Consider the following 72089-nt stretch of genomic DNA (forward strand, 5'->3'; position numbering starts at 1 on the left):
ACATATATTATGTATTTCACCGTGCGCTCCTGTCCCATATTACAACCTTAATGGAAGGAGCTCTTATTCCAGAGAGTAAATCGGAGCGCACGACAATCATATCTGTGTGCAATTAAAGCTCCACGACTGTTGTTCATTTTGGTTCTTTCAGAGTCCGGATGGGGGTAATCATTTTTTTTTAAAAGAGGAGGAGATCATATTGTTTCTGTACTTATGTACACATGTGTGTGTGTGTGTGTGTGTGTGTGTGTGTGTGTGCGTGCGTGCTGCCAGGGGCCAAGGCAGCAGCGGCAGCTGTGTTTAATAGTGACCGAGCCACCAAGGCCACAGCTGGACCGGAGCCACGGGTACAGAACTCTGCTCACGTGGGGATCGGGGGGAGGTCTGGTCTGGTCTGGCCCAGATTCGTCTGGTTTAGTCTGAGCCAGGCACACCCAGATTTCAAACCCAGAGCAGCTCTGTGAGCATGAGTTGGCCTCCGCAGGCTCTCTGAATAGCAGCCCATCAATGCATTCCACTGACTGAAGGACGACAAAGAAAAACACGAACAACTACGTGTAAGAAAAGGAATTTCCTCTCTTCCAGAGATGCGCCTTTACTGCTCTATTCACGTTAAAGAATTCATGTTCCGAGAGCTTTTTCGACACCGACCTCGTCTCTCGCCATTTGTTCGCCATTTCAACTGTTTACAAGCAACCGTCTGTGTATCTGTGTGTGAGAGGAGGAGGACAGAAGGAAGGGAGGAAAGGGTGAGAAGCAGAGGGCTTGTTGTGCAACACTTTTCTCTTTTCTGCGTCTGGTTTACATCGTGTTTTTTTGTTCTTCATTTGGAGGGGTACAAGTTCTCCATTCAGATGAGGACCGAGCACCGAGGCTCAGAGTACCAACGCTCACATGTAAATCGGTGTAAATCGTGTTCTTATTGCTCAATATTTATTCTATTAGGTTTATTCTATCACCCTCATTCCTGGTTCAAGTGCTGTGCTTTGAGCGGTTTTGAACGTGTTTGGTAACAGACAGAAACACGTCTCTCCCGGACATCGCATAGCCTCTTTGTTGCATGATTGACAGGTATCCCATTGAAATAGCTTGTTAGAGTTGAGAGGAGGAGACCTGCTGACCCCTCCAGGTAGTGTTGAACGGAGACACCTGCACATGTGAATAGATTGTCACCGTAGAACTATCAAAGAACTTATTCAAAGTGACAAGGCTTGGCAATACAAAAGAGTACAGGAAACAGCATGGCAGCTCATCCGTGTGGAATGTGGTGAGCAACACGTGCCTCTTTCGGAATATGTCCATATTTCTGAACATATTTCACGAGCCGGGGCATTCGGGCAGACATGTAATATTACAGAAAACAGATTGTTGGTACCGTTCACTCCCTGCCTCAAACACACACACACACACACACACACACACACACACACACACAGTGAAAACATTGTCGTTGTGTGGGTCTTTAAGGTAGTTTGCACAGTCTTGCTTTTATTTACATCTCATATAAACAAGCCAGAATACACTTTGATGCTTTTTAACTTGTGTTTTGTGTATTTTAAGATACATATCACACATATATAAATGCAATTCTCCTGTAGATCTGGGATGTCTTCCTCCCTGTGAATGGAGGGAGGAAGTGAATGTCTTTTTACGATATAATGTTAGCCAATCTCATACAGGTATTGTCTCTAAGAGGCGGGCCCGCGGTTCGGTTTCCGGACCCAGACACCGGACGCAACCGGACCTTTGCGGCACCAACAACCTTTACCAACAATAGACAGACTCGTATGTCTTCATTTTCCCTACAGGCAGTTCAAAACCAGTGTGTGTCATGTGTTCAGAGACCGGGAGGATTATTAAAAGCGCCAATGTGAAGCGGCACTACGAGACAGAGGAGAATAGAGTGGAAACAAGTCCCTGCTCACAAATGTCACTCATTAGAAGATGACAATAATATGGATAGCGTTGCTTTTTCGCGTGACATCACTTCACACCTGAATTTAAAGCTGCGAGATAATTCAGTTCAATTCGTTTTACTATAATGAAGTACTTTATTTGAATGTGCACATTTTTTAAAAGCTTTTATATGTAATTTATTCTTAAATGTAGCCCTTAATTTACTTGAAACGAGAGAACATTTATTCATTATTACATCATGTATTATTTATAATTCGTCCAAACTGGCCGTAAATATGGTTGAGATATTATTCATTTGAATTTTCTTTCAGTTGTTGACTACATGCAGACGTTGATACAACTGCGAGGCTACTTCAATGTATATGGGACTAAATCAACGGCTACACGTGTGTCAAATAAAAAAACATGTTTATTTGATAAAGATTCTCAGAATAAAATCCCAGTCAATAAACCTTTGTTTGAAATATGATCCCACACAGTGTCCTGCCGACTCGACCTGTGGGACACTATGTTTGTGATGCAGGGGGAAGCAGCTTTTGGAGGCCTCGCCTTCACGGTTCTCTGCATGCGAGGTCTGAGCGCCTCCCCCCAGTGGGATTCACCTGGTGGACCTGAAGTGCAGCTTCATGTTAAGAACACTTCTCTTCTGTGGTGTGTTTGATGGAAGCAAGAAAAAAAAGGTGGATGAAAAGAGGAAAAAGGAGCAAAACAGTCGAGAGAGAAAATAAGTCTTTCCTCACGAGAGCGATGTTTATATCTATGGGTGAATACATAAAGTTGGTTGAGCGTGAGAAAGAAGCTCGTGGTGAACGCAGCACACACTGGGAAAGCTGAGACAGACCTCGGGGCTCTCGGAAAGCTCAGAAATCAACGGAGGGTGGATAATCTACACACCAAGACTATTGTGGGAAAAGTGCCTTTGCTCCCTGTGTATTGAAGTGATAGAATGGGCAGTTATCTATGGTCCATTTGGGGGAAAGAAAATGAACTGCGGTGCAGGTGGGCCAAAAGCAAATTACAGAGACAATCGGCATTCTGCAACGTGGAGTCAGGGAACTGTAGCCTGAAGATAACACGAGTGGGAGGAAGTGTGCAGACCCTTCACCAATGCACGAGGCCTACATACGTGCACTCAGTAGTAGGGACTAAATAGATCAAAAAAGCACACCTAAAACGGGAATGCATACATGCAATCACACACACACACACACACACACGCACACACATGCAAATATGCATAGCAGCGGAAGTGGTGTATTGATTTGACTAATTTCAATGTGCTGAGTCGCTATGAAACACCTGCCCCGGACACAAGCGCAGCTGTTTGTCTTGGCAACAATGTTGCAACCCCGCGACCCCCCATGACCCCAATCCATCATCCGCACATGCACACATGCACACACGCACACATGCACACACGCACACATGCACACACGCACACATGCACACACGCACACATGCACACATGCACACATACACTTCCAGTGGACCCCTTTTTCCCGGAGCCCTTTTAGTGACGTATCAGATGAGCCGGGGAGGGGAGTCCCAGCGGGGAGGGGGGGGGGGGGGGGGGGTCAGGTCCTGACCTTCGTGACTACTGCGACAAAACACACAGAGAAAGCCACACACGGGAAGCCACACATGGAGAAAAACACACACACATACCGCACATTCGTAAACATAAAGGGCACGCGCACACACAGTATGAATGTAGACATACACGTAAATACACACAGCAGACTAGAGCTACACGTGGACGTCACACAGGGAGCTCATTCATCTTTGATCATGTCGTTCGGAGACGACATCAAATGACCTGCTGTCACGGCGGCTCGGAAAAGGGGGCGTGTCTTCACGTCGCGCTCCACTGGGATAGCAAAAAGGCCCCGACACAGATAAATCACAATCACACACGCGCGCACACACACTGTGTAGCATTGCATGCTCATTTATCTAGAAGACACATACTAACCATGTATTTATTGTCAAATTTATGGGCACACGACATCCACGTGGACATGCTGTCTAGACGCAACACTAATTTGATGCACTTTGGTTTTAGGCAATGGACAGCAGCCATGGGCAGCAGCTGCATGAATATGGTTGTTCTGCACAGGGGTTGGGGTATGTATTTTTTGTTAGCTTATGTAAATATTCATATTTATACTTTGTTACATTTGATTTGTTATCTTTTTTTTGTCTTTACTCTCTATATCCTGCATGACGTGTTTACTCGTGAGACACTGCTGCCTGCATACATGACACATGGCTTACTCCAGATGACAACAATTAGTTTCAACAAAGAAACTGTCCACGGCCAATTTTATCCACACACAACGATGCCTTTATGCGAAGAAAATTATATATGGGGACGACAATGGACTGTGTTGATTTGGCTGGATACTAGTGGGTGTGATGTTTTGTATTCATATGCATGTGTGAAAGCTGATTCCTGTCCTATCTGACAACTGTGTACTGCAACCCATTATTACTTGAAAAATGACAAATAAAAATATGACAAAACACCCTTGTCTGGATGTGTGTGCGTGCGTGTGTGTGTGTCGCATAACGGAGGAGATATGTTATCCTGGCTCACAGGGCAAGGCACTGACTCACAGGGAAGAACAAGATAGATTCTCAGCCACTGAGCATTTATCTCTATTACTTCCAGCAACACCGGGCATCTAAATTCTACTGATGGCAGCCCAGGGATTTTATACCGTCCACATGATCCTCTCGTATTAAACGTTAATGGCCCTCCTTGCTCAAAGTTGTTTATTTTTTCATCAGAATGAGCTGAAACGAGAGGATGGTCTTCCAAACGGCAGTGATGCGTGCTCAAGTCTCTCGACACCCGCTCCCAAAATGACCGAAACACCTGAACGCCTCAAACTGAAAGCCTTAAAATAACACCAAGAGAGTGGCTTTGAACTAGGCCTCGCTTAAACCCCTCTGAAGCCAATCTCTCCCGTCTGTTCTGTGACCTTTTGAAGGACTAAAAGTAACAGCTCTGCGTTTGGAATGTTAAAGAATGCTCACTGTCATGTAAAAAGGGCCCAAACACACAACATACAACACATTTACATATACAACAATATGCACAGCCGTTGCAGAGAGTTTGGTGTCTGACATACATATATGAGCACATTCACACACACGCACACACACACACACACACACACGCAACTTGCAGCGATATCATTATCCGCCATGTTTCATTTTGGGTAATTACACGTTGCCCTTGGCCTACTAAAAGCTCCTCGTCTAATGCGACGCATCCGCCCTGCTCTAGTAGGGAGTCATGCTTCACGCAGCAAACAGAGTTCATCACTGTGGCCATTCAAGAGAAAAACACCGGACACACTTGCTTACATACATGAACTCATGTCACAATATAACTTTGATTTTTTTCTCTCCGTAATGTTCATTATATGGTTACTGGTTTCACCCAACTTTGGACTAATATGTCGAAAATCAGCAGCACCCAGGAGGCAAACTGGCACCCCGGTGTCAGGAGAGGGCACCTTGAGACAGCAGCTTGAGTTGTGGACCCCACTAACAGAATTTTTCATTTGCAATGTCTCCACGTCCCATGCTGGTTTAGATACTGGGCGTGGTAGATTTAAAGCCCAACACCATTGCTTTGATCACAGAAGCGTGGACATGAGCTGAGACAACTCTTCCTAGTACTAATAATAGTACTGACACCGACCAGGCCATAAAGGTCACTGATCCCCACAGGGGAGGAAACAATTAGGAAACATAAAACAGAAGAAAAAAAAAAGCCATTGTCCTTTAAAGATAAACAGCACTGCTTGTTGTAATCATTGTGGCAGCTGGTGTTTCTCAACATCCAGGATGCCCGTGCCAACAAAGTGCAGAATCGGTAGGCAGCGGTGGAAGTTGCCCTGTACCTCCAGCAGGCAGCGGGTGACCTCTGACCCCTGGCGTCTGCCAAACCCCGGCAGGGCCTTCTGCTGAACCGTCTCCCAATGGGGCAGGCTGCTGCTGGCGGTCATGTTGCCAGGACAAAATGACATCCTGCATGACAAAGCAGTGATGGAGGGCCGGGTTAAAGATAAGGACAAGTATGAATAAGATGTTAAGTCCCGGCGCGGCTCTGCGGGGCATAATGTGATATCCTCCATGTAAAATAGCTGCAGATGAATCCTCGAGATGAAGTGGAAGGGAGGAGTAGAATAGATGTGAAAGGAATAAACACATATATTCTGTATGGAGAGTAAGTGTGTGGTATGCATGTATGCGATAAGGGCTGAGGAAATATGGTCTGAGGACTAAATTAATTCAAGGTCACATCCCATGGATTTGTAAAGGAGGATATCTGCATTCAAGGATATCTTCACTCAAAGTCTACAGGGAGGCTTGGTCAACAATAGCAGTGATAGTGGGGAGATGTGAAATACATGCATAGAATAGGAAAATATAATGGGGGGGGGATATGCAAACCAAAGGTTAAGCTACAGCGTGTTAAAGATCACAGACTCGCCAATTTGTGAGGACGGCGGTGAATGGAGCTGCATCATAACCCTGCAATAAAAATGTTTTTTGCACAGAGAAAACAAATTCATAATATAAGGAGATGAGAAAGAGACCTCGAGAGACGCCACGAAATCACGAGATGAGGTCGTGGACGTCGGTCATCTATCTCAACGGCAAGAGCCCGCGGGCGGTGAGGAAGTGGTGGCCGTGTGTGTGAGAGAGCCATTCACCTCGAGCTGGTCTCTGAACCTCCGAGAGGAGGCATCAAACCGGGACACAAAATGTTTTGTGCATGAAGGAGCCTTTGGAGAACGCCTGATGGAAACGCGGGCGATGGAGAGCAAGAGAAAGAGAGACAGATGGAGAGAGAAAAAAGAAGTGGGAGCAGAGAGAGCGATAAAGAAGTAATGAGAATGTTGCATTGACGGAGAGACACACACACACACACAAACACACAGAACAACAAAAGTAAACAACGGGGAAGGAGAAGGAGCTGCACAAGTCAAGCTGTCTCAAATAGATGTGCACCTCAGCATTTTTCAGAGCCAGGTCTCCAGCTGTCACAGAACTGTGAAAGTGCACCAAAACAAAAAGCAGACTGTCTCGGTATCCATACAGGCGGAGGGATAAAGGTCAGAAAATGATCTGTCATTGGCATAATTGCATCCGCTGAAGTCGTGTATCGGTGGCCGGGTGTTGCGCAGATTGCTTTTCACACTTCATTCTTCCCCTGATGGAAAGGTAATCCCGGAGACACCAAATGTTTATAGTTGCAGCTCACGGTGGAAATGGGGAGCTGAAAGAGGGAGAGATGCACCGGATCGCAGGAAGTCAAGGTGACACCAAGTAGTAGAGAACGAGCACGTGACCTCGGCAAGTTAATACACTTCCCTCGAAAACAACATCTAGAAGAAAAAAAGGAAAATGGGACAATTCTTTCCTGAGCTCACAGTAACTCGTGCAGGTAAACATGAGAGCACACTGTAATGGCAATGTAGCGGCTGACCTTTTGACCCCATGTGTGTTTTCTTCACATACCATGAAGTGCCTGTGTGGTTATTGCTGAAGGACATATTCTTGTTTTTACTGTATGTTCTGTCCAACCTGGAGGGGGGAGACTTACGTACAGGTCTAAACCTTTTTGTTTTGGTTCCCCCCCCCATTAGCTTTGTAGCTTGTCAGCAGCTATTTCGTGCAAGGAAAGTGTGCATTTCTTCACTTTATGTTATTGTTACACACAGGCAATACCACTACACAAAATATCACTTTCTAAGGCCGATACCAGGGAAGGATATCCTGTAACCTGACGGTACCTGCATGAATACAACACACACACACACACACACACACACACACACACACACACACACACACACACAAATGTACAGTACCGTACATCATGCATTGCATTTACATGATTGGATTACTAAGCAAGTGAATCAGGACATTGTCCCCACCTTCAATGGGATCCAAGAGCACCTAGTTTACCCTGTGTCAATTGGTTGGTGGTCATGTTATTCATTATAAATATATGCACGACTAAATAACTACTACTGAAATGGTAAGGATTGTGTACTTTAAATACATGCATATTGTACAAAGTCATGTGAGATTGTTGCACTAATACGGCGAAGCTTCTTTTGCAGCAGTGGATAAGAAAGTTTTCATACCTCAAAAACTAGAAAACTAGTGGAGCCAAAGTGATGATATTTAAACGAAAAATGAATCGAACAATAAAAAAACTGTTCCCAGACAAAGACGGAAGACTTTGAATACAACTATTGAAACGTTGTAAATACACCCAAGGCTAGTCCTATGAATAGGAGGCTCGTTATAGGTTGGTGAGGTGTGAAGGCCAAGGTGAGCATCCTGGTATCTCCCACCACACCGCTTAAAGGGGACTAACACCCACATTAGAAGTTCAATCCATATTTGGGAACATGAGCTACTCTCCTAAAGCCAGAAATAAGACAAGTGAGTCTCCAATTCTGGAGCTGCTCTTTAGACAGTGAATGTCTTTTGTATACATTCCTCAACATAACTAGTGTCAAACTGGTCTGGTCCCTTTGGCTGTTTACTGGTTCCCATTAACGAGCGTCCCCCTGACCGTCCATCGTCATCACAGTTTCCTGTCCCTCCGCTGTCGTCACGGGACATCTTCCTCTTCCCTTCTCACCCCATCGGTCATGTGGGCATTCCCTCCATGTCATCTGTTTACACTGCAGAGACGAAAACCGTTGCCATGGCCACCATCGTCGTCATTCCCGTTGAACTCTTTTATTATCCACCTCCGACGGTGGTCCTCTGGTCCGTCTCGCTGTTCTCATGGCTCGCTTTTGGCCCCCTTGTTTCCTTTTTCTTTCATGTCATTCCACAGCTGTAGTCAAAATAAGCAATTGCTGCAGAGGGGTGGAGCTAACGTCTTGAGCCCAGATAGAAGTTGATTGTTTTCTCTCTTTGACCTCAATGCAACATAAAGAAAAGAAAAGCGATAGCACAGAACACACAAGTATGAAAGGAAATCAAATAAATAGCTACAAACTACATGAAGATCAAATTTGTCCCATGAATATTCCAATATTAAGTGCATTTGTGGTCAATGACATTATTACACGCAAAGTAAATATGAGCACACTGCAACACAGTTCAAGAGGTCACAGGTTCTGACACTGGGTCTGAAGTGCTGCTGTGTTCATTGTACTTGATGGGTATTGGATGTGTGGGATGAGTCTGTAACCCTTAGGGGGCTATTACATGACTATAGTAATTCATCTGAATTAATTTAGTAGATGCACGTGTTACATTTGTTTCAAATACATTTCAACCCCACACGTTGTTGCCTTGTAGTGGATGCCACACCAAAACACCAGGCGTCAGCCCGGCCCTCGGGAAGTGTAATACTCAAGTGTTGCTATGTTTAATTCGCTCAGCAGTGTTGCACGACTCACTTTAGATACCCAAAGAGCAGTTCATCTACAGAAGTATTTTGTTAGCAAAGCCATGATAAACCATGCCATTTGATGCTATTCATACACACATAAACGCACAGACACGTCCGTGCGGCACAGCCATTAAGGCCAGAGGTATGAGGGATGGCGTTTTACATTCAGTTGAACTGCAGAGAATGGCATTAGGAAAATGTGCAGGAGAAATGAAACAAGGCGAGGGGGAGAGGGTCCACATCTGTGACTCCGTCTCTAACTGCAGATGAAAGGAAGTCGTTTGAAGTTGATGCGGTGCTATTTCACCAATGACTCAGATTAAACACTGATGCCGGTGCCGAGCTGCACATTCATCACTTCAGTGATACTTTTAGTGGCCATTTCCCTGCTCAGGCGGAAATTAACCGCACTCTGGTGCACAGTGTGTGTGTGTGTGTGTGTGTGTGTGTGTGTGTGTGTGGGCAAAACCTGCTCACTCATACACACACAGACGCATACAAATAAATGCCCAATTCTGCTGGCATATAAAGACATGCAGGTGTTTTGGGGATGTAAAGGCTCTGCTTTTCCTTGCGTCTTCTTTTTGAACTCACGAGACATAAACTAATTTGTGTGGCCTTATTTTTTTTTTACTTATCAGACTAAAATGTTAACCTTGCCTGAATGTTCATCATAGAGGTCTAAATAGTGACTTTATGTACTGAGGGAGGCTATATTAAATACTTTCATTAAACTAATAAAACAATATATAAAAACTGTGACTTTGTCAACTTTTAGGTACACTGATTATTTTTTCTAAATGAAAGTAGTAAAAGAAAACAAAAAGTGTTGATTCGTCTTATTCTGATAACTACTTTTATATATCTAATGAATGCAGAGAGGCTGTAAGACGAAGAAGAACTGCAGTAGTTGTGTAAATAAGGGGCTGGTAAATAAACTGAGTAAGTGAACACACGATAGTCCAGAGTGTGAGTACTGGTGTTACAGGGAAATCATAAAGCATCAAATAGCAGAATATAAGCCATTCAGAGGCTGCACGCAATACCATTGAAGGGTTTTTACAATACGAACTGAAATCAATGGACCAAGTGTTTATTTAGTCCATGAATTTAATAATCTAGTACAACACACTAAAAAACATATATTTTAATTTCGATTTCTGATCCTCGAACTTTCTGATCCTCGAACTTCCTAGCGTTGAACAAACACGAGATGAGCTAAAATAAGAAAACATCGGCGAATCCCAGAAATCAATGGGTTCCAACAAAATAAGAACATTGTGGATACGAACAAAAAACAAGAGGAAATTTGCTCTTATATCGCTTCCTGCATGAAGCCCATCGCGTGTTTCAATGCTTTCATTCATCTCCAAATGAAACCATATTTGTGCACAAAAGCACTAACGCTGTTAGCTGCAAGTAGCCGTTAGCTGTAAGTAACCGTTAGCTGTAAGTAACCGTTAGCTGTAAGTAACCGTTAGCTGCAAGCAGCCGCGCCATGTTGAGAGTCATCGTGAGGCAACAGGTTTGAATCAAATGACACGTTTACGTTTCTAACAGATGATGCGTTGATATGGAGTTGGGCTTTCAGTGTTCATGCTCAGCATGTGTGTGTGCTATAAATCCGCCATGGCATTCAGCACATGCAGTGCTTAGCAGAGAGTTGGCTATGCAGGTCTGAATCTGTGTAATTTGATCAGTGTGGACTTAACCTCATGGGATAAATACCCAATAAAAGACATTTTGGCGTCTGGATAGGCGTTAATCCATCGAATTGGGGGCCTAATTAAGTCGGAATTACATAGCACACTGTCTGCTATAAGGGACAGAAAAATGACCGGAGGCATCAGCGACTCCGGTGTCTCAGGAGAGCACTGGATCCAATAAGGATGGAAATAAAAGAGGGGCCACCGTGGCTTACTTTGGTATGGAAGCACATCATCATAATGCGCTCTGACGCTGGAGCACAAAGACAGACACTGTGCCATACGGCATACTTTTTTGACAGATCTTGGAGGGAGTCAAAAGGTGCAGGAAGGAAGCAACACTCTCAGCAGCTGGCCGACCCTTAACCCCTTAGCCGAGGGTCAAAACAATGGTTTCCCCTTCGAGACGCAGAAAACCGCACAAAGACAAACAGAACTTTAAATTGAGAAACAGATCCGGTCGCCCTACATTATGCCATCGTAAGCTGCAGCAGCTATTAAACTGAATTTAATGTAATATTTCCCTCAGGCGTGAAAGCACAGCATGCTGCTTCCACGATAAACAGCCACAGTAATACACAAACGTAAACTCCCATGATAAGCAGCTATCTTGCGATCATAAAAGTGTTTGGGAAAAGGGGAAAGGGGGTTGGGGGGGGGGGGGAGGATGTGGCCGCTCCTATATCGACAAAGATATCCATGAGTCACGTCAGGCCGCAGAACAAATTAGTCTCTGTCAGAATCCCTTCGGATTTCTTCCCGTGCATTTCACGGCCAGAGCGAAAAAAAATAAAGACCTCCTGCGATAGAGAGACAGAGAGCCATATCGGGAGGTCATCTGTGCTTCAAAAGGGAGATATATTAAATTCATTCATCTCAGTCAGCGGGAGTGCCAGCACCGGGGCTTCCATGTGATGAGGGATAGAGAGATCTCCCTCTCTCATTCGGGCCTGCCTGGCTCACCGCCTTCTGAGGCATTGTCTGGGAAAATATCCCCTGTAATAGAGCCAATGATTAAATAAAGACAGGGAGAGAGGCGTATGTGTGTGGTTGTGTGTGTGTGTGTGTGTGTGTGTGTGTGTGCGCGTGCGTGTGTGTGCGCGCGCGCGTGTGTGTGTGTGTGTGTGTGTGCGGATGGTAATGAAACAGGTTTAAAACGAAAGGGACAGTGATGGAGACAACAGCAGAGAGAGAGAGAGACGGAGAGGCCACCAGGAGGAGGGAGGGCAGACTGTGGCCAACCTCACATTAATCATGTGTCACCACGCCATGCTCATACAACACTTACAGTCACATGCAAGATAGATCTGGTATCTCTCTCAAACACACACACACACGCACACACACACGTACACACACACACACAGATATAATGTAAAGCCTTAAATAAACATTACAGTAAAGGAGTAGTCGCACAAGAGGAGCCCACAGTGATTCATAACAGTTTTCACGGTGACATCTCGACTTTGATCGATCCGCCCGGGCGTTTTGCACTCGTGTTCCTCCTCGAGTCGTTAAATTGGCTGTTGAGTGAGGAGGTACGGCGAAGGAGACCAGGAGCGATCGAGAGGAGGTGGTGAAGGCGGGAGAAAGCAGAGACGGAGGTGAGGCCGAGGTGAGGAGAGGAGGAGAAGAAGTAGTTGGAGCCAGATGGAGGGCTCGACACCTGGTTTATCACCGTATGAAGCCTGAAGCTGCTGTGCCTCACGCTCCGGCTGGAACCCGGTGCAGATCAGCACGGCCGCCGGTGATCCGCGTCTCTCGACGTAAGAAATTACAATACGCATACATTAGTGGCCCTTTCCAGGAAGTTATCGAACCTCGCGTGTACGATTACACAGCGGGCACTTCGGGCCGCTTTGCAGCCTAATGAAAACTGACTAAAGTGAGTTAAAATGTCACTTCTTAGAAACAGGCATTCATGCGTCAAAAAGATTTACTTAATTGCAATTACGGCCCCGCTCTGCAGTGGTAATGTGTCCCAGAATCACTTTATTGCACTTAATGCTGCGTGGGAGTGACCAATTTATCGCCGCGGAAACGTGTTAGAAAAATGATGCGCTTCAGGAGCAAGGAGGCGAGGAGGACGCAAGCCACCACAGTCTGGCTACGCTGTGGTTGCCGGTGACCATTTTTTTTGTTGCCAGTAGACTTTTTAAATGTATGACTTCATTTGGGCAGCTTATTCCGTGTTGCCACAGAGGAGGCTGCGTTCCCTCTGGCGGATGCCTAATTCTGTGACAAATTCAGCAATGGTGAGACTCCTCGGGGCACTAATAAATGGGTTTCCAGGCTGTCAGTATTGTTGTGTTGACATTGCATCTCGCAGCACCAATTTCTCTGGACCGTGCTTATTCACAGCTGTAAGTGTGTGCGCGGCGTTCTGGAGTAAAAGTCCTATTTTGCGTATTGGTACTGCTTCCCTTTTATGCCTTCCTGTACAGCTTATGCAGCACCCGTCCACTGCTCGCTCTCCTCTTTTCAACACAATCGCAGCCTCTCTCCTTCTAATTCACTCTTCTCCTCTTTTCCTGGAGATGGGAGGAAAGGATATGAAACACATTGCACTAGAGGCACATGGCATGTGGCCTCATGCTCTGAGCCACCAGGACACGACAACGCTCGCACATTCTTTACCCTTGTTGACTTCTTCTTCCTCCTCCTCCTCCTCCTCCTCCTCCTCCTCCTCCTCCTCCTCCTCCTCCTCCTCCTCACTTTGTCCTCCCTCCCTGCTGCTCTCTCTCTCGCTGCCCTGTGACTGAACCCAGTGTGTGGACCGACTGTGATATTGGCTGTGTGGGTGACAGGCTCACTGGTGTGATATCTGCAGGGGAGAAAAACAGATCCGCGTCTCTTTGCTTAACACCCTCCTTCCTTCACCAGCTGCTGATGAAGGAAGGACCGACGGGAGATACCAGGGAATGTTATTCATTTAATTTCTCAAAAAAAGGTGTCTGTCTTTCACAGACAGTTCAAGGTCTCTTGGAAATTCGATAAATCAAAGGGAAAAAAAACGGATGCCAAATGGAAGTAATTCCAATTCTGAAAGTTTGGAAGCGGTGCCTCTTACTCCCTCTTTCAAACGTCTTTTTTTTAATATGTGACAATAATCCACTCTGCATTCCTCTGCATGTGCGTACGTTTCTCGCGGGGTCTCGCTTTAAGTCCTTCACATGAGTCTTCCAAACTGCAGCTTTATCAAACTAAATGGTTCTCCAACAAAGTGACGCAATGCCGTGCCCTGCAGGTAGAGCACCCGATGCATTTGCCACATCGGAGTGTGATCTCAGGGGGAGGGGCTTGAGGACAGGGAGACCAAATAAGACCCTCTCCTTGGGTCATGGCGTGGATCGTCTTTAAATGGCTCCCTTCCTCTCCTGCTGTCCTCATCCTGCCCATCCCCGACCTCGCCCATCGATCGGGAACTAATCGCTGTCTTTAATTGGTTGGACGGGGTCGATTGACCAGTGCAGACAGCGAGAGGCCCGAAGGGGTATTGGAGGGCCTGGAGTGTGTGTGTGTGTGTGTGTGTGTGTGTGTGTGTTTGTGTGACCCAGTGAAAATACTGGAAGCCCTTCAGCCCCTCTCTTAGGCCAATCATAGTGATGAAGTGGAAATCTAGTGGAAATCACTGAACCCCTAATACACTGACAACTAGAGGAAACAAATAACTGACAGCACCTCCCTCCCACAGACTCCATTAAAATGCACTTTTTGTTGTTGTTGTTGTTGTTGTTAAATCAGAATTGGTTTATGTATTCCTTTATAAGAAAAGAAGGTAAATTGGCTGAAGGGTGGAAAACAAAACTAAACAGATGTTTGCAGTGATCTGCTGTCACCGCGGTGCTTTCTGGATCACTTTGAAGTAAACAGGCCCTCACATCTTTTGTCATTACACACAACTGGCTTAATAGGCTATCATTTAGCGAGAAGAATGTGTCATTGTTATCAATAGTGGCAGAGGTAGCGCCGTGGTGTCTGCCAGCGTGTGTGTTGAAGAATGTAACGACAGAAGCGGAGCGATCACGGGCGCTTTGCGTTGCGTGTTGGGGATGAAAGTGCAGTCAGTCACTGTTGTAGAGCTGCGGCTCTCCTCGTCATTTTAAAATGTAGATGAAAGAGCCAATTAGGAAAGAAAGTATTGGCGTATGGTCTGTATCTAAATACAACATGTTGGTAAGCTTGTCCTAGCAATGACCTCTAGCTCAAAACTCTGCTTTGCCTTTTTCTATTCCGATGAGAAGTACTTTTATCTGCTAAGAATTTGGCTCCTAATCTTAACTTCCACTTCACATTTTGTCTCGCATTTTCTACAGGCTAGGAACGCACGACAAAAAAGGTCTGTGTCTCATGTAGTAAATTAAATTAAAATTAGTTCTAGGGAATGAGTTGATCCGGCTCCCAAGTTAACTCCCTGTGGCACCTTGTGTGCTGATGGTAAACTGATCTCATGGATGATTTCATCGCTTCCACACTTTTAGAGAGGAACACAGCAACAACAACTTTTAAAGAAAACACAATTATTTCAGAGCAAACGCAGCTAATGAAAGTCTTGAAATAATAAATCGACGGCATGCAAAAGGTTCTTCCTATGGTGTTCACCCCCCCCCCCCCCCCCCCCCCCACACACACACACACACACACACACACACACACACACACACCTCCCCCGTCCGTCCGTCCGTCCGTCCGTCTGAAGACTGGACGCGCACGTTAAACTAAACATGATCAACTTGAAATGCAGTGCGGCCCGGCAACGCACTAAACTATTTAAAATCCCATTGTAACCCCAATTTGGTTATTATTAGTTTCTAGATTATAGAGTCTGCAGCGGTTTGCATAAAATAGGTCTAAGGACAGTCAGCACACACAAGTCTGTCAAATAGAAATGTCTTGCCTCCCAGACAAGGCTCAGGGCCAAATCCCCCTGTAAATGGGTTCTGAAGCTTCTCATGAGTCTCATGAACAGATACACTTAGGGTTGAACAATTGTAATAATTCATACTGGCTCGTTGTCTTATTTTTTTTAATTTTCTTTTAAAGCTAAAGAGTGTTTTATAACCTAAATATAGGCAGTTGACACTTGAGTCAAAGTATAAATGAACTCTAAGGACATTCTACATACGGCTGATGAGTGGCTGTCTGCTGCAGACAAAACAAAGTTAGCTGGAAAATAGCTGAACGTGGACGATTTTAATGTGATCTTGAAGTCGGTGCTGAAATCTGAATGCAACATGTCTGTCATGGACTTCCACACAAAGGTCAAATTAAATGAGATGAAATTGAGATCTGGGATGTTAGGATCTGGAGTATTAGTATTATTTGCAGCCTAATAAACAGTTCGTAGAGAAAGAGAAAAATAAACCCAAACTGCAGTCAGTCTCATTGATTACCCATGACTCATTACAGGGTTTATTCTGGACTGACATTCCAACTCTGCCTCAACTACCTGATTAATTATACAGTTGTGTGAAAATGGAGTTTAATTAAAGATACATGCACACAAAACACAGGAAAATGAAGAGCCATCGCTGCATTTAAACCGGTAATGCTCTACATGCATTCTGATCAAATCCTTTTACTTTTTGACAGACCTTTGAAGAGGACACCGATGCGTTGAGTCCTCACATCGGAAATATCGATCTGACTCGTGGTGGATCCGTGCAGGTACGCTTCCTTCCGGGGGCCGGTCAGCGATGGATCGTTCTTAAAGGATCCTGTCCAGAGAGACGCTGTGGAAGCAGTGATCTCATTACTCATCGCCCCGAAACAAACACGGTCTCACACACTTGTCACAAATAATGAGCTTCGGGGGACCGAGTTACAGACACTGAGATTTACATGTATTACACGCTCAAGCGCTGAGCTATAATAACAAGTCACTGCCTTACAAAACCCTGGATACGAAGTAGTCTTACAGTATGAAGTCATTAGCTACAAAAAGGGGACAAACAGCAAGCAAACCCAAAGTATGAGCATATTCATTACCCGCTCCAGAGCACACGTTTTGGTTTTCATAAGGCAGCTGAAGTATTATGCTGGTAAGAGTGGACCGGCTCGGTGTGGATTCTGGGTCTGGGTCCAGTACGGCCCACTAAGAGACTCTTAAGCTTGGCTATAAACGGATAAAACTAATACGCAAACTACGCATGAAAGGCAAACAGTAAGAATAATAAAAAAAGCCCTCAGTGGAAAAAAGGAAATTGCAGATAGGTTTGATCATAACGCCACAGAGTGCCCCATTTAGAAATAAAACTCATAAAAACTAATATGGAGAAATGCGTAACAATGCAATAAGCCACACCGAATCACTCCCCCAGTCTCACACCATGTTTGAGATTTGTCGCCCAGCTTTTGTGTATTCTTTGTAATTCCAGTGACAATGGAAATTCCATAAAAATAGTCATAAAAAAAAGTGAAAAGGGCTCACTCTATGACAGCTTGGATCTGGTACCTCTTGACTCTCACACCAAAGGTCACATATGGCACAGACTTAACCTGACAGACCTGAAACTTATTTAACACTCGAGCCCTGGCCGTGTAACACTTTGCTTGAACTGAATATTTGATCACATTCATAAGCCTAGAGCCACAGATTGAAGTAGTTAGTCGCATACATCCCCAGCAGGTTTCCGTCTAACCGCCAGATGTGGGCCGGGCATTGCGATGCACATCTGTATCACTTCAAAAGTGGCCCCCGCGGCCCCCCCACGCGGGCACAAACGCACGCATCTAGTACCATGCATATCACACACTCACACACAAACACACTCAGGTGGTGGATTTATACCAGAAAGGCTATTAACAAAAGGGTACAGTTTAAAGTGAGTGTAATTCAAGCAGGCGCACATTTCATAAGAGCATCTATTTGATGTGCCGGGTGCCAGTCAAGCATGCCATCTGTGACACACACACACACATACACACACACACACACACACAGACACAAACAAACACACAGGTAGGAGGTTATAAGTGAGGAAGTGAGGCGAAGGAAAGAGAGGGTGTAATTATTGAGGATGATGTGTATGTGGGCTGATGTGGAATGACAGCTTCCCTTTCATTTCTCTGATCACTGGTTTAATCCTGACTGAGCGACAGCGGGCCACGGAGATGCTCTGTCTACATAAGAGTCTTCAACACACTGCCTCTATATCTGTGTGTGTGTGCCTGTGTGTGTGTGTGTGTGTGTGTGTGTGTGTGTGTGCTCTCACATCTGTGCAAGACACAAAGTATATGTAGGTGTGCGCATCGCTGCATTTGCTTGTGACAACACATCAATGTTTGTGTGTGTGTGTGTGTGTGAGCGTGCAGGATGCCTAAGAGTGAGTGTGTGAGTGCTCACTGCCCAGGAAAATGTGTTGTACAGGCTGACTGCAGTAGCAAGCAAATGCTGCTTTTAATGAAGGTGTGGGGGGGAACACAGGAAATTAAATTGATATGTAAATGACGGAAATTCTCATTTGAGCTGAAGGTTGAGAGTGCTACAGCATTAACCAGCTTATGAGTTAATAATGATTTATTTTTTTTCTTCCTCCACATCCTCCACATCCCTCCCTATCTCTCTCTCTCTCTCTCTCTCTCTCTCTCTCAGAAGAGAAAAAAGGATGGGTGGGAGAGGAGAGGGAGGCGGGTGAAGATGAAGACAACATATGTCCCTGCATCTTAACTCTCCAGAAATTCCCCCTAAGCTCTTGTATAATCAGTTTCCTCAGGATCTGGACCTCTTCAAAAGAGACGTGCATTACAACAGGCCAGTCTTCAAAAGTACATGTCCACTGGACAGCCCCCCCCCCTCCTTTAACTACACATCTCTCACTTTAGTGTTCCACCCTTTGTAAAAACAACCAGATGGTGTTGAATATGTCTCAGATGGACACGGAGGAGACAAAGTGCGGTGGACATCTTGTAATAGTTGTGCAGCTCCGTGCAGCCAGAAAACAGAGACAACATCAGCTGCGGCTACAGAGAGCACCAGAGGCCAATGACTGCACAGTGATCACTGCAGCTATTATCAACCGCTAGGGTTATTATTTTCTCTCCCCTCTCTTTGGTATTAGCTGGAACGAAACAGCCCAGTCAAAAGTCCTTGCCCCGCAGCCTTCAGTGATTGGAAAATGATATTAAACCAGACATTGTGTTCCCCAGCGCAGGAAAAAAAGAGAAGAGGAGGGGAGAAAAAACACAAAGCTGCAACAAATGAAGGAAATGGTTGAGGCCCTGCAGGATAGAGAGGGGGCAGTGGCACGTCTCACACACACACACACACACAAAATACAACGCACATTCACACGCACACACAGAGGGACACACTAAGTGCATGTATGACACACATACACACACACTCAAAGAGTCGTCCACACATGCTACCATGACACAAATGGGCTCGGATTAGAAAGTATTGGCCAAAAAGCATCAGACACAGTGATGCTGCAGAGAAGAATGAGAGAGCCCCTCGTTGGAATCATTTGATTTATTTATTTTTTTCCTCCGAGGAACATAAACATAAACATTTTCAATCGCTGTTATTTCATACAACTGGAGAGGGGAGAAAGCCTCCAGACCGTAAGCGGGGAGGGGAAACACATGCGACGCTGCAGGGGAGGCCACGGCCGTCGGGGCTTCAGAGCTCCTCCATGTCCAAAAGAGAGCCACTGCAGAGAGAGCAGGTTGCATACACACACACACACACACACACACACACACACTTGCACTTCCAGAGCTGTGGGGACACTATGCAATGCACGATATGCAGACGTGCACGCATACACATATCCAGATCAGCGGGCGGCGGCGAGGCCTACTCAGGGGCCTTTTTATCCGTCGGCACGGCAGCGTAATGGCTGTAAAATAGCTCACCTGCGCCTCAGATATGGGACATAATAAATAAGTGCGTAAAAAGGACTCGAGAGGGGCACCAGGAAAAGCTTTTTGTGACACCACTGGAAAATGAGCAAACATCAAGCCAGACAGACGGTGGAGATGAAACCAGATGTTAAGACGCTCAAGGCTGAGCTGCCGATATAGGTTACGACGCCATAGCGCCGCTCGCCATATTTGCTGTCTTCTCGTGCCGAGTGATTAATGGGATTCTACCTCGCGCGCCAAATAACTGCCCCGCTCACAACTGGAAGTTGAGTGTTTTCTCTTTTGTCCTTGGTTTGGGTTAGAGGTGCACATTTAGCGGCACGGAAAGCTTCTGAAGAGCTGCATCACACGCACGCTACACGGCCACACTCGGAAAAAATGATTATACCAAATGTTTTTGTTTGAGTCGGTGCGCCTTGATGTTTTATGAAAGGAGTGAAAGACAAAAGAAGAAGAAGAAGAGGATGAAGATGAGGACAATGTCGAAAAAAGAGGGCAAAAGAAGAGTCGTGCAACAGGGCAGCAAATGATTGCAACAATGAGAGTTCAGAACATAATTATCGGAGGTTGAACATGTTCCCTTCGGTCTGTGGAGCTGTCAATTGAAATGAAAAAGAGCCGGGGCAACGAAAACAACGACGGGGGCCCTTTTCCTTCACAGCATTCGGTCTCAGGGTTTTGCACCTCTGATGTCTGAACACCCAGGATGAGTGGGCATGGGCTTCAGTGATGATGATGATGATGATTTCCACATCCGAGCAGGTCCTGTCGGGCCCTACGGTGTTAAAGGCATTGTTTAGCTGGCTAAGCCCACTCGGCGCTGTAAAGTGCAGCGGATAAAGCCTCAATATTCTCTGTGTGCCCTATCATGCCGGGCCTCTATGGTGGCTTCACAGTGGCCGATATGCTGAGCTGGGCGGAGCTACGTGCCTCGTCCCACCGCACGATGCTGCAAGTCTGTCGGTACAAAAGAAAAGGAAGGAGAAGCCGCCCCTTGCAGCGATGCAACAGCTAACCTCCCTGAAAAGAGAAGATAGCTCCACAGCTGCAGGACATGGCAGCGTGACATTTCCAACACCAGGAAAGATAGGAAGAGCATTTCTTTACTGCACATATTTCCACACAGCTTATTACTAATAAATTAACGAGTCAAGATGTGAACTGTCACACAAAACATTTTCTGACCTCTGCAACTCTAGACGGATTGTGTTATAGACCTTAAGAAGACACTGTTGATAGATCTGCAGGCTCAGGACATTTCTCACCTAAAGAAGAAACTTGGAGATCGGCACGATGCTCTCGATCCGCTTGCCCTCTGGCGTTTGCAGCTGCTGGCTGATGTGCCCAACAACAGCATTCAGTGGCTACGTGGTCTGAAGTGATGGCAGAAAGGGAAGATAACAAGGTGAGATAAATCATTGTAGGTCAAAGGGAGCTAAGTCAGAAAAGGTTGGAATAAAAAGGCACGAATTGGAGGAGAAGGGTTATTTAGAAATGGAAGTGAGAGATGACGGAGCCTACAAAGAGCCAAGACAAAAGAAATAACAACGATGAAGACTGTGGGTAGGTGAAGGTGAGAGGTGAAGAACCCGGTGCCTCATTAAATGAAAACTCTAAAGAGTTGGAGTCAGGAAGCAGATGCTGGAGCTTCAATGGCGTTTTGAACAGAGAATCACAGATCAAAAGATAAAGTCTAAGTGACCTTTGGGAAAGCATCCCCTGAGAGACGAATGGAGAGACAAAGGCACCCACACACACACACACACACACACAAACACAAACACAACAAAACACACACCTCTCCAGCTTCTCGTCCTTGCTGGCTCTCCTCGGGGCTGTGCTGTGGGCCTTCCTTTGGGACGTGCAGCCCGGCGTTGCCCACCTTCTTAAAAAACACATTATCTGTTCAGAAATAACATCATGTAAAACACGACACATCACAAGGCTTTCACGGGACTGCTTGAGTGCGAGATAACGCAGATCATGCAGAAAGGGGTCTGTTTTCCTTTTCAAAATACAGAAAATGCAACAACGTCCTTAATGTATCATCTCAAGAGAGCCCGGCTCTCTGAGGCTCTTGTGCCTACAAAGTGCAAGAATAGGAACTGGATGAAAGAGTGGAACGTATCGAGAGAGTTGCACTCTTAGGTTTCTGTGTCTACAAAGAGAAACGGAAAAAAAAAACAGCTGTTAAGATACATTGAATGAAATATGCAACTCACTCTCAGCTTTGAGATCAAATGGATTGAAGTACGCAACCCTCACCGGGAGGAATCCAAAGTGTTTACAACTTCCCCAGCAACGGACAAGAGAAAAGGCAAGAAGATGAAGAAGAAGAAGAAGAAGAAGAATATGGAAAACACGTCCTTATACTCTAAAACTGTACCACATGCACAGTGCGAACAACTTGGAAACGTGGTGAAAAGGTGAAGAACAACATCGCACACCAGCACGGATGAAACAAAATGAAGAACAGCGACGCGAGTGACAGCAGGAGGGGTCCGTGTGCGTGGTGATGAAGAGTAATGAGGGACCGGAGGGGCCAGCGGTTAGACGACCGCCTCCCGTCATCAGTTAGGATCCCGCACCGAGGGAACAGTTATGATCAGCATAAAGAAATCATCACAACACACTTTCATACCCAGTGGCGGCACAATATGCGTTCCTTCACACGGAGGAGATAGGACAGGACCAAGGACAGGAAAACGATGGGGGGGGAAAAGGGAAATAATGAGGCAACCCGGAACACAGACCGTGAGTAAACACGCCAAAGAGCACATCGTATTACTTATAGCCGGCGGGTGTTGTTTTCCTCCCGCAGCCACTTGTGCTGTAAACGTGGACACGTGTCTTATCGCGCGTGATTCGATATCTCCGTGCGTGCCTCCTATGGTCATTTAACCTTTTTGAGCCGGCAGCGGACCGATGAGGACGACGTGATTGAGGAGCTGCAGACGCTCGGAGCCAAATGGGCGCTTTGCATGATTGCCGGCACTCAGTCTGACATGGGAGTGAAATCTGTACAGCCAAGAGCTATAACATTACCTGTGTTCTCCTTTCACATACATATGCATGCTGTAAACCATCTGCAGTCACAAGAGGGTGTGGGGGGGGGCAATCACTGTGACTTCATTGTTCCGTATCTGGAAAGTTTAAAATAAAGTTGCTAGACAGCAAAAAAAAGAAAGAAAAAGAAAACAGTGTTTACCCCACAGGCCAGATTTAAGAGTCTAGGGATTAAAATCTTTGAAATGCGTTTGATTGTTGCTGTTACGACTGGAAATGATGGAGCAAAATGAGAATTTGCAGGGGCTGAGGGAATGAAAAGGATTTCTGTCAGGATTATCCAATCTTTGTCTGATTATCCGGGAAACACGGCGCGGTGGCAGGTAGTGGGGGTTGTAATTGTGGGTGTGCAGTTCTTTTTTTGGTGTTTTGTTTACTACCAATGTTGGTGTGCACCATGCGTCCGTGTGCCTCCTCTGAAAGGCTGTGGCGTTTTTGTGCACTGATTGAGATAATTAGCATGAGAATTGAACCATCACGACGCACCGGTACGCTGAGCGATTACCCCCCCCCCCCCCTCCCCCCCCCCCCCCCACCCCGTGTGTCTCCCCATTCAACCAGTCCCGTCAGCATTTGCCTTTCTGGCTCCGCAAACAAACAGAGAGCATCTTCTTCGGCTTCGACATGGAGGAACAAGTCCAAATTGTAAAAGAGCTTGTCGCTCCACGTGAGGCGGATTTTCAGCCTTTATTGTGATCGTGATGCACTTTTCCTTTAATAGGAAACGCTCTGCGCATATGACGGGGTCATTATTTGTAGCGTTAGTGAAATAAAAACAATTTAAAAGTGCTGCCATTAAGGAAGGTTATGGCTAAGAAGAACACATTGGAAGTGTTTGGTTGGTGAAAATAGAGGCTACATTACATGTATTAGTGACCACACTGATCGAGGAAGGCGTCTCTGAATATCTTGCGTATTTATGAGGCCCTATGTCGCATATCATTACTCAAAAGAAGAGTGAGCCAGTTGCAGCTGGCTCCAGGACAGTGCAGAGCTTCAGGAGGTCGAGCAAACGTTAGTCAGGTGATGAATATCGTGGCACAGAGGAGACCCATTAAACTCCCAGTTAGAGGAATTTCTTTGAAACTTCTTTGGACCAACATTTGTGTTGTTTGATGTTTGATCCACTGAGGTGCCCACCTGTGGGGCTGACAGGGCGGCGGTGTAGTAGTTGTTTAATGCTCTTTTCCCAGTAGGTGCTGAGGGCAACCGAGAGGGGGGGGGGGGGGGGCGACAACCAGCTCAGCTGCGGGTGGGGTCGCCCTGCACCGTGCCCAACTGTACGGCCGCATCAAACGTCTCCTCTGTGATCACCGCCGCGGACACGCGGACATAGCGGGCCAGCTGCTCCGCCACCTGTTCATTGCACGTGAAATGAATCGGGACGTGGGAAGAGAGGCAGAGATATAAAAGGGAAACAAGGGATACAAGGAAGAGGGCGGGGGGGTGGGTGGGGGGGGGGGGGGGGGGGGGGGGGGGGGGGGAATTAAAGGCAATACAGCAAGGGCAGAGAGAAATGAGTGTTGGGAACGAACGAGAGAAATCAGAGAGCGAAGTAGAAAAGGGAGACGGAGGAAAGACAAAGAGCAAGATCATAACGGGAATGCAAAATCCCCCCCCCCAAAAAAAAGGACCCATTGCACGCACAGACCCTGGAAATACCGAATTCAATTATGGCATCCGGCGATTCTCTTTTGTGATCTTTAGAAAGCGGGAACCACTGTGGACATAAAATGGGAGAGATTTGTATTAATTCCTTTGGGTCTCTTTAGTTGCAGCTCAATTGGTATTCAGGGACATCGTTACCAAAAATCTACAAAAGCTCTTATCAGTCATAATAGTGCATTGCACTGCGCCGGCATGCGCCGACGGTGTGCGTCTCCGGCGAGCCTCGAGCGGCAATCTCCGCTCCGCATCTCTTGGCTTCTGAGGAGAGCGGGCAGTCCGGTCTTTCTTCAGTGTTTTTGACGTTTCCATTAGTCAGGATGAAAGCCAAACGGGGACCAGTCAAACCGGACCAAAGAGGCTGAACAAAGGCTTTCCAACACGCAGGTCCATGCGAATCAAACCAAATACACGTCGTCCATAAAAATAAAAAAACACACAGCAAAACATTGTTTTGTCCATCAGACACTATTTTCTCTATAAAATGCTTTCGCTACTTGCTCATAGGAATTAGGCAGCCATTTTCAATGTGAGAACATTCATTATAGGGCTCAATGGGGCACAACTCTTTCATTAAGGGCTCCGTAACACATGTCTCAGTGGGGTTTAGTCGTGTTAGCCGTCATTTGTTTAGGGAGGGGGCTCCGGCTGTATCTGCGAGGGCACGGAGGACTTGGGCGGCCTCATCTCCCCATCCATAGGTCCTTGGCTGCAGTAGGAAGGATCCACTGGACCCACGACGGCTTTTGCTGGATGGTGGGTCCAAGGACAAGAGGGAGGAGGAATGTGGCTGTTCAGTGAGATAATGTCCTCATGCGACCGTGCACCCCCCCCCCCCCCCCCCCCCCAGAGGAAGGGCAGGGGAAGAGGTGTGTGCAATTACACGCGGTGACCCGCATCCCCCGATTAGACCGACGCACGTCCTAATTGGAGAGAGCCGTGATCCAACAAGCAGGTGGTGGCGGAGCGGCCTCCAGTATTACCTAAATGATATCACTATGCAGATTATACATGGAGCGGTCTTGTCGAATAGCACTAATAGGCAGCTGCAGCCAAATGTGCAGGTGGCCACTGCGCGCACTCTGCTGCCATTATTTTCACGGGGAAGGTGCATGTACACACACACACACACACACACACACACTGTATGTAAATACCAGCATGTCTTCCCCACGGAGCATATTCGGGCCATTGTAGGTTAAAATGTTTTATAATTACGGCATTGAGGGAGGGGTCAATTTCAGATTAATATAAAACATTTGCACAGTGCCAACTTTATAAGAATAATGTGAGATATTATTTATATATTTATTTAGTCAGGAATTTCTGAGAAAGAAACTCAGTGCTAAATCAAACACTTTCTGTGTTCACACTGAAACCAGCCGTTCCTCAGATGTTGGTCCTATACTGAGTTTACTGTAGTTACAAGCCATGCCCAATTGTATATAGTCACACCACATTGCTAATATCAAGTCATTGTAATGTCAGAGTATATTGGTCAACCCTACGACACGTATTCAAATCCCACTGAAACGGAATGCAACTTTGTTAATCTTCCTTGCAATAAGTCTGAAGCATAACCATGAAATAAAGATGATTGAGAGCTGTTCCAAGGCTTCCTCCAGCTCCCTGCATTGACCTGCTGACCTGCTGCTACAAAGCTAGAGCAACACAATTAATCTCTAATGCTTTCAACTGAGAGCAAGACAGAACAGAATAGTTGAGTTTGTATTAGAAATAATTTAGGTAATAGGCTGACAAGAGGAGCTGTGAGAAAAAAAAACCGATAGAATTGCCTTTCAGGAGCAGGAGCATGTTTTCTTTTAAAGGAACAAGGGCATAATGTTCTGGTTCAACTCGGATATCGTCACTATATAAACAGACACTCGTTTGGTTCTTTAAGCCTCAATAAACATCTGGCGGGCTCACAGAATCCCAACTCCCATTCGCTGCTTGGGAAGCGCTTCTGGGCCGGTCGGTCTGGAGGACACAGCGGGCGAGCCGGGGTACGCTCATGCTCACACACATCGATCGGACTGCAGCAGAACACACACATAACACATGTCTCGAGCTGAGTGCCGTTCCAGTTCTGTGTCCGTCTGCGATGTAGATAATGTAGCTGTGACCCCGCGGAGCGCCGCTGTCGGCGGTTGGGTGGTTGCTGACGAGGTTTCCATTCGCCAGTTTGAATGCTTTACCAGGTGACTGGCATGTTTCTTCCCCAAGCAAAGCCTTCTCAAGGCATCCATCTCCGGCTTGTCTGTGGTTACCAGATACTTTGGGTGTTTGTGGTGGAACTTATTAATAACTGATGCACCTCCTGCCATCTACATTGAGGTAATAAGACTATGGATGGGTAGCTCATACAACCCAACCCCACTTCAAAAACACCCAGACTGCCCCTTTAACAGCATGTCAGCATGGATCCACAGACATATAGTACTATATGCACTGACATGCACACAAAACATTTTAATGAACAGCAATTACATCTGGTACGCTGTGTGAGAATAATCTTTTCTCTCTTTCTTTTTCGTTATTTAGAACACCGTCATTACGTTTGACAGTCGTCTGCACTTAAGGCTCGACGGCCCTGTGATGAGACTTGCCATTGTGTGAATGGAAATATGAAAATCTAAACTCACCGAGGAAAGAATCACACAATGTCTTCCTCCCAGAGGTGATCGCATAATTACAAAATTAGGCATATTGGAGGAGAACGGTACAGGATAATTACGTGACGCTTTGTCATTTTAAAGAAATATTGCCGGCGCCAAAAGTCATAAAGAGCAAGAATATTCTCAAAATGTTCCGAGAGAGATCATGTTCATGCGCAAATGAATCCCATCTGCAAAATGTGTGTCACGTTTGCATGCATGTGTGTAGAATCCTTATGATTTAGCTTCAGGTTGGACTTCCTGGAGTCGACGTGAGAAACTTTTGGACCACCGGGGAAGGCTGGAGAGTCCGCTTGAAAAGACGAACACATAAGAAGTAAGAAGCGGCCCCGTCTACCTCCAGAGCCTCCACTGCCAGCTTTGTCTTTTTCCACGTAAAGCTGAAGTGATTATGTGGTATCATAATAACTTTCATAGTTGTATCAAGATCCTGGCTAGTATGCATGTACCTGAGCTCATGACAAACGTACAACTCCCATCTTCCCCTACCGAGCTCCTAATCCCGGGATTGACAGCTGGGGCCCTGTGGGGAGCGAGATGAATAATTTGTGGGCAGAAAGAGCTGCAGGCAGCCGGAAAAATTCGGAGACAAAAGTAATAAAATGGAGAAGTCAACAGCTTCATGAACTATTTATCTTTCTGGGACCGATATGTCCTCCTTCAGTCTCTTTTCTGCACTGTTCCTACTCCAGCCACCTCACTTGTCAAAGCCCACAGCAGTCCAGCTTTTATTGAAACTTTGATTCAGTTCCCCAAGTTGTCACTTTCTAAGGACGGTGTGCAATAAAGGAGACAGGTTATTGGGGGGAAGAACAGAGAAAGGGACTAATGAAAAAAGAAGCCTTTACTGGAGAGAGAGGAGAAGAAAAAAAGAAGCCAAAAAGTCTCAGCGACGGTGTAGACAGGAAGCATAAAAGTTGACAGTGATCAATAACATTAATATAGGCTGCTGCCAACATACAGCTTCAGGCTGATTAACTATCTGCTGCTGAAAAAAGACAATAGCGACAGCACAAAGCTATTGTGTGATATTTAGCCTTCAAACTTTGTTTTGAAGTCTTGTGGTTGATCCCACTCAACAATCATGGGTTTAAAGCTACATGCATTCATACAAAATCATACCGTCCTAATAATTCATATTTTGGCACATGGAAAATCTTGATTACAGGTGAAAATTCCACAAAAAAACTAATTAAAAAAAACAAGATACTCTTAAGTCATTATACCGATGGGAGTATTGTCATTTCCCACCTCACTAGAAGTGTCCGGTAACTGGGAGAACGGCGCTCACTGTTGATTCCCAGTCAGATCACTTTTCGCCGCAGGTTTAATGAAAACAGCTACGTCAGATATCGAGTGAAAACATATCGTCTGTTACCTGTCATGGGACAGAAACTTCACCACAGGTGAAACACATTTTGTTAACGATGGCTCAGTTCCATTTAGTGTCCCTGTGAGCCAGAGCGTGCAAAACTACCAAAATACCGAGGCCCGGGAAGTGGCTCACCCACATGGAATGCTGCAGTCACAGAGTTATCAATTACTATTGTGCTTCTCCTGCAACATGTCTGTGCAAATGGTGCGACGGTGCATTCTGGTCCTGGCATGAGTCAAACATGACCTGACTTTACTTTATGTTTTTTCAATTACTTAAGGTGTGCGTACAAAAATAATGATGAGACACAACTTAGTTTTTGAGTGTTTAAAAAAATGTATGCTGTTAACTTCTTATTATGAATGCATTCAAAACACTGAACCCTGACAAAGTAAAACTTGTACAGTACGTTATTTATATTTTCAGCGTTATTCCTTGATAATTACCAATTGAATCATTCAATTTAATGTATTCATGTATAACATATAAAAGTATCTCCATCTAGTATCTTTAAGCATACTAGCTTAAACAGTTAAGGTTAGCTACAATTATTATATTGCTAGCTAACATGAGCTAACATGAGCTAAGTTGAGCGGCTTTCAAGTACGGCATGAGGGAGGGTGCTTATGTTCTCGGCTCCGTAAGGGAGCAACACACTGAAGCCCAAGTGGCTTCTGATGGGAACTGATGCCTTGTCTTCTTCACTACATGCATATTCCCCAAACATGTGCAATCCCATTATGATCTGGACTGAGTAAGGCCTCCCATCATTTTTTTTACACCTTGCAATAAATGGATTTATTATTTAGGCATCAGCCGGTGGTACCCTGACACATAGTGTTTGCTGTTCTGTCTCACTCTGCATTGGCTCCCTTTTGTTTTTCAGGACAATATCTTTTGGCCTATTTGCATCTCTTATAGATTTCATAAATAAATGTGTGCTAAATAAATGTACACCAATTTATACAAAATTAACTGGGTTTGTTTTGATCAGCTTTGTTCTCCACGAGTCCTCAACAGTACCAGTGAGACATGTCCCACTTATTATTGAGCCTAATGTGAACTCTTGCTCAAGCTATATGTAAACACTTGTAAGGCTCATTAAAGTCTGAGGCCATTTTGTTATCTAAACAGCTGAGAAAGTGCACACGCATTTTACACGTATCTCCCAAATCCCTGTGTTGGTTTAAATCCAAACATCTGAAAAGTCTCTGAGGCAGCTGGCTGTGTCCCAACGGTCGGAGTATGAAACATCGGTGTTTTCCTCATATCACTTGCTTGCCTCTTATTTTTTCGACTGTCTCAAGCTTTTAACAAGAGCAAGGCGAAAAATGGCACACAGAATGTAGCATTCCTATCAGCAAGTTGACCCCCAGTTGAGCTGAGCTGCTCCTCTGATATCCTCTAAAGAGGAAGTACCGGAGGCTGCTGGGATGACTCTGCTCTGAGTGCTCTTTCGCGGTGTCACCCTTTTTTCTTTTTCTTTCTTTTTACCCTCTGCCACTTTGAATGTCCAACCCATCATGCAAGGCAGTGGGGAAAGACTGGGATGGGAGTTCACGGTCCCGCTTTTATGATGTTTTATTTAAAAGAGAGATTAAACATTAAATTATTTTCAAACCCCTTTCTGTCATGGGAGAGAGAGAGAGAGAGAGAGAGAGAGAGAGAGAGATATCAAAAGGCCCCATGCATACAAACGTACCTCATTTTGGGAATATATTAAGTACGGTGGATTTTATTTATCATCTTCTAAACCATAGTCTTGCACAAAACACTTCAGTTTGGGATCATCTTGTGTTAATTGGATGGAAAGTTTCTATTAAATGCTGTAATCCAGTGAAGAAATATTTCTTATTGTGCCAAGCATGGCTCAGCGACATCATTTAAATGGAAGTATATGTTAAGTGGCCAATTAATAAATCAAATGAGCCCGTGTGTGCATTTCAATGCTACAAAGATAGAAAAAAAAAGCTCATGCACATTTTACGTCGCTATGTCGCTTTTAAAACACTCTAAATTATTCCAATGGAATATTATACCTACCCAGTGTTCTGGACTGAGCGCGAACATGAAGGTGAGTCAGCGGGGAGCTGGTGTTGGAATGAGCAGGATTGATGTGCTCACAGCAGACGTCCTCGGATCCATCATCGGCTTGTCTAAACTGGGCTCATTCAGCGAGCAGTGTACCTGCAGCACGGTGCCCTTTACAAGTCTCCGCCGCACAGGAGGCCGCTGCAGAGGTCATTGTCCTGGCTTTATGCGGACATGAATGCACACACCAACAGCGCATACAAACTAACACACACACACGTGTGCACGACACCTACTGTTGCTGAGCAAACCTTTGCAGAGGGCTAAATTAGGAACAAAGCTGTGCTACCGCGTTCGTTAGCGGAGCAGATTCGTCAAGCGCTGCTCACCAGACGGGCCAGCCGTGTGTCTAGACGCTGAGCACCGCATGCAGCAGATGTAGGAGACATTTTATACTTTATACTACTGAGAAAACACACCCCTTCTTCGCCTTCTGGTACCAGACTTTAAGAGCATCCATCCACCCAAGAGGCTCAGGGTCACCAAATTTGGCACAGGGCAGAAGTACATGTTTTGATGATTGATTTTTTGTATGGAATATAAATATGTATTGCTTTTAAAAAAAAATGTAAGTGCTCCATGTCAAATATCAAACATACACTTAAGCAGTAGCTATACTCCAGTTCATTCACATACCACAACCCCCTCAGGAGCTTTAAAGAAAAATAAATACATAAATGAAAATCAATACCTCTTTGAATTGCTGTAATCATCCTCAACATTAAGTTGTTGCATTTAAGTCGAGCGATGTCAGTCATGTGTTTGTTTCCAGCGGCGTAACGCCGTCATTGATCCCTGGTGGTATTAAGAGATTAAAAGGTTCCCCGTCCTCACCGTGTTGTTGACAAGCGTTCTGACTCATTACAGCCATTAGCATTAAGCTGGCTCATCAATAATCACTCGGCTGATCCATCAGTCTTCCTCTGATGTAGCCCAAAGACCCCCGCCGTAGGTCCCTGCTAGCTCACAGAGCCGCTGCATGAGCACCCTTGATCTGTCTGACACCACGCACACACACACACACACACATACACACACTCACCTGGTGTGTGCCTGACAGGGAGGAGGGGTCACGGCGAGCCTATACTCGTTAACCTTCTTTCGTAGATGCTGCTGTCGAGTGGCTGTAAGCGCTTCTGCTTAACAGCATGTTGGTGTTTGTCGCTGAAACTCTTTGTCATTTTGTTTTGGGTTGACTTGATCGGCGGGGCCTTGAATGTGCACATGAACGCGAAACGTGGGGAGTCTCTCCGAGTTGGTGTTTTGCTGTATCTGTCACTGTTAGCAACGCCTAGTGCTGTATTCTTATGCGTGCCATGCAGGTGTCAGTGTGTGTGTGTGTGTGTGTGTCGGGTATGGCGGCGTCAGTGTCAGTCACCGCGAGACTATTCGGTGTAAACGTGTGACAGCCAGGCGTGGTCTGATGTTGATAGCGTGCCACGGTGAATGACAATGTCTCGACTTGGAAACCAGGGCGTAGTCTTTGAACGGGAGAGTGTAAGAAACAGAGCCCCCCCCCTCTCCCCCCTGTCCTCCAAAAGAAAGACAGAACAGGGAATAAAGGTTTTGTGGGTCTTACAGCTCATCATGGAGGGCCTCTCCTGTGCAGAGCTCCGCCCAGGTGGAGCTTCCCCTTGGAGAAGTCGGCGCACTGCTAGTCCCGGGCGTCAGTCAAGCCCAGAGCGGTCAACTGTTCCTGGAATGGGAAAAAACTAAACATTGAGGCTACCCTATTCCGGGGGGGGACGTCCTGCGAGTGCATGCATACGAGCAGTTGCCAGGACACTGATGATTTATGCATGCGGGGACACCAAACAATGAGCATGGAAGGAATGCACATTCTTAAACTTTCCATGGCCCCGCCACACGATTAACGCAAACACAAACATACCCTTCAAAACAGTCAATCAGTCACTCCTCTAAAGAAGTTATTCACCATAATGTTTATTCACATTCCATCCCGAAAAGTCGAGATGGGAGGAGGCTGACAGTTGCCCTTGTTGTGAGTCGGCAGAACAAAGTGGGCGACAGGCAGAGAGGAGACGGAAGGAGGAAGCAGAGGATGAATAATTTAAGAGTGATGCCCCGTGACCTCGGCACCTTCTTTGTTTTGGCTCTGATATGAATTCCACAGAAAGTCGTCGCCATGACAGGTAGTTTATCCTCCCATGGCAGAGGGCCACTCACAGTGACAGGCTTCTCCAGGGGCCAGATGAGAGCATGTGTGGGTGTGAGTGCTGCGACTGTGTGGACTTGTTTGTGGATGTGCGGGGAGGCCCCCGGCTGCGGGGAAAAGTTGCACGGGGGAGACGAGTGGTTGAATAGCTTTGTTCCGAGCCTTTTGTTTAAACTTACGATGATTAAGCCTCGTTGGAAATATCTTTTACCGGCAGGCAAGAGCATTAAATCATTTTGCACGAGTGGTCTGGGTAAATGCGAATGCCCTGTGGGCGCTGCCTTTGGCGTTCTTCTCAAAACCAGAGCACAATAACTGCGTAGTTCGGTGAACCACATGCCAATGGGCAATTGTAATAAATTGTAAAATGTCTGTTTTTTTACTTAAAAGTTGAGATGCGAGGAAGGGGGGTGGGAGGTGTGGCGGGGAGGGGGGGGGGGGGGTGTCAGACCAGATCATGTCGGCGTTTGCCTGAAGATGAAATAAGCAGATGTGTATACAGTTGTGGACATCTGTCAATCCCGTTTTCAAGTGGTTTCGCGCAAAGCTCCCCCTCCGCAAAGCTCCCCCCTCTTGCTCTAATGCACTTCTATTGTCCTCATCCATTATTCCTCTCTTCTTCCACACGCTACCACTACATCACTGTCTTCCTCCGCTGCTCTGCCACTTGCCTGGCGTCCCCATCCCTCATCTGCCCCGCCTGCCGCTATTTCATCCCACTCTGTCTCTCTCTCTCTCTGCTCTTTACGCAGTCTTTTTTCTTCTTTGACAGGCCGGCCTGGCCCGGTGTACATCACTCTCTCAACTTCTCCATCTCCATCTGCAATCATCTCAAGGTTTTCTTCGCTCCGTATCTCACGAGGAAACAGAAGTAGACTCGCAGTGGCGGATTCCTCAGAATGTGTGTGTGTGTGTGTGTGTGAGAGGAAAAGCAGCTGGCATCACCCATATCCTCCTCCCGGGTTTTTCTTGCTGCTCCCTTTGGCCCACAGTTGTTCAGGTTCCACTATCAAGCATATAAATAGTACCAGCCAACCCCACATGACCCAGCCTTCTTCTCTGACTCTCTTGCTCTGCTTGTCGAGGCAAAAGCCCTTGGTTAAATTTTTTTTTAAAAAGCTGTAGGCATGTATTAAATATGAAGGGACCCTGCGGCAGCACGCTGGGAAACAGAACAGAGGTGTCAGAGGAGCCTATAGAGGCCTCGTGCACAACAGAGGCGTGGCACTGCATTATACGGGGAGAGAAAACCTCTGGGAGGTGCTCTATGGCTGCCCTTTCTCTCTGAGGCACGGCATGAATCTTAGATTGAACAGCGCTGGGCGGACTGCTGATGCCTCGTGCACAGCATCAATGAGCTATTTGTCTGCAAGTGAGAGTCACAGGCATTGTCAGCTGGTGGTTTCCTCTCAGTGAGTGTGTGTGTGCGCACGTGCGCTCAGGGCTTACTTGGCCTGCAGTGGTGCAGTCAAACCGGGCAAGAGTAGTTCATTGGGTGTACTGTGGGGTTTTTAGGAGGACAGGTTATTGCATCCAGGATATGTTACAGCTCCATCTGTGGCGACTCACTGCAGCTGCTGTTAAAAAGCAGAGCAGTCTGTATAAACGACGACGGGGAAACAAAGGGAGACGGAAATCAAACAGGGAGACTTTGCTAAACGGAGGTCTTTTTATATGAGCCTCTGCTGGCAAACTTCAGCACTTGAACTGTGAGAGGCTTTAAGATCCGCCTCTTTTGTTCTGCACTCCAACTGTTTACATGCATTCAACCAAAGACTGCTCCAACATGATTGGTCGATAGCACTAGCGCGACAAACGGAAACCAGAACGCTTCCGATACCAAAATCTTTTGCATATATGAATGCAGAATGTGTTCATAGAGATTACACACCGACAGGCTGAATCAAATCATGCCAAGAAATCCCATGAAAAGCCTTCTATGGTTGTCTATGTACTTGTGTTTCATTATTGATCATGTTCTGAATTGATCATTTGGTCATTTGTCAGATCATCGTAAAAAAAAAAAAAAAATACCCATCATGATTTCCAAAAGTCCAATACATCATCTTGAGGGTGTTTGTGTTGCCAAGTACCATCCAAATCCCCAAAATGTCTAGTAGACAATCATTCAAAACAACAAGTCCTCCCAAATAACCAGGATGATTTTGTATCTCCGGGTCCAATCACTTGTGATGCCTCCATCAGTCCAACAAGCATCGAGCACGAGGAGTAAAACCTCTGCAGCTTACACCTCCCGTTCCCTCCGGCTTACCGATCACCTCCGCCAAAAGGACTCTTTCAAGCCCTCGCCACCTTAGAACAACCACAGACGTGTTCTGCTTAATTCAACACTGCCCTCATATCATTCTGTGTGGGTGGTTTCAAGTGTGCAGTATGTGGCACTGGCATCCTCGCGGCTCCGCTTCACGGGCACATTTGATGCAGGCTTTTAACATTAAAATAAAAACCTTTCTTGAGGCTTCAAAAGCCTCTCCGTCTCTTTATTGAGTCTCATCAGCGTTGCCGCTATTGGTATCTTATTTACATGGGCTTTTACCACTTTTGAACAGTCATTACGCTCTGTGTCCTATTCACTCCGAACATATAGAACCTCCACAAGGCTATTCTGCCACTAATGAAAGAGGATAAAAGAAGCCGTAGCTTTTTAGTGAGATCTTTAACCAATGTCCATGTAACACATCTGATTAATAAATATGATGCAGGGCAGCGGTAGCCGCATTAAAACATCTGTCCCTCGACGCTGTATACTGCGGAGTGTGCTCCTGTAAATATTTGATGGCCTTTTGACCTCATTAGCCGTGATTGAGTGAGCTCCCCGGTGCACACTCGTATGTCTTAGTCACCGACTGGAGATACAGACGGAATGAAGCCATTAGTGTGTGTGTGTGTGTGGCCTGGTCAGCACCGGATCAGAGACGGGGGGAGGGAGAGCGATGAGGGTGGTTTATCCGGTGACCTCCGGGCCAGGCTTGTTAAGAGGGTTCTCCATCTCAAGTCTACAGACTCCGACACAGTCTGCCCTTCACCAGAGGAGAACACCACAAATAGGGAGATGGGTGGAGAGGGAAAAAGGCAGAACCCCGCCGCTATTTATAGTTCTCTGCGACGTTTTCCACCTTGTCCCCAAGCAATCATTGACCCCCCCCCTCCCTCCAGCTCTTCTGCTCACTTGCCTGCCGAATGTCACTCCTATTTAGGTCTGATGGCGTCACATGTGAGACCCAGAAAAAAAGGAATTAGATCCATGGGACTGATATGACAGAGAGGACAGAGGTGAGGGTGCACTTGGAAGTGGCAAATCCTTGTAACGTAACCCAGAGGTGCGGGATTTGGTTTGTTCCATTTGCCCCTGCACAGAGGAGACTGGTGCTGGGGTTGACGTTACACACACACACACACACACACACACCTATGATCTTCTGTTTGTCTCCATGCTGCACCTCTAATCGCAGAAGTCCATGGCTTTTCCCAAGCAATTGGAAAGAATTATTGTCGGGAAAAACATGGCGGCCTGTCGCTGGCCAAAGCAGTTGGACAGGCTGATGAAATGGGATCCGAGTCGGTTGAGGTTTTACAGCTTTAGCCCTTTCATAATGATTCCTCAAATGCACCTCTTTTTTCCCCAGAGAGAGAAAACGGAACCAGGCGACTCTTGACGAGGCCAAAACATTCAAGCGTGTGTCCATAATTAGGTTACATAACGAGAGCAAAGCTACTTTTAGTTTTGGTTCGCAAGAGTACAGTTGTTTTTTTCTTCTTCTTCTTCTGTCTGCCAAACGGAGACAAAAGAGGAGTTCCTGGCAAAGTCATTGTGGTGTCAAAAGGAGTTGTTTCAAGCTTTAGTTCTGGATTACAGCCTCCTCCCCAGAGTGTCCCAACAATGTTAATGTCGAAAGCTTGTTCTTCAGGCCACGGCTAGAGGAACAAAATGGGAGCACAACTCGTTGGAGATGTTTGTTAAACTAGAGAGAGGCCAAAGTGGATTTCATCAGTCCATGATGAGGTGTACAGAGGACATGGTAATAAGCTGCAGTCGGTGCAGCCTGCCCTGATGAAATGTTTTTTTACAGGCATGCCCTCTGTCTCCGTCAGGTTCAACTAACCTCTCGCTCCCTCTTGCCAGGTCTTTCTCGCTCATCCACAGCCGTTGATCCACCATTACACTCTGCTCGGACGCTCGGAAGAGTCTTACATCTTACACGAGGTGCGACAGCACGCCAATTCAACGGAAAGATGCGAACAGAAGCAAACAAAGCTCAAAGCTGTAGGAACTGAGGTGAAGTGGCATCCGTGCAATTTGAAAATGTTTTAGATGAATACAACATTTCCGGAGATTGCACGACGCCACTTCAGGATTGAAATTTGAGACGAAATGTCGAAAGGGAGGAAAACAACGGAAATATCGTGAAACTTGTTAGCTAGCATTTCTTTGCATTAGATCTAAATGCATCTTAAGGGCTCTTGGAGCACTAGACATGTCTGGAGAATATAATAATGGTCCGACGTTGTCTTGAGAGCCAACCCTTTCTTTACTGTTTCTTTCTTTTGTTTCTTTACGACAGCCAGCCTTGTGCTTGCAGCAGCTTCTCATTTTGAAGACCGTTCCCAGTTTGAATGGCACTAATTTGATTGAAGACACGTGACGGCAGACTAAAGCTTAACGGTGCTCTTTTTGTCAGGTTTGTGTGCTCTTTGCAATCATTTGCGAGGGAAGAACCTGCACTCTGTAACGACATTGTACAAGCACAGGTGTGAGCGTTTTTGTGTGTTTGTTTCAACAGTGTGATATGCTTGAACCACCGGTGGTTGGATCAAGTTGCTTGTGAAAAACCAGGTGTGTCACACTTTGATTGAGATGTCCCTCCTGAGCGTTTGGCAACTGCAAATAAGTGAACCTGTAGAACTATGACCGCAACTAATGTCAGTACAATATGCTGGAAAGGGAAACTTTCTACACGCTGTGACACAGCAGCAGGATACTCTCAGAGGTGTGGAGGCCTGTGTGATTCTAGCGACTCGTCTGTGCCCTTGCCCCCTTCTGTGGACCCTGTGGCCTGGTCAAATACGTGCTCTTACACTGGGCTCGACAACTCTCCTGAAAAAGCCTCCGGTTTGGCCTGTGTGAACCTTAACAAGCCCCATGCTCTTGCATTACCATCAGTGTGAGTGCACGCCACTAAGCTGCTGCCTGTCTGACTGGGGCTCCTCCTGGCTTCCTCAGCTCCGACTCAGACCTGCTATACCTGCTGGCTCTGGAGCTAAGAGGAGCACAGATACAGCTAGACTACCAGCTGGGATGTGGCATGACCTTTACACCCCTGCAAAAGGAGTCTATAGAAGGCTTCAGAAGCCCACCAGGGGGGCAAAGGCTCGTGCTCACCCACAGGCACTTCTTAGCCTTCTTAAAGCTAGGGTTTGATTCCCTGCTGAGGGCTTTTAGAGCCCAATGTTGTGTGGACACCCATCACCTCAAGAGAGAGAGAGGAGGAGTATGGGAAGGAGCGTTGAGCTCGCCAGAGTCTGTCATAAATCGGACACTTCTTCAGTCACTAAGAGCACTAAAGAGGAAGAAAGAGAAGTAGGCAAGACACAAAGGTCAAAAGGTGAGGAATGCATGTAGGGAGATGACAACGAGGAAGAAGTGACGTGTGAGAAACCACACGTCAGGACACGGAGGCAGAGCAGGAAGGACAGAGAGCGAGGAGGCGACGGTGGAGGAGCGAAGACGTATGAATAGAGGAAATAAAAATACTCTTGAAGGGGAAGAGAAAGGGAACAAAGATTCAGAGTGCGAGTCGGGGAAGAGTAGGTGGCCGAGACGTAAGCCGAGAATAAAGGAGAGACGACACGGAACAACCAAAGACGGGGATGAAGATGGCGACGAAACAATGAGAATGATGACAGGGATTCTTGGGAGATATGAGCAACCGTATCAGGCGAAGTGAAAAACGAAGCGCTGTGTGGACACAGGAAATAAAGAAACCACAAACGAGGCTGTCACATTCCACGACAGTATTAAAAAAGCAGTGAATTGGCGTACCGCCTCGGCCGGCCGTGTCGAATACGAATGCGGGGAGCGTAGATCAGAAGACAAAAGAATCAACCAGTGTTACTCCCTGTTAAGAAAAGCAAACCCGTTGATGGGGCGGGTGAGGTGAGGCATACAAGATGGACAGGTGGCGACGGCACACCTGGTTGTTCACACTCACTTCCAAGTATTTGCCAGAGCCGGGCGAGGCCGTACACAAACCACAGGGGGGGGGGTGTAACAAGTGTAAAAAAAGAACATGTTGTCACAGATCGGCTACAGTGTGAAGTCGGCTCCTCTAATCGCATCCAAACATTTCAGAGCAGTCGGCACATCTCTCTGCCTGCCGTGAAAGGCAGGGCATGATGGAGACTCAAAAGATGGGGAACAAAGAGATTCCACTGTGATTTTTTAAGAACTAGAGAGGTCAAGTTCATAACATCTTAATGGAAGATGTCTTTATGCCTATTTCACATGAAAAACCACAACAACTTACCCGAAGTTTAAACGTACCGTAAATTTGAACTAAAGGGTACAAATTTAAATGTACACTGATATGCTGATAGTTCTAATAAATATGTGGTAGAGGCATGATATTTTATGGTTTTACGAAAAACGTTGTCGTCTTGAAAGAACATCAGTGCACTGACACAACAAATGAACTAATTCAAAACCATTTCCTTTCCTTCTCGAGTCCCAGAGAGCATGCTTCATACTTTGACCTCAGCAAGATGGCCGCTTGATCACTCTTCCGGGTAGCGGTGATCCGCAGTGGATATTCCACCGGTGGCTCCGTCAGAAGTTTGTCGTACTGACCTGCAGACTGAGCGTGCTGGTGATGTTCACCTTGGGTTCTCCACGTGGAAGGGCATCAGGAACGCCACGCTGGCCTGGCCCTCACACAGAGGCGTCTCCAGGACCTGCACCACGTTTCCTTCGCGGTGACGGTACAGACCTGGAGGAAAATGACAGGCGGAAGGCGTGGACGGAAGGGGAAAGAAAGATCACAGAGCCAGGGAGGGAATTTGCCACGATGTGGCATTTTTTTCTCCTAAATAAACTGAACTACAGTTGGGGGGAAATCCACTCAAACACAACGTGAATGCAACTTTAGACAGCATGACAAAGCATCATCATCTTTCTTTTTATGAATTGAAAAAAGGACACTATGACATAACGCTAAATAGAACACAAAGTGTCCCTCTAACATCTTTTACTGCCGCCATAGCAGAAATTCCCTCCTGCCTTGTTGTTTTAAGACAATACATACAATATTAAACAGGGTTTAAATAAATCATAAAGGCACACTGTGATAAATAGGAGAGAAGGAGATTGGACCTTACAGATGTTCAACCGTTTTAGAGCTCAAATTGCTTTTCGCTACATTTGTTTGCTGCCAGGAGGAGAGTAGGGACAGACTGTGTTGTTGTTGTTATTGTTTTTTACCTGCTCTGTGCGTCATCATCACTTTGGTATATTTCTTCCCCAAGAAGGTTTGGTGACTTGCTGAACTTCGTCTCCCACAGCTTTGAAAACGCACAAAGTGACACCGACCGACGCGGCTCGTGAATTGTCCGCAGCTACCGCCCATTAAAAAGTATCAACTCCCCTCAAAGCCGCTGAGCCGAGAGTGCTGTACGGAGGGGGGCAGTTATGAGTACCTTGAAGGCCCCGTCGCCCCATTCACCGTCCACCACGGCCCACTTGGCCCACTTGGCCCCGCTGACCTCCCCGAAAGCTCTCAATTTAGGAGGGGCCGAGAGTAGAGGAATTACTCTTGTAATAACCTTGCGACGCACTCCCAAAAGCCGCCGGCCCCTTCAATCGTGCAGGGGGACACTGGCTGGAGCGAGGAGGTCGACACATTACGACTCGTACTCATGTCGCTCTTTGTGAGTGATGCCCGAGGCCAGCTAGGGCTGGAACTAACAGCCATTTTCATTTCACATCGATCCCCACACTTGTAACGCGCACAATGCTGAAGGTGCAAGACGGCCAAAAAAGGAGATAAAATGGCTCATTTTCCCTGATGAAAGTCTCAAGACCAATTGTTTCACTTCATCATCAAATACTTGCATTGTGCAGAGGCTTCTTTTCTCCAATCATAATTGACTGGTCGTTAAAGGTCGACTCCCACTCGTTATTTTTCCAAATGGAAAGGCTCACTCAGGCGTGAGCTAAAAAAGCAGCAGGAAGCATATCAATGAGGTTATGAAAAATGTGAACGGTCAAAGTTAGCTTTAGTTTGAATGTATTTTTTGGAAGTAGGGTTGTATGTGTATAGTCCCGTGTTCTGCTGGTTAACATGGCTGTTTCTGTAAATGGAGACTTGGGGCTTTGAAGAGAGCGATATACCGGCTTCAGATGGATTAATTAATGATTATCAAAGTTGATGTCGATTCATTTTCCGTCAATCCATCGACTCCTCGTTTCAGCACCAGGCTTGCCCAGAAGCCAGCGGTGGACCCCGGCCAGTAACGGCTCCCGGCAGAACGACATGCGATGCTCCCGACAGGATCGCGCTGGAATCCAAAGACAACGGGTTGAAGATGACCCGAAGAGGCGGCCGTGTTGTGGAAACGATGTCACACTGAGGAACAACTTCCCCCACACGCATGCTTAAGGCGTATCGAGCAAGGACTTGATGACCTCCCGAGCAGGTTCTGTTTTGTTTTAATAGGACGTCGCTGCAGCGGAGAGTTCGCTTGAAACCTGAATCCATTAATAACCATCAACAATAAGCAGTGAGACAATTGCACTGCGAAGAAAATCCAATCACTGGCGGACTCACCAATTCGTACTGTAAACTTGAGGCAAAGACCGGAGGAGGAACGATGAGAGCGACCGGCTCCCTCTCGTCCCCCCTCATCAACTTTTGATTACGTAGTTGTGGTATTTCAGAAGATATCACAAGAGCTACACAAATACGCGGGTCTTTGTTGTTCCCTCTTGCCGCCTCCCCTCCTCCGTTTAGCTCCCTGCCGTCGCTGCGTTATCTCTCTTCTGGTTTTTCTTCACAATCTTATTCCTCTTCTTCCGTCTCCAGTGTTTGTTTGTCTAAAACGGGAACAAAGCCTGAATTAATGAACTTGTGTGGACTGGAACCCCCAAGGTAGGCCTTTTTACATCCTCCTCTATGTCTGTCTTGCGCTCTCTCAGCGAGGGCCTCCTCTCTTTCTCAGTTCTCACTCTTTACTTTCTTCTCCCCGTGTCTCTGTCCTCTCACCAGCCCGGAAATGGCTCCTTCCGCGGCGGCTCTGCCTGCACTCCTCTTGCCTTTCTCTCTGCTTTTAACGTCTCTCCGCTATAAACATGTTCCGCTACTAATTGCCCCTGACCTTCCCTTTCTTTTAAATGCCCAGGGAAGCAGGCACAGCAAATAGCTTTTTTTGTTTGTTTAATTCCCTTTAATAATTAACTAAAGCCAACCAAAGTGAAACAAACAAACACGGGCAAGGAAGCAGATGCCTTTTCAGAGCCATGAGAAATTCTGGGACCATCTCTGAAACCACAGCAATTAAAGGCACACAACGAATTGCCAAAGGACCGTGAAATCAAAGACAAATAAAAAAAGAAGTACAACCGTCCAGGGGCAGCTAGCACGAGCGAGAAGCAAACTATCGACCCCTGGTGGATTATGAATCAAAACTGAAGGAATCCAATTTTTACGTAATGCAATTTGTGTGCCGCAATCTGCTGTGTAATCTAATTTGTGTATTTCCTCCGCGCAATTAATGAACCGACCGACGAGAGTTGGTTCGCGGAAGAAGAAAATGAAGTAATGAAGTCAAAACATCAAACAAAGAAAAAATAATTAAATTGCTTATCAATGTATAGTCAGGGAATGTTGTTTTCAAAAGGCTGTCTATACTTTTGGCAACCTGTTTTCACTTCTTCTTTGCAGCCGATGAAAAGAATACCTGCAGGAGGAAACAAGAGGGACTAGAGGCAGATGGAAGCAGATAAGGATGTGAACAGAAGACATGTGGGGGGGGGAGACGAGGGGGGGGGGGGGATTAGACACATGATAAAAAAAAACGATAAGACGAAAGCACCAAAAACACAGAGATAAACGCCACATGGAGAACGAGCGAAACAGAAGGATATATTTAACACATCATCATCTTTTTGTGGAGGCAAAAACAAAACAGAAAAGAGATCAGCAGGCATGAGGATGTTGGCTCGGCTCGATAGTAGATTACATTCCTGAAAAGTGTCCACGAAAAACGGAAAATAAGCTATTTGTGTCTTTCTTTGACTCACGATGAACTCAAATCTAGTTACACAATGAGCACTGAAAGCCTTTTACAGCAGCAAAAGTTACAATAGTCCAATGAACTCTTTTATTTTTAAAGGGCTAAATGTTGAACTTGTGTTTTGGGGTACAACTTTGAAATGACTGCACTTGTACCAAAACATTCACTGGTTTCTTCCCCTCACAAAGAACTGATCTGAGCCAAGCTGTGTGCCGCCGCAGAGCACTGCAAGCACAGATGTTAGGCATGACACTGAGGGAGAGAGTCTGGACACTTGTTACTCAATTATTTAAGATGACACATCACAACTCCAACCACCTCCCCCGATGGAAGATGAATAAGCTCTCAGTGATCGACCACCAGAATCATCCTTTATCTGCTGTGTCCACCAGCTGGAGTTCACCGCATGCGAGCGCACACACACACACACACACACACACACACAGACATGCACACTGCACACAGGTGGCAATGCTGGCACACACAATGTAGGGGGCAGACTGGAGTGTGGGGCGAGGGGGGGGGGGGGGCTCTCCGTGCTGCAGCATGTTTTTACGCCATATTAATATTCTAAGACTCCTCAGCCAAATGCAGCAAACAACATCCATCCGGCGATATCGAATGATTGCAAAGGACTCCACGATTACAAAGCCTACCCGTCCTGCTCAGCAACGCGCAGGCCAGTCTAGCTGTTATGGTACGTGTCTACGTCTGAGTCCATGATGAAATACTCATGTGGCTGTAGAGTTGCATCATCGAGGGTGAGGTCTGGACTGTTGTAGACACACTGATGAATGATGACATGCTTGCATGCTATTTTACGAATATCATTTCACATATTTTACGAGATTTTGTGCCGACAGAACATAGTCAGGAAGTGAAGTGAATACACACAGGCCCACTTGTAAGTAATGTGTGTTTATTATGTGCACTACTTCTAAAGCCTCAACCCAGCCACGGAGCTGCCTCAGATCAGCCTTGGAGTCTCCTTATCCCAGCGGCCGGTGGCGGAGCCTGAACGCGGCCTCGCTCTCATTGACAAACTCTCGGCTGACTGGAGGAGCTTTCGAGGAAAACATGGCCGAGGATGCGTGCAGGTGCCGCGGCGAAGCTCTCCAAGGCATCGGACAGGAGCTCGGCGGATGGGGTCCCGAGGAGGCCTCGGAGCTGGCTGGACGTGGTGCCCCCGGAACCAGCAGCCAGCGCCCCGAGCGAGGAGGCCAGAAGCAGAGGGGAGGGCGGGGAGGGGTGTCAGTAAAACATGAACTGTTGAGGCGTGCATTCCTCTCATTCATAACACAAATATAACTTTGCATACCCTGACCCAGCGTGTTGTTACTGCACCGTTCATAATGATATGCCAGGGTTCCCTCTCTGCTGTAAAACTACAACTCCGTGTGCAAACAGCAGCTCGCTGGCAGTAAACTGGTTTTGTAAATTCCTCCCCACTTGGCAACATGGTTACGGTCTCACCCGCAGAGGAAACCCCTCTGTGTGTGTGTGTGTGTGTGTGTGTGTGACAGTTAATAAAGTTAATAAAGTATTAAAAGAAGCTTTTTAAGTTAGTTTCTCCATCTTGCCTCCAAATACAAAATACAAACCTCGTTGACTGACTGACAAGACTAGTGACGGGGAACAGGGTCCGGTTCGACTGGCTGCTCGGTTGTGGTTCTCTGAGACCTCTCGGCAATACAAAAAAAGAGGATAAAAGGAAAAATTAGTTTAAATTTACCGTTAATTAATTCAAGTGTGTCCCTTGTCCTCCGCTGCTGTATTTCTTCCAGTAACTTACAGGCGTCCCGTGGAAGCGGCTCCTGTGCGCTCCTTGAGACAAACAGCGACATTAAAAGGCGAACGTAACAAAGTATCGCCTGAAAACGCCTCTGTAACCGCAGTGAACTCGGAATTGTGCGGTTTTTTAAAGTGTCACACTGTGAGAAAGGGAAAAAAAGCTCGATTAAAGTCCGTTTTCATGGCAGAATATCGCTGCGCGTGGTTAAAAGCAGTGTGACCTCCCTTTTTTCCCTTGTTTTTTTTACTGCAGTTAAAATACCCATCGCGGCTAAATATGCAGCTGCGCAAATAAAAAAAAACAAGTATGAATGTAGAATCCATTATGGAAGCCAACCGCTGGAGGAAAAATCTACTCTTATGTCGCCCTGAAGTCATTTGTATCTGTAACGGCCTGGGTTATGCAAGCATAATACATGCTGTACAACACCATAATTAAATATGGCAAAGTACCTACGGTGATGTATTACAGCTGGTCCCCCTGAGTTTACCAGGGGTTAACGTCCATGTTATGCTGAGCCTGGTATAGTTTTTAAAACGAACAAAAACCCACCAGTTGCAGTAAATGAGGCGTTTCTCCATACGTTCAAACGCCCGGATAATAAACCCCTCTTGTTCCTGGCGCAGTTGGTGGTTGTAGTTCCCAAAGCCACTCAAGCGGGGTCGCTAATGGTCTTCTCCTCGCCCCGGCTCAGTGACCCCTGAGAGGCTGCAGCTTGTGGGCCACGGCCTCTCGAGCTTGACACCCAGGCTCTCCCTGCGGAGAGGATATGGAGAAGGCAAATCCACCTGAAAAAATAATAACAATGTTTCAGCTTTGATTTAGTGTTGAACCTCTCTGATCTTTTGGAACGGGCACTAACAACTTAATATTTAAAATACCACTTTTATTTTTATTATTTTTTTGTTAATGAAATTAAACCCACCTACTCCGAGTGCACCCTAACACCCGCACCGCCTCACTTTGCAGTGGCTGCACTAGTCTCTACTGTCAAGTTGCAGGCCTGCGATACGTCTGACCCCTCCAAGTGTCCTCATTCTTTATTCTCCTCGTTTCCTCTGCCTTTTCGCCTTGCTAAAAATGTACCTGCACTCCCCGTGGAGCAGGACAAGGAACGCAGGGGAGATAACTTGTAACACACGGTTTCGGGACAAGGATTATTGCCCAAATTGAAGGATGGAGAATGGTCATATAGGGTCTTAATCAATAAAAGTGGAGCTAGACTAAGGAGGCTGGAGAAGGATCAGAGAGGGATATGGAGGAAGATAACTGCTCGAGACCACCAATGCTCAGCAATCAGGCCGAACATGACAGCTTGTAGACCCAACCAATTATTTACCCCAGCCAAATCAATAGAGCTCTCTCCGAAAGATAACCATCAGCTGCACTATCTGGAACGCGTTCACAGCAGAACTCACAAACACACACTGAGCACTCTGCTCGCTGCCACTCTCGCTCTCCATCTCTTTTGCAGACACACACGCAAACACACACGCGCAAACACGTTTTTCTCCCAGACACTTTGTTATCAGACGTCCTTGAAAATAAGGCGCGAATCATTTAGGCTAATTATTGGACATTTACACTGAGAAGAGGAACGGCGTATGTCAAACCTCGCCTACGGCAAACATGAAATCCCATCACACTTAAAAGAAACTCACACACACACACACACACACGATTCGTTAGCGACGCCGAGGCCGCCGGGGCCCAGTGTGTGTGTGTGTGCATGCTAGTGTTGCGATGATGTCGACGTGTGCGACGTCAGTGGTCTCTTTAGCTCTCACCACAGGAGTCACTGACCCCCTTCCCGGGACCCCAGCGCCACATCACAGTCGGTCTCGTCAGTAATGAGCAGCGACACGTATTACAGTTCAGGTGATTTGCTTGCGCAGCAGTTAAATGAGTCCCCGGGGACTGGCTAGACAACCTGAGAGCCTACGCCTCCCCCACCCAGTCAGAAGGATTGGGCATCCAGGGATTTTATAAAGGGATGCACATTAACCACAATGCACCGCCACATCTTACCTTTTACCCCATCCCCATCCTCCCCCCGTTCGCCCTCACCCCTCCACACCGTGTCCCAGCCTCAAGCCCTGATTCGGTTTCCCAGGTGCAGATGTCATTGTCTTAGGCGGTAAACGTCGTGTTTCACCTCACATGTTATCCACTTAATGCGGCCGCAGTCGAGGTTAAACGTTTGAGGCCAAAGGGGTCGGCGAGAGAATCAATGAACGGTGTTATGGTCAGTGACTTGCCTTGAGCCATATGCACCCGCCACACGCCTGAATCATGTGCTCATTTTCTCTCTCTCTCTCTCTCTTTCTCTTTCTTTAATGCACATCCCGTTTCACACACATTGCATTTATTTTGATTCCACCCTCTCTTTTCCCCTCCGCTCTTTTTCCAGAATGAGTTATTTCACTTTGGACAACTCAAGCTCAGCTTCCCAAGACTCCTTTTCATTTCATAATTTCCCCCTTCCCTTCCTTTCATTTTTCATCCATCCATCCCTCCGTGTCACATGTGCCTGAGGTTGAGGTAGTTCCCTCTCTACTCCTTCTACCTCTGGGGCTCCACACACACACACACACACACACACACACACACACACACACACACACACGTATATCTATTACCGTCTCCTTTCTTTCCTGGAGGAGAAGTGACATTTCTAAGGACATGATGCAGACAGAACCCCCTAAACGTAAAATCTACCTAAAACAAAAAAAAAAAATTCTTATGAATATATTAAAGTGTCTTTCGTCTCCCAGCCTTTCCTCCACCTTCTCCGACCTCCACTGTCAATCTCCCCTTTCCTCTCCTCTTGTCTCCTCCTCTCATTCCTTAGCCCCTTACTCCTACTCGTTTTCCACCCCCGTCTCTCCTCTGCTGTCTAAATGTCTCCCCGTCCCACCGTGTCTCACACATGTTGGAGTCTGTACAGAACAAACAGCATGTAACATGTGAGCCCCGGTTCTTGTCAGTTCTGGTCTGCCTGTCTGTCATCAGCTCGGGCCCGTTTCGACTTCAGAGCTGGTTTCAGGCCCCGTCTGGACAGGCCCGCGGGGTCCTGTTGGTTTACATCAAGTTCCATTGTGGTTCTTTCAAATTAGAGCTCTTACTCAACGTCTGGCCGAGCCGCTAAGCTGCGGCCATGATTTTTATTGACGCATTACCTTAACCCCAGCTTCACCCCCGCTGGAAGAGCCCGCGCCAAGCCTTGACCGTGAATGAAAGAGAAACATATCCAGTGATGTTGATGGGTGTTTCAGCGTAGTCAGTCCCCAGGACCCACAGGTGGTCGTTTGAGTGGGTTTCCCAAAATAAAAGTTCACAATAAACATGACATACATCTAAGAATATTACATTCAAACCAAACTACTGTATTTTTTTATTTTTTATTTTTTTCAGAACCTAAAAAGAACCTTTAAAAGTGTGATTAACAACAAGTTAAAATAAGCCCCAGGTTCTAAGTCCAATAGGTCAACATTTTGCACCCTTTCTTTCTGAGAGGAGTTATTAGGTCCCATCGATCAGCGGCCATGTTTCCTCCACCACGTCTGTAGCCCTGACGGTTGAAATGAAATCTGCGGGGAGTATTAGTCTTGTTGCAGCGGGCGAAGGGCATTAAGTCTCTCCCGCGCTGATGGAAACTGTGAACACTGGAACTCGTCTGCACAAGATAAATGCTCAGGCGGAAAGTAAAAATGGTGACTGGACGGGGGATTATTACTCTCTTTTTTCGACAGCGAGGTTTCTCTTGTTTATTTCAATACAGATGTGTTTTTCACAGGGTCGCATTATCAGGGGAGCAACACACAGCCGGGTTCTGGACGCGTTGATAGTGTGTTCACTGCGTCTCTTTAGACTTTGATGCATCAGAGACACAGCGAGCAACATCCTCGCTTATGATAGCGGAGCAGGATTATCTAAAGGTCACAGGGACCTTGACCTTTGCAGTTTTTTTTATTATTATTAGTAGCTTCTTATTTGGGGGGATTTAGGGTTTGAATTGTTCTGACTGTAATGTGTAAAAATCAACTAAGGAAAAGAAAGATCATGGGGGGGAAACAAGTAAAAAGACAGTACAACTATAAAGCAACCATCTCTGAATCATGCAAAGCTAAAAAGGATGTTTAGGGCCGCTCTACTCACCATCTAAAAATACACATTTTAGATGGGATTTGGGGGATAGGGAGATGTGTGTGTGTGTGTGTGTGTCCCTCAGCTGGGATGTTTTTCCCCTTCTTTGAATCTAGGGCAAAACTCTATAAGGCAACAGGCGGTATGGCTCGACAGATGGGAAGAAAGGGAGTATGTGTTTTTAATCGATGGGGGGGGGGGGGGGGGGGAGAGAGGGAGGGGAAAGGGGCAGAAAGGTGAGGAGGGGCGAGTGGCGGTTGGGGTCGGGGTGAACATGTTGAACAGTGCCAAAATCACAGACACATCTGCTGTTCATCGCGATTGTTTCCAATAAGCTTTAAATGTTTCCTGAAGCCCTGTGAAAGTGTCCTGCGTTGCCAAGACAGAAGGGGGGCGGCGTTTGATTTTTCTTTCTATATGTTGAAATAGCTCGTCTCTCACCCCCTTTTATTTATTTTTTACCTATAAACTATACCCAAAAAACTTGGGTGAACTGCACAGAAGTTCACATCTCTACGGCACACATCCACACGCCGAGGGAGGCAAATAAGTATCTTTTAAAGTGCTCAGTGAGTCAGGCGGAAAAGCAAATGCCAAGCACCCACGAAAGTACACAGCTGCTTCAAGCAAGTGTTGACAACTATCATTATAGAAATTAAATATTGCTCTTCAGCCCGCCCCGAGTAACCGCCACACACCTGTGACTCACATCGCTCAGGCTCCGATTGCACACCATTAAATCAACATGTTCCTCCTTTTGACGCATCACACACACACACTCAAATAAAACCTGCATCACACGCAACCACATACGCATACATAGAGTGTCAGAAATATCAAAGACCGATATGTTTACACCCCCAGCCACCCCGCACACACACACACACACACACACACACACACACGCACACACACACACACAGACACACACGCACACACACAGCTTATATCCTCTGGCTGTGAGTTTGCCAGCAGCCAGCTGGTACTGTCACGTCTGATAGGCTGGAACAGAGAGAGAGACGGAGACAAGGCCGGCAGAGGAAAGAAGGAAGGAGGGAGGCAAGCTGGGAAAATGTCGACAGCAGAATGCATTAGTAAGATTGGTAGAACTGTATCAAACCCTGGCAACTCATTACATTGTCTCATTTGGGTCCACAGGGAGTCGTCCCCCCCCCCCCTCCATCCCAATGCTCTTAACAGCAGGACATTTCTCTCTGTCTGCCGTCCCCTTCTTTTCTTGAGAGGCCTCCCGTTTTTGAGTTTTGGGGTATATTTCTCGCTCTGTAATTATTCCGCAAACTAAATATGATCATGGCAGGGATTGATTGCACATTGAGACTTGGCATAAGAGAGAGAGATGAATTTTTGTGTGTGTTAGCTGTCTTTCCTGCCTAGACAAAACAACCGTGATTAAAATGTTGATCAAGACAAATCACTCAGCGATTGTGCCACATTGTAAATAGACAAACAAAAAGAAAAGAAGAAGCTCAAGACAAAGCAGCATTGTTATTGCAGTACTCTGTAATGTCTGAATTTCCCTCCAGACAAGACAACTCTGACTTGGTAATGCGAAACCGTTGGTTGCGAGAATTAATGGCCACACAGATGGAAGCAGATAAAGGTCACAAGATTTCTTAATGTCAAACCAACTGTCCATTGAAGACAAATGATCTTTGAAATTCCAAGTCCAGTGTATTTCCCTCATTTTAAACTTCTATGTCGGTGTTTTTCTATGAATTTCAATGAGGCGATACATGTTGACTCTCTGTGGGACATCAATGGGTGTCCGTATGTCTGTACAAGTTAGCAGCGTTCGCATTGAAAAGGAAAGGCCTCGCACATCATGAAGCCATTAAAACACACATTCCGTACTGTGCATGGATTCAGGAGCAAAGACAATGAAACTGCTTCTCTTGAATGGCATTGGGTACAATGTAAAAAAAAACATGCATTTTTCTGAATTTCTTTCAGAATGTTTAGTTTTTTTGGAAGAGAAAGAAAAACTGAACGAATACTACAGCCAGGCAGGCAGTGTTATGTTTACCATGGTCAACATTTTAGTTTAGGGCGTTAGCATGTCCTTATGGGATGGAAATGTCATTAGCTTTGCAGGTTTTTGGTCATATATCAAGGAATTGGGCATATTGAAATGAAAACATTAGATGGAAGGTATGGGGATCACCAAAGAGAGCATTCATCCTGAGGGGATGCAAAGGCCATCCAATAAATGAGACATTTCACTTAAAGCCACAGATATCGACAAAATGTTGGCGCTGCAGGAAAAAATCAAGAGATCACCACGTCCATATTGTTCATCTGTGAACCATAAATGTCTGTACAAAATGCGGTGCCCATCCATCTGATCGATGTAGAGAAATGATATAGAACAATCACAACCTTTACCTTCTTGTGGCACAAGAGGAAAGGTCATTGGATTTATCTTCTGGGGAACATGAATGTCTGTACCGAATGCTCAGGGGCAATCCATCCAGTAGTTGTTGTTTATGAATAACAGACATTTCCACTGCTTGAAACCATGACGCTAACGTGGCTGACAACGCAAATACCTCTTCAGAAGCACTCCAGACTGTTGAAGTGCCGGTGAGCAAACACTTGACCCGGCTCCAGTGGAGACGATAAGAGCCAGCTGCCCATCGCGGGAGCAGAGAGTGTACCTGCGTGATTGGTGAGCATTATCTCCGGGGCGCGAGGCTTCTTCGTGGGAATAAAGTGCAGGACTAAAACATTCGGGGGGGGCAGATTTAAAAAAAAAAAAAAACTTGTCGCCGTCTGCTTGATGATCTGAGATCTGCTGGAAGTGTTGAACTCTTTAAACGTAATCTTAAAACCCACCTTTTGATTGAATATTTATTTTATTTTATTCACTTATTTGATTGTATTTAAGTTGTATAGTTGTATTCTATTTCATGAACCTAGTACTGGTTATTCTAGGTTTTTTTATTACATATTTATCATCTTATTGTCAATTGTTAAATCGCTCCAACTGTTCTGAAAAATAGTAAAAATGTGATATTATTATTGTTATAGCTACTATAATTTTATCTTATGATATAAAGTGAAAAGAGAATTCCTTAGTTAGCTTTTACTCAGTTCATATAAGTCTGAATAATGGGTCAATATTTCAGGTCACCTGACAAAAAAGCTATCTTAAATAAAATAGCTTGTAAGTATGAAAGTAAGCAAGCGAGAACCTTCAGATAAGATATCTGCAGGTCTTATTTGGGGGAAACCTTTTTCTTTTCATTGGTGATAGACACATCTGTAAATAAAGTAAAACATTCCAACTGTTACCAGAAAACCGTCTATGTTTATTTCCCACACCCTTCAATGTAATACTGATCCCAGATATGTTAATCAGGTTTTTTTTTAGAACTGGGAGAAAAGCTTATTTGGGTAATTATAAGCAGGTTATGATGTTTACATGCAGCAACCAAAAAGCACAAGTCTATCAAAATGAGTGACATATCCTGAATTAAAAGTAGCAGATGAATGTCCTCAGCAAAGCATAAAAAGTTTAAGCAAAAAAAAAAAAAAGGAGCATGTCTGGCTGCCCTTTAATAATAGTTTATTTCAACACTTTTTATGGTTGATGGTATTATATATATTGTGGAACTTTTACAGGCCCCCCCCCCCCCCCCCCCCCCCCCCCCCCCCCCCCCCCCCCCCCCCCCCCCCCCCCCCCCCCCCCCTTGTATAAAAATATTATTCATATATTCAAAAGCCATTGTTATTGTAATGTAATTCCTAACATAAAGAATAGTTACACAGCACACGTTCACTTTAGCTTTAGCCGCGGCATGCGGTGACATTTGAACAGGATATTGTGAAGTCCTCACAATCGCAGCCTCAGAGATTAACATCCATAAAGAGTATAGTTGAGCTTCCATCACCTGTCCGCATGTTTTATTCACAACCTCTCCCCGTGCATTACCATACATATTTATAAGAGATAACTACATTTACATGTACATGTGCACACACACACACGCACACAGAAGTTCAGCCTATCCCTGAGGGCTGAGGCTGTCATTCGAGTCGGTTACTGTACGCTCGTGTCCCACAGAGTGTGTGTGACTCAGATTGACTGATAGATGGTGGCTGAGCACTGATGGTGGGCACTGAGTCACTGGGGTTGGGAGGTGGATGGATGGAAGGGAAATGGGATGGAAACCTCGGGGGCAAGAAAAGGCAGAAGAGATGAGGTAAGGTAGCCTGTCGGTCAGGCCGCCACTCGGCCTCATGGGAAACTGCTTCCACCGCCGCTTCAGGGCACAGAGACGGGCGGGGGAGGACACCGAAATAGTGTGGGAAAAGGGAAGCGAGGCCGAAGGAGGAAGGGTCAAAGGTCATAACACACAGGGCACATTGGGGGATTAGTGTACCTGAGAGGTGCAAATGAACGGCGTCGCTGCTTTATTAATCGCGGGCGGATCACAAGAACACACAAAAGATGAAAATAGGGGAATTCTGTTAAGCAACTGGAAAAAGTGAGAGAGAGAGAGAGAGTAGATGAGTAATTGCAGAGGAATGCAAGACGAGGTGAGTGATGGCATAGGCGGGATACAAAAAACAAAACATCGTACAATAGATAACACAAAGAAACCAAAAGGAGTGAGAGGTGTAATACTTCACATGCTACCAAATCAACAGGTGATGTCATCTGCTTGAATGCAACGGCGTCTCGCCGGGTTCGTGGCCCGACAGCAGGGTGAAGATGGAAAAGGGGGTGTAGCTGCAACCTCGTAAAAGACCGAAAGAAATGTGCTCTCTACGTTCTCATTATCCCATCATCTCTCGCTCTCTGTCCTCAGCTCGTATCAAAGCCTCTCTGTCTCTCTCTCACCCTCGCACACCCCCACCTCCCCTAAGCCGCTCTGCTATTCGCTCCGGCGAGGTTTAAGATGGAGGGATTTTGCCCTCTTCTCCCTCCATGTCAGTTCATTTCCAGCACAGAGCGCTATATGCAGAGCCTGCATCTATCAGCAAGGAGATATAAGCTGCTATGAATGTCAAGGGTCAACTTGTGATATTATTCTGCTGTTAATGGCCCACCGTGTTAGAGGGCCTCTAATATCCCTGGAAATGACTGCTCAGACAGCTGCAGAGAGAGAGAGAGAGAGAGAGAGAGTGTGTGTGTTTGTGTGTGCGTGCATGTGTGCGTGTGCGTCACATCAAGAGGTCGTGAGACCACCTTGCAGTGAGACACATGACTAATGCTCCTTCAAATCTAAAGAGGGATTCAAACTTAAAGAAATATCTTTTTGGGGACTCATCCACATCCAACCCACACACACACACACACACAAGTACACACACACACACACACACACACGTGCACAGCCACGTGCACACAAACAAACACCTTTTGGCCATTCAATTGCCAGCTTCTGTAAAGTTGTAACCTTTGGTTTATAGTTCCACTTTGGCTCTTTACTTTCTCTCGAGCACTAGAAACACAGCAACTCTTTCAAAAATGAATGACTTTAATGGCATTCTGTTGAAGAGTGTTGGGGGAAAACTCGGCCATGCATCAACTCCGTTTGCATTCATCAAATTTATATTAGTTCCAGCCATACCGAGTGTGAAGTCAGAAGATGCACACAGAGAGGCTTGTAATTATTACTTCACTGAAATCCCAAAGTGGCCACAGGTGCAGCTCTCATGAATTTATTAAGAGCACATTTAAATTTTTTAACTGTTGGATTGCATTGTATTTGAGCAACGTGCACATTCAGTTCATGTCCTTCCCTCCTGCTGCAAAGAGCAATAAAAATCTCAAATGTAAGATTTTAAAAGGTGTGTGAGAGGGGGAGGGGGGCTGGGGGCGCTGCCCTTCAAATCCGTATTTTTTAAGATTCCCACAGACCTCATAGGCAGTAAGTATACTGTAGGTTTAAACTGTACGTTCTTTTCTTTTCGGGCCTGATGAGACCAATATTGCTCAGATTACTGGTGCCACGTGGAACATTTAAACATCAATGTCACATTAATTTGAACTAATTACCATAAATCCCCCAAACTCCACAGCGGAGTAGAATGGCTGCCTTTACAGGCCTCTCCGCTCCGTAATACATTGTCTTTGCACCAGAAAGTAACAGCAATCATGGGAAATGTGCACACGTGCTAAAAATACTCATCCGGCAATCATCTCCTCCATTGTCTGGCAAGTGATTACAGCATTTATACCAAGGTATTGTACACATCATTTGATAACTGTATAGTCATTAATTAAGAATTCTAGTCGCAGCAGCGTTTAGATTTTTTTTGCATGAATGCAGTCATTTAACAAAATTTTTTCATTTTCGGGTGACATTGTTCAACCAAGCTCCAACAGTAGCCTCGAGGGCTATCTCATTGGGTGTGATTCATTTCTTTAGCGCAAAGTGGCTTTTGGATTGTACTCTCATTTCGGAAGCGATGCTTTTTTCTCATTTCATTAGTACGCACAGTGGAAAGTGGTAGAAAGATATTCAGATCCTCCAAATAAAAGTACTAATATGTTGCAGAGATACTCCATCTTAAGTTGAAGTCCTGCATTTGAAGGAGACCTGCATAGTGGGAGACCTTCAGGCTGTACCAGCAGAGATGGCCGAAGGTAAACTAACTTCCCGTGACTTGAAGACTCTCGTTCCAGACTCATAATTACGTAAAAGTAAACAAAAATGTAATCCAACATGCTTCGGACTGCCGGTGCTTTTCTTTCTGTACGGTACTCGTACAGAAAGGTCGTACCCGGAGACGACCTTGCAGCACATCTCTGATGATGCAGCAACCCCTTTAGAAAATAACAACCAATTCTAGTTTTTTCCTTACCCTCAATAACCCTCATCCCTGTTGCACTACCAGGCTTGATTTACGGTCGTCACGGTAACCAGTCCATTATAAGCCTAATAGCTCGCGCAGAACAATGCATGTCATAATTTCGACACATTTCTGTATGGCTCGCTGGAAAATCATTGCCGTCATAATTGCGATTACACGTGTGCACACAGCATGAGCGTGTACCTGAGCACCTTCTATATTTCTATATATATATAAATATATATATGGGTTCTAACAGCACAGACAAAGGAGGAAGAATAGGCGCCATACTGAAATCTGTTCAATGCAGCTTTTTCTTTTTCATTTTCCACCGACTCCTACTGTTTGCCATTTTTCTCTTTGAAGGCGATTTGAATGTCTTTCCTCAACAATTTCTTATTCAGGCAGCAGGAGGCTGACAGAGAGGCAAAGGAGAAATGTTCCGCGTGGCCGGGACTCCATGAGCCACAATGACACACACCAGTGAAATTCAAAAGCAGCCAGCTCCTTTGCAGTGGGATCATATTCAGACTTTGTGGAAGTGATGAGAGCGGCACAGAGACATGGTAATAAACCAGGAGGCTGTAGTGTTAGCGGCGCAGAGGCCCCGTGCATAATGAACAGTGTAATTATTTTTCTGTTCCCGCGCTGCATTGTGTCGGGCGTTAATCCTAACAGATGAGAGCTCAGGTGGACAGAAGGCAGTAAAGAGCGGAGAGGCTGTTGCAGGCTTTAGTGCACCGGGGGCCTCAGCTGTAATGATGCAGGTGGCGCCATCGCGCTCGCACACACACACACACACACACATATGAGAAAAAAAGAAAGAAAGATAGTGAAGGAAAGGAAAGAGATGGTAACAAATCTCAATGTGTGAAGTAGAGAACCAGAGTGGGGATGGAGGCTAGGGATGGAGGGAGGAAGGGGAAGCAATCAGCCGCCTGGTCCTAATCATGCTGCTCTCTCTTCCCTTTTCACTGGAGCCCGGCTCCCAGCTCCGCATTTGGAAGCATTAAGTTGCCTAAATTATTTCATGAGCATCTCGGCCTTCACCACCAGCGAAGGAAGAATGCAAGGGAATGATGTACAAGGCACTGATTAGACCTAATTATGAATCCTGATTAAGGCTTTTAATTAGTCGAGCTAGCACTTCAGCTGGAGAGGGCGGCAGAGATGGAGAAGACAGTGGGAGAGAAAGGGGGGGGGGGATTTGAATGAAGCCTGTGGAGGGGACTGAGGTGAGGCGTGAAGAGACAGTATATGCAAAGAGCAAGGGGAGAGACGGAATATTAATTTAATATTGGCAACGTTAAATATGACTTTGTATTATATGATATTGAAAAGCAGGGGATAGGTGACACAGGGGGGCGGATGACGTGACAAGAGCTCGATATGAGCGCTAAACGTTTCAGTCAGAAGGGATTCAGCAGGTCATCGTTCTTTGCTTTATTTTAAAAACGGTTGACATTGAATTCTGAGCGATACTGATGGAAATCTTCTTAATAATACTCAGCAAGCAATTACTAAACGGGCATGTGCGAGAGGTGGCTCGGTTCAATGTCAGCCCAAAAGAATACACCAATGTGATATCACGGTGCAGCTATTTCCTATCAAAACAGCCGTGGAAACTTTGTGGGATACTGATGGTGTAAACAGTGGAAGCTGCAGCGCAGAGGAATAGCAGAAGGTCTCCAAGTGTGTGGCCAGATCATGTTTTCTTTTTATTTAGTCAGTGCTGCTGGATATATGTGCTCTCATGTTCCTACCTTGTGTCATAGTCTGTTAATGTATTGAATCTGAAAAGGAAAAAGTACTGATAAATGCAATTATTATTACTTATACACTTATCTTTTTTATGTTCAACCACACATGAAAGCAGTTAAACAAGTGCAACAACGCAGTAGCTCCTGCTTGGTAAAAGGTGGGAAACGTCTGAAATAAGGAAAAAAAAGGCCTAAATAACGAGGGTTTTATCAGTGAATGTTAGTAATTAGTGCATCATTAATTTTCTTATATGCTACTATTGCTTTGCTGCCAGTTCGACACGTATATACAGTGGTAGAGAATTGAAGATGACATTTGGACATTTGGACTGTAGACAAATCAATAAAGTTATCTCTCTCTCTCTCTCTCTCTCTATCCAAGTTAATATTGTATTATAAATTATACTGAAGCTACATTATGAAAAAAAACTGACTGCAAGAACATTATATTCCAGAGGATCATTTCAATAACTGTGAATAAAATGTATTGCGATGATATTACAATCATTATGACACAATAATGTCAATCTTTTATTTTTTTATTATAAATGCATTTTATTTGTGTGAGAGGTAGAAAATTAGACACTTAATTAATATAAAAGCCTATTTTTGTAGCTGGGGCTGTGTAAATGAATGAGTAGCTTCAATAGTTAAACCGCCACATGCTACGAGCTATTAGCAACTCTGCTAAATCCCCCCCACCCCCGCACATGGGAAAATAACTTTTTTTTTTTCTAAAAAGAAAATCTTATCCCTGATGTCTTCAACTTGGAATGTATTTCCTCAGATTTTTTTTAAAATCAGAACGAGTACTTTTAAGACTGACCCTCACTTCTCCGTGGAGCACGAGGACAGACGCTAAGTAGGAGAAACATACACTTAAGTTATCTGCACCTTTCACTAAAGAAAAGCAATGAATGCTGATATTTCCCTTTGACTTTTCCACCCTCCATCCTCCATCCTCTTCCTCTGCTGGAGAGCCCTGAGTTGCCGGTTCGCGCTGTTGATCTTCGCGTTATGACAGATCCTCATTACAAACATAACCTCTCAGTTGTTGCGTTCTCCGCCTCTCATCTTTCCTCATTTTCTTGTGCTTTTCCTTTGTTCTACTTCCCATCTGGCTTTTTTCCACCCCCACCCCTCAACGTACTTCACACACTCTCCCCGTCTCTCTCTCACTCTCTCTACGGTAGACCATTTGGCACAAACCTCATCTCTCCTCCTCTCATCCCTCGCTCTCACCTCAATTTTCGTCTGTTGCATAATTAATTAGCAGCACTGTTCACTATCAAGGCAATTACTCCAGAGAATTGAGAAAGAGAGAAACGGAGAGGAGATAGAGGGGAGAATAAAATGGGAGAACAGGGGCAAAATGGAGATGCCACGAGAAACATGGAGTAAAAAAAATACACGGGAAAGAGAAAAACAGAGTGAGTTTAGCTCTGAAATGGATTGAGGCAATATGGGCTGGAATCAAAGTGGTCATTCTAACAATGTGAAATCCATTTGGAGGCTCAGTTGTCCAGATGGAAACAACACCGCTTTGGTTCAAAACGGAATACGATACGCACCCTGATATTGAGAAGAATTACGATTTCATATTTGTAAAATTACACTCCTCTCCACTGTTTTCCTTGGGCCCAGGTGTTTAAACAATATGTCCACTAAACATCTGCATATGCGCAAAAAAAACTAAAAAAATCTTGACGGCAGCTTTGTTAATCTCAGTCACTGTGAAAGTGTTTGCATGTGCGCAAGGCAAAAGCCCATTCCCCCTAAATTATTTATGAATTTATATCAACAACTCCCCTGTTTAATCTTGTTTGGACAAAACCCAGACTCATTCCAATCTTGATCTGGCACCGGCGACGTAGATGCTGTTACACACAGCCACATGCATTCGTATGCTGTGTATTGTGATCCAGACCAGCCCACTAATAAGAGTAATGATACATAAGTGGGTCGGATTTATGACTTATTCCCACAATGCTGCATCACTAGAGGGTGACTATATGAAATGATCTGCACATGCTGGAAGAAAAGCAAGCTTGTAAAAATGGATATTTATTCACACGGCTATCAATGTTATCGAAACGGAGTTGGCGCTGTTGTTGAAAGCCAATGACGTCGTGAAAAAGATCATTTCAAATGAAGTGGCACACATGGTGTAGAGCACGCGTGAAGGTATGCACATTACTAACAATAAATACCAGATCCTTGTATGTATGTTTTCTCTTGTTCTAATACATCTGGCCCCTGTTATTTTGTTTCATATCACAGTGACAGGCTCAAAGGGAGGCTGTGCAATTACAGGTCAAAACAAGGTGACATTTTTGTTCGGGATTGACCAAGATAAGTCGAGAATTGGCATTTCTGCTGCCGTCTGGCTGCTAACAGGTCCATCGGTTGATGTGTTGTTGCAGCAGAGACTAAACCTACAGCCTCCTCCTCCAGAAGATGACTCTTTTATTTATTGTGTCAACAGCACCATTTCCATTCCATGCCATTCCCTAACCCCCCCCCCATTCCCCCCCCCCCAAAACACACACACACCGAAAGTGGGAAAACGCCACTGGCCCCTCGTTTTATTCCATGTGGGAACTTTTATCCTTCTCGTGCAAATGTCCTGGAGCAGAGATTTAGCCGAGACCAATTACTTACTCAGTGGCAATTAACGCAAAGCCAGCGCATTCAAGGATCGATGCCATTCGTCTGTCTTTCATTTGTCAACCAGACTCCATGTAGCACTGTTGGGATGCCGCCGTCCAGTGATCTGGGGAGGGCCGTGCATACGGAGAGGCTCGCCATACCAAATCACCAGCAGACAGAAAGATGTTCCACGGCGTCTGACGAACTCACAACTGACAGATGGACTAATACCGCGTAATTCCTCCGGCCTGTGATTCTTTCGTCCTGCTCTAAACAATGTGATTGCGATTGGAGGCCGGACGTAATTTCTCGCACAGAAACAATGCAACCGGTGTCCCAGTACAGTATGCTATTCTTGGCCCTCGGCCACATTTCTTATCCCCGGCTCTCTGTCGTGAAGCGTCAAGTCTGTTGGTTCGGTACAGACACCCATCTCCTTTTACTTTGAAGACAATAAACAAGATGTGTTGAAAAAAAAAAAACACAAACACACATTTCAAGCAAAGAGGGGGCCGACAGACAGCGGAAGCTATTTCAGCGGATCCCGTGTCCCTATTCATCTGCGACCCATTCAGCTTCATTTGATCGCAGTTTCTATGGCTTTCTATTACTGAAATAGCAATTCTATGAGCATTAATGAGTGAGTCGCATAAAAGGCCAGCAGAAAGGAAAACAGTTTTAAAGGAATATATTAAGACACCACACACATACACTCACACACACACACGCGGAAATAACCTGGAAGCTATTCCATAATTCCGGGCAAAGGTATTCATTGATATTGTTGCAGCACTTTATCACAGCCGGATGTAATTTGCATTGAATTCTTTCTTTTTTTTTCTTCTTTTTTTTTTTTTGCTGTTGTGTTAATTGTTTACTGCGGGCTAATATAAGCTCGCCTGCCATTAATGATGAGCACTGCTGTCTGCAATGGTGACAGAACCCAACAGAGGGAGGACAGGGAACAAAAGAGACTGATGGACGGAGAGAGGGAGGGAGGGAGAGACACTGTAGAGGGATCATTGTGAGGTTTTTCTAGCCAAACTCAAGGGACGACAATGTCTGTCTATTCGTCTGTCTGTTTATCCACCACGTTGGTCCAAACTATTTCCATAATCCAGTGAAACATCTACATCTAGCAAAAAGATATCTAACAGACATTCATGGCCGCCTCAGGATGTACCCTAATGACTTTTATGATTTCCTCTGGCGCCACAATGAGGTTGACATTTGTGGTCTGAAGTGAAATGTCTCTATAGCTATTAGACGGATTGTGATAAAATTTGATGGCCAACTCTGGCTGAATTTTAATCTGTTTGAGTATCTTCTCCCCTGAGGACCATTCCAAAGTTGAATTCATCCATTACGGCCTCAGTCGTACTTTGTGTCTGGTGCGAGTTGGCAAATGTTAGCATGCTATTATGCTAAACTAAGATGGAGAAGAGGGGGAACATTACATCCACTGAACATCATGTTAGCTTTGCAATGGTGGCCCTGTTGCCATGCTAGTGTTAGCATTTAGCTTTAAAGCACAATTGTGCCTATGAGTGCGGTATCAAAGACTCTTGCTTATCTAAAAACATTGTAAAGAAAAAATAAATTTTGACATTTATATTCAGGGGTATTCACAGGAAATTTCTTAATTATGTGTTAGCCATATGTAAAGGTATATACTTCTATTCATTCATTCACCATTCATTCCCCTTGTGGCATTACAGTGTATCTTTGTGAACAAAGTTGTTGGCTTTCATGTTGTAAATTAGCAGTTTTAGATATGGAATCTTACACTCTCATTCATTTTGGAAATAATATACCCTAAATTCCTTGAATACCATGAATGGATACACCATGACATCTCCAAAATGTATATACAGCTTCAATTTTAGATCAAAAACCAGGGAGTGTGAGAACGTAAACAGGAATCATAATTCCTAATAGTGCGTTTGTGTGTGTGTGTGTGTGTGTGTGTGTTGGCCTGTTTGTGCGTGGGACTGTGTGTCAAAGACAGAGTGAGCTTTGTGCGAGCCGGTGTCAATCACTGTTAGCTGGAGTGGATGTGTTTGTTAGTGCATGCCTTTCTCCATCACTGAGTGTCCATCCACATTAGATCCTATGGCTGGATTAAGTGGCACTGCTGAAGGTACACGGCGGCCAGGAGTGGTTATATCTTCATTTACCGCTGGCAGCTGGTGATTTGTTCCCGTACACATCTCACAGGTCTGCATGCGCGTCTGTATGCATGCGTACACACACAGTCAGGAGTAAACGGGAGTGAAGACATTACAGCTGAAGCTGATCGACTGTGTGCATATCCCATGTAACTATAGGTGTGTGTGTGTGTGTGTGTGTGAGAGGCGGAGGATAGATGGAGTGATATATGGTTAATGCGAGGAGAAGGCTAATCTCTATTGATGAGAGAAGAAAGATCACAGGTGAAGGTTGCTGACGATCGGAGACATCGAACTTGGGAATGTATGAAACCAGTTGAAATGAACCTAAGAGTGGGGAGGGTGTTGTACATTGGCTGCATAGCCTGGTTTCACCTTTTAAAACATTAAGACTCAGAGACAAGCTCCAAAAACATATCCCACAATGCAACTCAATAGAATCTTTTCAAATAAAATGTTATCATTATTATTAACATGTGAGGCAACATCAGACCTGACTTTAACATTCATTTGTTATGTACTTTTTAAAAACTAAATTAAATAAATAAACAAATAAATTATTTATTTATTTAATTTACTGAATTATCTATTTTCAAAATAATAACAATAGCATTTTTTAATACAGCAACACATTGTTCAAAACAGGAATCAAAATTCCATTGTATAATTGTATAATAATACATGAAACGGTCCCATCGACATCATAACCCAATCCAGCTTTTTGAGTCAATATCGGCCCGACATATGATATTTTTTCCCAGAATAACAAATGCTCAGTTCCTAGAATCGAGTCCCCTCCAAAGACAACTTGTAGTTTTTACACTTTGATTTGTGTACAGATAAAAACGAACCCTGCTTGCAGTCTTTACGCTGTGCCAAGCTTACCTATTTCTGTCACTTTCCTCATATCGAGGCATACAGACATGAAGCAAGAAAGCCAACAGCGAGAAAGCCAAAAGGCATATTTCCCATATTTTCAAACTATTACCATCAAACTATAATCATACCTTTAAGGTGGTTGAGTACTTTAACTATGCAGTACATCTCAGTCTGGGTCTAACCTCTTTGGGTGTACAAAGAGCTCTGGAACCAGAGCAGGACCGCTGAGACGGGTGTCCTCGTTGTGTTGCTGCAGTACAGGACTGGTTGAACAGCTACGTCGTTTCTTGAAGGTTTAAAGGTGACGACATGACATATCCAACAAGACCAAAACAGGCCTTCACAGGGCTACGAGTGCTCCTTCACTGTCGTTGTGAACATGTGAGTCTTTAAATGAGAAAGGAGAGAAACAGGCACGGATTGTTTTTTCCGCCATCTGCCAATTTTGCTACCCCACGGCAAAAACTAAATGACTATATATAAGAATAAGTACAAAGGAATTAGACTCACTGATGTGGCATATGGATTACACAGTGTGAAGCAGGTGAGCCGACCAATGTTAATTTGGACCCACCCATGCCTACCCATGTATGTCCTTCCCCGTCCAAGCTGACGATGCCAACTACCGCCAGCACCTGCTTCCTCCCCGGCTCCCGCCTGAACAAACAAAAACACTTTCCCATCAGCAGCGGGACATGCTTGACTTTTTCTTTATGAGAGAGCAATTTTTGGCGTGGAGCAAAAAAAACACGAGGCTGATGGCAATTGCAAAAAAAAAAAGAAAAACGCATCGGAAAAAATAAATGCATAAAAACAATAATTTGCCGTACGAAAGAAACGCCGCGTGAACTTAGAAGCCGGGTAAACCGTGTGTGTTTATCCTCTACCGGTGCCAATCAGCTCTTTGTCTATCTCGCTGCCCCCAGGGTCCTGGCCCATATGCCTGCCTGGTCGGCAAGCCTGGTCACACAGGTCAGGACCCTGCCAGCCTCACTGGGACGCAAGACTGTGTGTGAAAGTGTGTGTGTGCGTCCATCTGTTACAATTGAGGTGCGTCGTGTGACAGATCCCCCCCCCAACACCCTGACCTCACCCCTCGGGAGGGCAGGAAGGAGGGAGGGGGGAATGTGTGTGTCTCCCTCGAGTTACTCACCACAGGCGTACGAGTGTGTTCGCATGTCTCTGTACATGTACACATTCGTGTGCTTCCATCGGCCCCCACATCTCTGGATTCTTTTCTTATCAGCAATAGTACTGCCTGACCCCCGCCCGCCACCATCACCTCCTCCACCACACCTTTCAACACTCACTCTCCCCCTCCTCTCCCCTGTCTGTGTATTCTCAACCAGATGGGGTGCCAGGGTCACCTCTGATCCCCCGCCGCACAGTGACTGATGGGACAGCCCAGCCCCGTCGCCCCCCCTCTATTGTACCCTGATGGGCATCTGACACCACTCTGACTCATTTATTAAGAACGCTACCACCACGCACCTGAGCTTCTTAATAAGTCTGCCAATCAGGGTTATCCTAAAGGCAATACGTTTCAATAACTCTTTGTAGCTGCAAATTTATCAGAGGAGCGTAATCACTCATTTGTCATGTGGCACCTGAGCTTTGTAACAATGCTGACAATCAACGCATGAGGCATTAGTAAGCCGCTGACCTGTAGCTAAAGGGTCGAGCCAACCAAATGAGAGAAGAAACCTTTTGTCCCTCACCTCCAGTGGCATTACTGAGCCACGCTGATGGTTTCAGTTTTATTTTTCCAGGTTTTTGAGAAATCCGTCTCTGAAATTTGTGCTTAGAATAAAATATTGTTAAAAGAACACATTCATAATTTGACAGCGACATATCTTTCCGGGAAACAAAGTGTCTTCATCACTCGAGGACAATCCGCAAACCAAATAGGGATAATTTCTTCTGTGAAAAGAGTTGGTTGCTTTTTTTATTTTCATTTCTGTGAGCAATAGAAATTAAACTTAATTCACCTCTAACGCAGTAAGATTTCTTGCATATTGGTTATCTAGTTATGGTGGACGTTTGTCCTAAATTTGAAGTAAATTGCTCGGGGGAGCTCCGGAGATACTGTGTTCACGAAAAATGGGTAGGACATGAGGTTGCAGTGACCTTTGACCTCTTAAATCCAAATCAGTTCATCCTTCGAGTCCAAGCGGACGTTTGTGCCAAATTTAAACAGATTCCCTGCAGACGTTCCTGTGGGTTTCATGTTCTTGAGAATGGAGCGGACCGGAAATAAGATCATGCCAAAAATGACATGCGCACCACAAGAAGTGAGAACGAAAACATATGTAAATTAAATACTCCCCCTGCCCATTTGCCATGGCGGAGATGTTACCCCATGGTACCTTCTCACACCTTCCTCTACGGCAGTGGAGACTTTCCCTGTCGCTCTCCAAAATAAAATACAAATAAATTCAGAAACACATCTGTGGAATGAGGGAGAACACGCGTTCTCGTGCACCTGGATTTGCATACAGAAACGCCCCGCCAGCTCCTTATAAGGGCATGCGACTGAAGAGACGTGTGCACATTCGACAGACTCCACGTCATGACAGAGTGGAGAGCGAGCACCGGTCGAGTAAACTGAGACCTGACTTCAGAGGTGCAGATACTGTTGCACAATGTAGATGTGTCCATTCTACTCCACTGTGGCTATATAGTGCTTATTTATTTATTCACTTACATTTGCAGTGTTCGTGTAGTGCTTTTGTTTATTTTATGATATCACGATACCTCGTAGAATCATGACTGAATGAATGTGAAACGTAATTGTTAATGATACAAATATTCTCGTATTTATTATTATTATAATTATTTAAATCTGAAAATGTCTCGTGCTAAAGCTCCAGGACAAATTAGCATACAGATTCAGCCGTGGCTGTTGTAAATCCATTTGTCTCCTTGCAGATCTGTAATAAACACCGCCTTTGGTTCTGAGAACTATTTTCTCTCCCTTGTGATGATTGTTTTTTCCCCCCAGTGTGGGGAATTACATCCTACTGTGTATTGTGCATGATGCAATATTAAGTGTAATGTGTGTTTTTTTTTGTGAGGGGTGGGGGATGATCCCTATCAGTGCATCGGGTGAGATTGAAATCACAATATGTTTGCATGAGCCAAGTGGCGTGCAAATCTCTTTAGGGCAGAGGTGATGAACCCAAAAAGTTATTTCCTCCAAAATGCCAGGGAGGGTTGAAGGGGTCAATCTCTTTCCCTGACAGAAAACACGATTATCTCTGACCTTTGAGAAAGAGATAAGGGTTTCCATCCATTCCGGTAGTGTTTTGTGTGTGTATTAGCCTCTGTGTGGACACATCCAGCACAGTGTTTGTGCTCCTGGTGTTTTTTTTATGGTTATCTTGGACAGATGCGGTGATATTACAGGCAGAAAACACAAGAAATAACAGATGAGCCGATGAGATGAGACAAAAATGTATGTGATGCATACTGTGTGGGAAGCCGTAAAAGCATGGAAAACATATCCATTTCTTCCTTTTCCAAATGATTGACAAACCTCATGCAAGAAGTCCGCAAAGTGCTCTCGATTTGTCTTATTTTGAAAATAGATACATATTTTTAACTGGACTAAAAGCGCTGGTGAAAATCTCAACGAAAACAATCCCGAATAGGCTACTTGCCATCTCCAATAAAATATCCTTTGGGAAAATGTGCATATGCAACAGTGAACTAGCCGAGAAAAAAACCACATTTGGGGCCTTAAAGGTCAAATGTTGACTGTGAAGTGCTGCCCGTACTCAAATGAGGCCCCCGGGGCCGTGTTTTGAAGTGAGCGTTTAGAAGGAGTACAGTGAATAGCACCACCAGTCCACTCTCACATTCTGAAGGTCACATTATTGAAAAAAGGGCACCCTGTCCCAGAATGAAGGGAGCACATCCTCTTTTTCTTCTCCTTTCCTACCTTGTTGACTCTCTGCTTCCTCGCCCTCTCTCCTCTGCAGTGACAGTGACACTGAATGCTGTGTGCACCCGGTGTAAGAGTGGTCCTCCTGTCTCATTTATACTGATATTGGACTCAGCAGCATGTATGTGTGTGTCTCTATGTGTGTGTGTGTGTGTGTGTGTGTGTGTGTGCGTGTGTGTGTGTGTGTGTGTTTTGACATGGGAACGACCATCACTGCCAAAAGACTGCATAAGCACACCGCGGTGTGACACATCGGCAAGAACAAACGCAGGTGGGATGCTTACACACGCATGAGTGCGTGTGTGTGTGTGTGTGTGTGTGTGTGTGTGCTTTCAGGACTGCAGGCATATAGTAGTTCTGCATTAAGCAGGACCACAAGCAGCCGCTCCAACTCAACCCGGTGGCGTCGTTATGAGGCTGCTCTTTCAATATGATTTTCCTCAGGTCCACTTTGGTGTTGACCTTTACATTTTGATATTGTTGTGTTTTTCAGCACGCGCGTTTTGCTCATTAGAAGTCAACAGCATCCTCAATATATTCTAGTTTGACTGTAATGTGCTGCCTGAATGTAATCCGAACTACAGGGATCTATGCCAAATATGCACATTTCTCTTCTCTCTATAATATTATGTTTACTTTGGATCAAAATGAAATTAACATCTCCAGCATAATCCGATTTATTCCCACATGTTTGATTTTGCCTCACAGGACCTGGAGACCTCTTATGGTTTAGGAATCTAATCGCCTTTCCACCGGATGGACAAAGTCAGAGCGTCACTCTTATTTAATATCGAGGATCATCTCCGCACACGCCGGCTAGATGAGCATCCCGAGGTTGCTTTCATGAGACATTTCCACAGCGGCCTCCACAAATCGCTGAACCAAAAAAAGAGAAAGAAAGAAATGTGCGGAGAAAAAAAAAAAAAAAAAAGGAAAAGTTTTCACGGTAAAAGTAAAAAAAATTGCACAAATTAATGGGATGCAAAATAACAAGAGGGTAATCTATCAAACGATCACTTTGTAAAAACTCCATCACAAATTACCATATTGTGGCAGATTACAAACACGGCGGAGTCGTGCGGGATTAAGAAAACAGACAACTGGTGCAATAATTAGAAATCCCGGGGTGGCCCGAGGTGATGCAACTTCTGTGCAAAAAAAAAGCAAATTATTATGATGCGAAACAGACAAGTAATTCCAAACAGATTGGTTTGAATTGCCATTTTATTTGTATTGTAATCTCCAGCCATAATTAACCTTTAGTCAGGTTGTGTGAAATAACTGCAACTCCAATCTCACAATCAGGCGCCTTCGGTGAGGCAAGAAAATTGTTGCCTCGGTGACAATCAGCGGCATTGTTTCACGGGGCCCGATTTGGATCTTAAGACTCGACTTTGGGAAAACTTCTGAATGATGAATAGGTTAGAGAGTAGTCGTTCAATGAAAGCAGTGAAACGCTGCGGCTGAGAGGCAGTTAGTGGAGGTACTGGAGGGTGATAACAAAAACTGCAAACCTAAACCACTAAAGGGTCTTCCTCCTGTTTAATTACTTTGCCTGTGTGCCCACCCAAGTACTTTTTTTTTTACTTCAGATAACTCTAAGTACCTTACTAAATGTTTGCTCTGTGCGAGAGGGACACGCAATGAAAGCAGGCATTGGCTGCTCCCACTGTACAGCTCTGGTTGACCTGAACAACGTGTGTCTCATTCACTACACAACTGACTGTAAGCATTGTTAGATAGCACTGCATTGATCACACAAGCGCTGGAATGCATTTACAAACCGGATAGGAAGGGCTGGAGGCCTCTGGCCAGTTAATTACACGTGCCCTCAATCAAACTGATTTCTACAAACTCTGTTCTACCAGCTCCGGTGCCTCATGTAGTGTAGTGCATGATGAGATATTGAAAGCGACACGGTGAGGTTGTCGAGTTGTTGCACGCGGTCTGCCAGTTTCACCCTCCGACGCGTGTGATCCTTTGTGGTGGATGGAGCTGGGCGGCCTGATGTGTTGGGCTCCAACAAGCGTGAAGTTCACTGCTTTGGTTCTAGTCGCCGCGATGCCATTCACACTCTGGTGGCACTGAATAACTACAAAGATGGCTGAGTACGAGTGGCCCTCCAGGCAGACTTCAAAAAGCTCTGAGGGCCCCTTCAGTGTGCCCCTCAGGGTATTAGCCATGGAGCTAAGGTAATCAAGGCTGCAGTGGAATAGTAAGTCATAATACGTTGTCGTTTCCATTCTTTGGACAACGATACTGCCACAATGCCATTTCCAATTGATTCAATTTAGTGGCCTGTAATCAATATTAGACAATATCGTATGCCTATTTAACACAATCAACAATTTACATAAAGTTACAAAAAGCGACTGAAATAGGACAATTATATTACTGGGATCTGTAGGAAGAAGGTGGATGGACATTTTAAAATGAATGCGTCTCCTAAAGATGACGATATGCATTAATGTTTTCACTTTGTCTCAATGATATCGGTTTGTTGATAATTTAATCAATACATCGACGTCTGCATGGAAACATTAAAATGATGTCCTATGTCTTTTCCTTTCAGACCGATGGAAAACGGCTGTACTTTGTCTTCACTGATAACCGGCAGAATCTATTTAATTTTATTCATAGCAACTTTATATCTTTTTTATTCTTTACTATGTATCAGAACTTTGACCACTAATGTTTCATCATTCATATTGTTTGCCTTCCAGAGACATAACCACATCTAAAAGATGGAATGGCACAAACAAACTGACATGTGTGGATCCCACACTTTAAGCACCACTATGGCCGCTCTGTTTTTGGTTTCCAGTGAAATGTCTCAACACCTATGACATGGAGCGTGATCAGATTTGGAATATACATCCACGTGCCCCTCAGGATGAAAAGCAACAACTTGGGGGATCCATCATAAATATAGAACATTTCATATCAAACACCTATCAGACTGATGTCTGTACTTTGTCTTCACTGATATTTACCAATAGTTAGCACGCTAAGTAAAAATGATGAAACAGTCTGGACTGATACTCCTATCAAGCTGTTTATCCATGTTGTCATAACTAGTATCACACTGCCAAATAAGAACAAGCTCAAACATATCTGTCAGTACAAGCCAACATCTCTGATTTATTGGGCTGATGGATTACCGAAACTCTGTCCAATAAAGTCTTCTCGTTTTCAGGAGGAAAGAAAGACAACAGTCTGTGGGCACTGGTTCAAGACAAGGCGTAATTGTTTCAAATAAAAAGGAATGGGTATACCATGTCTGTTTTCAATCCTCATCTTTCTGTTAAAGTCTAGTTTTGGAGCTCTGGGGTTGTACAGTGGCTGGCAGTAGATGGCCGACAGCACACACTGGAGAACAGTAACGCTCTGCCGTGGATGGGGGCGGCGGTGTGCGCTATATTTAGAAATATCCGACATGGAACTGAAGTAAAAGTGAAAATTGTCGATACTGTTATTGTCAACGGAGACCTGCGACTTTCAAAGAGAGCCTAGATGAGTTCCACCCTCTGAAAGGGTTGTCTGGCGGCACGATAAAGAAAATATTCTAAATATAGCGTACACTTAAGCGGATATAGATTTTTTTAAAAGTGGGCCTCTTAGGAGGCTGAGATACGGTTTGCTGCTGCCCGTCCACATCAGTACATTGCTTTGCTCTCGTGTCGGTACTTATGCCCGCTTCTCCGAACTGGGGGCTGGCCGACTGCCATCTACAGCAGGTAATACATCGACTATGGATAAGTACTTCAAAACACAACAACTATCCCTTTAAATAAAGAGGTATTGTCAAAAACAATTTCCTACTGTGGTCTGGATCGCAAAAAAAAAGAAAACTGAAGGGGTGATTATTACCCGCACCGTTTATTCCGAAGAGCAATACATCCAACGTTTATTGCAAGGCAAACATTTCTGTTCTTGGAACTCTCTCCTAGCTGAATGCAAAGAAATAAACATTTATTCTTGTAGCCAAATGCATTTTACAAGTAAGGGACAGCCTGTGGCTAAAGAGCAATAACCGCTCACACTGATGATACAGCCTGTAGACAGTGAGATGGAGAAGCAGCCGGCCTGGACACTGATTTGACTCATTGTTTGTATTGTAAGGCTTGCTATGGGAAATGTCCACTCTCCGGCTTCTTCTCATTCTGGGGCCTTAACAACATTGTTTGTCAGTGTTAGTCATCTCCTCGCCTTCGCTCCCTTGCACTCATACCTTTCCTCGGTCGCCTCGTTCACTATCTCGCCATGTCTGCTTTCTCCCGGGCGACCCCTGAAGTCTTCTTGATCCCAAACAAAGTCGGGCTCTTGAATTGGCTTTAGGGTAGGGGGGTAGGGGGAAGACGAAGAGAATGTAATGTATCTGTTTCTATCCAGGCAGCCAGTGGGAACAAATATTGACATGTAATTCTGTTTTCTCTCCCCTCCCTGTCTGTGGCCAGACCTTCGCTTCCATTGCAGCTGTGAGGGAGAGTCGGTGTCGCCGGGGAGACCGACATGAATGATATATATCTTTTTCTGCCTCTTCTCCCACTTCTTCCCCTACTCCTTCGCTCCTCTCCGTGCTCTTTGCTTTTTCGCGAGGCTGCTCGCCTTTCGCTCACGTCCTGTTGCCGACCCCGCCGGT

General features: G+C 45.4%; 1 protein-coding gene across 1 annotated transcript; it reads right to left on the minus strand.

Annotated features, from left to right (window-relative positions):
- Positions 1-32392: 32392 nt before the first annotated feature.
- Positions 32393-44539, minus strand: serpinh2 (serine (or cysteine) peptidase inhibitor, clade H, member 2; the record flags this gene model as incomplete). The annotated part of the gene is given in 8 exon segments (XM_034557771.1): positions 32393-32503; positions 32995-33090; positions 37108-37198; positions 39879-39987; positions 40479-40558; positions 40820-40875; positions 44224-44389; positions 44391-44539. Coding segments are annotated over 8 exon segments (858 nt in total), but the record flags the coding sequence as incomplete, so codon positions are not given.
- Positions 44540-72089: the final 27550 nt, after the last annotated feature.

The sequence above is a fragment of the Cyclopterus lumpus genome, chromosome 18, assembly GCF_009769545.1.
Source record: "Cyclopterus lumpus isolate fCycLum1 chromosome 18, fCycLum1.pri, whole genome shotgun sequence".
In the NCBI taxonomy this organism is placed as follows: domain Eukaryota; kingdom Metazoa; phylum Chordata; class Actinopteri; order Perciformes; family Cyclopteridae; genus Cyclopterus; species Cyclopterus lumpus.